General features: G+C 39.3%; 5 protein-coding genes across 7 annotated transcripts; 2 read left to right on the plus strand and 3 right to left on the minus strand.

Moving 5' to 3' along the window:
- Positions 1-2,252: 2,252 nt before the first annotated feature.
- On the minus strand, positions 2,253-14,501 carry nemp1 (nuclear envelope integral membrane protein 1). Of its 2 annotated transcripts, none has more exons than XM_052092030.1 (9): positions 14,379-14,501; positions 13,768-13,889; positions 13,448-13,667; positions 13,074-13,146; positions 12,139-12,232; positions 11,916-12,030; positions 11,219-11,444; positions 3,517-3,684; positions 2,253-3,199 (listed from the first exon to the last, which is right to left on the minus strand). In XM_052092030.1, exons 1-9 carry the CDS (start codon positions 14,485-14,487, stop codon positions 2,983-2,985), a joined length of 1,344 nt encoding a protein of 447 aa, XP_051947990.1. In that variant the 5' UTR covers positions 14,488-14,501; the 3' UTR covers positions 2,253-2,982. The 2 variants fall into 2 exon arrangements, with proteins under 2 accessions (XP_051947990.1, XP_051947991.1); XM_052092031.1 differs by having other exon boundaries at positions 14,463-14,499.
- Positions 14,502-15,807: 1,306 nt separating this feature from the next.
- Positions 15,808-20,476, minus strand: si:dkey-126g1.9 (uncharacterized protein C1orf115). Its single transcript, XM_052091902.1, has 2 exons — positions 20,153-20,476; positions 15,808-17,101 (listed from the first exon to the last, which is right to left on the minus strand). The coding sequence occupies exons 1-2, from the start codon at positions 20,423-20,425 to the stop codon at positions 16,964-16,966; spliced, it is 411 nt and encodes a 136-aa protein (XP_051947862.1). The 5' UTR covers positions 20,426-20,476; the 3' UTR covers positions 15,808-16,963.
- Positions 20,477-22,578: 2,102 nt separating this feature from the next.
- Positions 22,579-33,242, plus strand: nlrp12l (NLR family pyrin domain containing 12-like). Of its 2 annotated transcripts, none has more exons than XR_007967513.1 (14): positions 22,579-22,630; positions 25,389-25,489; positions 25,582-25,684; positions 25,834-25,935; positions 26,053-27,855; positions 28,816-28,989; positions 29,417-29,590; positions 29,715-29,888; positions 30,007-30,180; positions 30,262-30,435; positions 31,210-31,383; positions 31,507-31,680; positions 31,914-32,064; positions 32,233-33,242. XR_007967513.1 is itself a non-coding variant. In XM_052091656.1 (14 exons), the coding sequence occupies exons 3-14, from the start codon at positions 25,608-25,610 to the stop codon at positions 32,240-32,242; spliced, it is 3,384 nt and encodes a 1,127-aa protein (XP_051947616.1). In that variant the 5' UTR covers positions 22,579-22,630; positions 25,389-25,489; positions 25,582-25,607; the 3' UTR covers positions 32,243-33,242. The 2 variants fall into 2 exon arrangements, 1 of the variants encoding a protein (XP_051947616.1); XM_052091656.1 differs by having other exon boundaries at positions 31,891-32,064.
- A 150-nt stretch (positions 33,243-33,392) lies between these two features.
- Positions 33,393-39,975, minus strand: armc1l (armadillo repeat containing 1, like). Its single transcript, XM_052091751.1, has 6 exons — positions 39,931-39,975; positions 38,130-38,316; positions 36,820-37,004; positions 36,580-36,695; positions 34,269-34,370; positions 33,393-34,078 (listed from the first exon to the last, which is right to left on the minus strand). The coding sequence occupies exons 2-6, from the start codon at positions 38,302-38,304 to the stop codon at positions 33,880-33,882; spliced, it is 777 nt and encodes a 258-aa protein (XP_051947711.1). The 5' UTR covers positions 38,305-38,316; positions 39,931-39,975; the 3' UTR covers positions 33,393-33,879.
- A 130-nt stretch (positions 39,976-40,105) lies between these two features.
- Positions 40,106-58,770, plus strand: mtfr2 (mitochondrial fission regulator 2). The gene is made up of 8 exons (XM_052092129.1): positions 40,106-40,146; positions 40,445-40,631; positions 40,794-40,898; positions 41,838-41,962; positions 42,263-42,480; positions 44,229-44,499; positions 46,981-47,164; positions 58,208-58,770. The coding sequence occupies exons 2-8, from the start codon at positions 40,560-40,562 to the stop codon at positions 58,250-58,252; spliced, it is 1,020 nt and encodes a 339-aa protein (XP_051948089.1). The 5' UTR covers positions 40,106-40,146; positions 40,445-40,559; the 3' UTR covers positions 58,253-58,770.
- Positions 58,771-71,249: the final 12,479 nt, after the last annotated feature.

Here is a 71,249-nt window from a genome sequence, read left to right on the forward strand (position 1 = left end):
CTTCACGTTTAATTCTTCTCAAGTCTTTTGCAGTTAATTTGTGTCTTTTCTCTCCATGTGTTTTTTTGCGCCCCAGTTGACTATTCACAACAAAACGTTTATTGTTCGGTGGCCTCACCTCAATGGTTTAGATATTTCAAGAGTGTTGCATCTGTCTGAAAGGCATTTTACAATATTTGACTTTTCAGTGTCAGTTAAATCTCTTTTTTGGCCTATTTTACCTGAGGTAATGAAGCTGCCTAATAATTATGCACACCTCAATATAAGGTGTTAGTCACTTTCACCACACCCTCCCTCCTTACACAAATGCATACCGCCTGAAAATGATTGAATCCAATAAGCATTCAAGTTTATATGGTTTGGAGTTGAAAAATGTGCAAGGAAATAATGATAAGATCAGAATACTCACTTCCCTAATAATTGGGCACGCAGTGTAAAGTGAAATGCTGAAACCAGCATCAGTATGTTGACTGTGTCAAAAAAAAGGCCATCAGTCTTTCAGCATGATGACATTTAATACGTCTAGAAACAATCAGAAATAGTTGAAAATGACAGGACTGTTCTGATGTGACAATCAATTAACCTAGATCTAAATACAATTTAACTTTCAAAGCAAATTCTGAAAAACATAACTGGAAGAAGGCCAAACTACCAGAAAAGAGCTATAGCAATGTCACTAGAGACTAATTTGAAGCTTTTAATTACAGATATATTGTCTAAAAGCTGTGCTATATTAATTCTAGACTGCCAGTAATATTGGCCAGGCCAATTTAAGTTTTTTGGATAACACTTTACAATAAGGTTCCATTTGTTAACATTAGTATTATGCAGGTATCATAAAGTAAGAATGAACAACATACTTTTTGATTATTTATTAATCATTGTTAATGTTAGTTAATAAAAACACAATTGCTCATTTTTAGTTCATAGTGCATCAACTACTGTTTTTTTTTTTTTTGCCCCTTTTCTCCCCAATTTGGAATGCCCAATTCCCAATGCGCTCTAGGTCCTCGTGGTCGCGAAACGACTCGCCTCAATCATGGTGATGGAGGACGAATCTCAGTTGCCTCCACTGAGACTGTCAATCCGCTCATTTTATCATGTGGTTTTTAGAGACCTATCGCGTATGTTGGCTTCACGCTATTCTCCGCGGCATCCACGCACAACACCGAGAGCTAGAACCACACTATAGCGACTACGAGGAGGTTAACCCAACGTGACTACCCACCCCTGGCCAATTGGTTGCTTAGGAAGCCTGACTGGAGTCACTCTGCATGCTCTGGATTCGAACTTGCAACTCCAGGTGTGCTAGTCAACTTCTTTACTTGCAGAGCTACCCAGGCCCCACCATGCATCAACTAACGTTAACATTAACAACTTTTGATTTTAAAAGATGTAGTAATATCGGTTACATGTAAGATTACCAAGATTATTAAATGCTGTAAATGTATTGTTCATTGTTAGTTCATGTCAACTAATATTAACAAATTGAATCTTATTGTAAAGTGTTACCGATTTCTCTGTGTAATAAGCTACTTTTACTTACAATGTCAAACGTCCAAATTCTTTTTGCCTTGAATTTTACTTGTTTCATATTTAAATAAGTTCTGACCGTTACATTAGTCATCTCGTGATGTTTCTGGTCTACTAATTTAAATAATCCTTTGTTTCTAACCACATGTTAATGCAGTTTTAGAAACAATAACACTATAATAATTACATATTAAGTACATTTTTATAACAGTGGATTTCAGTTGAAAATAAAGGATACAAGTTATTCACCCATTTAAAGAAAAAAGTATATTCGAACTAAGGACTTTTTGGTGCATTCTTTTTTGCACGTCATTTAGAATGTTTACTTCGATGCAACCAGTGAAGAGGAACAATCTCAAGCCGTTGCTTTAATTGTTTTCAGAAAAATCCAAGGGAGGCAATAATTTTGACCATGACTGTAGATCTGTCACAATGCTCACTCTTGTCTCTTTGTCTTAAATATTTACAAAGATGCTGAACAAAGAATTCCATTTACTCCATGAAAACTAAATACAAATTGCCATGTAAGGCCTGATTGATTTTATGCTGCCACCAAGTGGCTACAATGAAGATGTGTGGATTTCTATACCTGGTGGCAGATTTGACCATATTCAGCTTTCAAAAATGAGAAATAATAATTTAGGTAAAACCATTAAACACAAATCAATTCTACTTTTATTGTACATTCAAACATAAATCAAAGAATCAGTTGAGCCATGTAACTGGGCCATAGTATAAACATAAAAACAAAACATAAAATAAAAACCACGTAACAAGGCAGCATCCAAAGTGACAGATTTTGGTCTTCCTCCTCACACAGGAGGTCGAAAAAGTCTTAAGATTCGTCTTAAAGGGTTATTTCAAGCAAAAATGAAAATTCTGTCAACATGTAATCACCCTAATGTTGTTCCAAACACATATGACTTATTTTCTTTTATGGAACAAATAAGGAGATGTTACATTTACCTTCTTTGTATCCTTTTTTCCTTACAGTGAAAGTAAATGGTGACTGAGGCTAACATTCTGCACAAAATCTCCTTTTGTGTTCCATGGAAGTCAGTTACACTGGTATGGAACAACATGAGGGTGAGTAGATGATGAGAGAATGTTTATTTTTTTATTAAAAAATTCCTTGTTTGAAGATTTAAGAAAAATAAAAAATTGCTTTTCTTCTTTTTTTTTTCTGGTCAAGAAAGAGGAAATTAAACAACTGTTGGCCATTCTCTTGAGAAAATAAAATGCTAAGGGCATCCTCTGAACAGTTTTTGCTCCATTAATCATCCGTTACAAACGGAAGTGGATCAAAGACAGAAGTGTTTGGATTTTCACACCAACTCGAGTGTCTGCACTGTGCAGTCATGAGTGAAAGCCTCCAACAGTTACCTACAGAATAACAGTAAATGTTTCAGGCTCCATCTGCTTAAATACTTCAAAACTTTTCCAATGCCATCATTTCATCACTCGTGTATTGTTCCATCGTGGAGAATTGACCTTGGTCTTCACATCGTCGTCTGTTTCCCATCCGTCTTCCTCCTCCGGCTGATCTTCTTCATCAGTGGAAAACAGCTCATCCTCGAAGAATGATCCGCCCAGCCCGTACTCCTGGGTGTGAACGGAGACCTCATTGGACAGCAGATGTGGAGAGCCCTCAATGAAGTCAGCAAACCTGAGCCGATGATGTGTGTGAGTGAGAGCACTGTTAGTCACAATGATTCCATTTACTTCTTAACACACTGAGAATGTTTCATCAGTGTGTAATTCCAAACAAAAGAGGAAAAGTTTGTCTTCGTAAAATGTCATCAAATGAAATGGGTTGCAAAAGGTATTTCATTTTGAAGTCATTAGGCCATACAAACAATTATATTATTCAATACTCGCTGTAATAACAAGCAACCCAAGATGCATAATTTGATAAATGTATATAAAGTTTCACTTTATGAAGGAACTGTATTATATAAAATGTATTTGTTTTCTTGAATATACCTTTTAGGAGACTGGAGTCTAGAGACAGTCTTCCACGTGTTTAACTCTGGACTGCCGCAGTAATTTCTCAGTTCTTCTAGAGCTTTCTGAGTCTCTAATTCCCCTTGTCTCTGATACTCCTCTTCGGTCAGCAATCGTCGTGGTTCTAGTTTCTTTGGCTTCAGTTTCCTTTAAAACATTCATTCAGCAAAAAGAAAAATACTATACTTTATAATATACGAACCACTAGGAATGAGAATTACCATATCGCAAAGGCACTTACAATATGATAATGTACTGTACACCACACACAGTGTTTGATACATCTTAATTCTTCAGAATATTAAATAGGTTATCAGAGCGTGATCCTCAAAGTGTGTTCATATCTCACACCAATTACACTTAATATAAACACTTTCAACAGTTTTTACTTCCCAAGGAAATTGCTTTCACCGGCATACTGTCAGTATCTTCACAGAGTTCAAGTTTTGATGTGAAGATCTTCAGAGTAAAGACTATATTCTTCTGTTGTTTCGTCCTTCACGCTTTTATAACAAGCTGGTTTTTGATAGTTATCAGTGTGTTTAAGTACATGCAAACAAGAGGTTGACTGATTTAGAGGTCTAGGATTTTGCAGATACTTTTAAATATGGTGGTGGAAAAGGACAATAAACGATTAATCGTCCAATAGTTTTTAAAATCAATTTATAGCACGTTACAAATATTTTCTTAGAAATTCCTTACAATGACGAGTACAGACAATAAGGCAACAAGAGTCTTAAATGAATAAAATCCTAGATCCAATTTATTGTTCAACCAAGCCCGAAAAACACCAGGGTCTCTTATTTTCTATACTTGGCTCCATTACAATGCTCTATCTTTAAGTATTTACCAAATTAAGCTTGTCAAAACCTATTTTCTATTAGCAAATTTAATGTTTGGGAGTCTAAAATGTATTTTTCCAATTGACACACTAAAGCTGAAGATATAAATAACCACCTAAAGACAAATGTTTATTGTGAAACATCTTATGTGCCTAAAACTTTTGCACAGTACTGTACATTTCAAACCCAGCACCCAGTTCTGTACAAACCCAGATGAGGTTTATTGAGAAATAAGGTTTATTATTATTCACAAGATATGAAGTTGGAGACTTGATATAAGTGCTGAGGGGGCACTTTCCATATAATTGCAATTTTTTAAAATGCCCTCGCTTCAATTTAGAACACTTGATTATCTAATCAAAACAACAAAATATGCATTGAAGTGATGATAAAAATATGGATGAATATTGTCAATGAGGAAAGATTCAGATGCAGCAAATCCCCACGTGATTGTTTTTATTTCACCTCTACTGGCTGCTGTTATTGTCATGTCGTATCATCATATGTTTTGCTCTTGTTCTTTCCTTCTACTCTTATGCCATCTATTGGCTCTCTTTTGTTACTTCTCTCCTTTTCCCTCGCTCCCCAGCTGTCTCTCGTCTCCCCTTAATTCTTCGTCAATTTCCTTCCCACCTGATTCCGTTTTCCCCGCTGATTAGCGCTCTACTTCTTTCCCTGCCTTCATTGTCTGAGTCTCACTTGAGAACGCTACACGCTGTTACTATCCACAGTCAGAATTGTCGCTGTCCAGTCCTGTCCCGTATTTGTTTCCGCTCCTCTGCACCCCTCTCTCCGTTAACAACCTGGATTTGTGTTCTATTCAGTTCGCCCCTAGCTGCTAGAGGTCTGGTTGTTTATGTTTACCTTTCGCCTCTCAAGGAGAAGACTTTGTGTGCTGTTGTGATCTAATTACGAACTTTCATTAAAGACTGCTTTTTGTTATATCGCTTTTGGGTCCTCACTTACCGCACAACAGAAGACTCAGACCAGAAATGGACCCAGCGATCCCGAGTCCTCTTCTGCCGGCTGTCAAGCTCCAAGGGGCAATGTTAGGCAGACACGAGGGGGAGTTATCTGCTGCCCGACATGCCATTGAGGCCCTGGCTACTCAGGTCGCCGACCTCACCGGTCAACTCCATACTCTTCGCCTCGACTCTTCGGCCGCTTCCAGGTCTTCCGGGCCCCCTGAGCCCAGGATCAACAACCCGCCCTGCTATGCTGGTGAGCCCACGGAGTGCCGAGCTTTTCTGACTCAATGCGATGTTGTTTTCTCTCTCCAGCCCACCACCTACTCCTTGAGCAGGGCCCGCGTCGCATACGTGCTTTCTCTCCTCTCCGGACGGGCTCGTGAGTGGGGCACGACCATCTGGGAGACTTCCATCAAGACTTCAGGAGGGAGATGATCCGGGTTTTTGACAGTTCCGTGTTCGGCGAAGAGGCCTCCCGAGTCCTGTCCTCACTACGTCAGGGTAAGCGGTCCATCACGGATTATTCCATCGAGTTTCCGGACTCTCGCCGCCTCTTGCGACTGGAACGAGCCTGCCTTGCTCGCCCGCTTTCTGGAGGGTCTCTGCGCGGAGGTCAAGGACGAGATTCTCTCCCGTGAGGTTCCCACTCGAGTGGATTCCGCGATTGAACTCGCTATCCGCATCGAGAAAGGAATCGACCTTCACCGCCGGACCCGTAAGGCTGATTCTGCTTCTTTCTCAGCCCCTTTTTCCACTGCTCTACCATCCTCCTCCTTCGCCGCGCCGTCAGAGCCCATGCGGTTAGGGGGCATCCGCATCTCGGCTACAGAGGAGGAGCGAGGAATTAACCATTGCCTCTGTCTTTACTGCGGCGCTGCTACTCATCTCGTCACATCCTGTCCGGTAAAAGCCAGAGCTCACCAGTGATTGGAGAGCGACTGGTGAGCGCAACGACCCTGGCCTCTCCTTCAAGGTCCTGTTCCACATTCCCTGTCCACCTCCGTTGGACCGGCTCTTCCGCTTCCTGCAAGGCTCTGATTGACTCTGGGGCAGAGGGCTGTTTTATGGACGAGACTTGGGCTCGAGAGCACAGCATTCCCCTTTCTGATTTAAGGAAGCCCTCAGCCCTGTTTGCCCTGGACGGTAGTCCCCTCCCCGGGATTCAGCATGAGACGCTACCCTTGACCCTCACTGTCTCTGGTAATCACAGCGAGACCATTTCCTTTTTTAGTTTTCAGTCACCGTTTGTTCCTATTGTTTTAGGCCACCCTTGGCTAGTTCAACATAACCCCTCCATTAATTGGTCTAAGAACACCATCCTCTCTTGGAATGTCTCTTGTTATGTGAAATGTTTAACGTCTGCTATTCCCCCCATCTCCTCTGTCTCTCTCTCTCAGGAGGAGCCTGGTGATTTGACTGGTGTGCCGGAGGACTATCACGATTTGCGAGCGGTGTTCTGTCGTTCCCGAGCCGCTTCCCTCCCTCTGCACCGCTCATATGATTGTAAGATCGAGCTCCTCCCAGGAGCCACTCCCCCCCGCGGTAGACTTTACTCTCTGTCGGTTCCCGAGTGCCAAGCCCTTGAGGATTATTTATCCGCCTCGCTCGACGCCGGTACCATAGTCCCCTCCTCTTCTCCCGCCTGGGCGGGGTTTTTTTTTGTTAAGAAAAAGGACGGCTCTCTTCGGCCATGCATTGATTATCGAGGGCTGAAAGACATTACAGTTAAGAATCGTTACCCGCTCCCTCTGATGTCTTCAGCCTTCGAGATCTTGCAGGGAGCCAGATCCATCCATCCATCCATCCATCCATCCATCTTCAACCGCTTATTCGAAGTCGGGTCGCGGGGGCAGCTGCTCCAGCAGGGGGCCCCAAACTTCCCTATCCCGAGCCACATTAACCAACTCTGACTGGGGGACCCCGAGGCGTTCCCAGGCCAGTGTGGAGATGTAATCTCTCCACCTAGTCCTGGGTCTTCCCCGAGGCCTCCTCCCAGCTGGACGTGCCTGAAACACCTCCCTAGGGAGGCGGCCAGGGATAATCCTTACCAGATGCCCAAACCACCTCAACTGACTCCTTTCAACGCAAAGGAGCAGCGGCTCTACTCCGAGCTCCTCACGGATGACTGAGCTCCTCACCCTATCTCTAAGGGAGAAGCCCGCCACCCTTCTGAGGAAGCCCATTTCGGACGCTTGTACTCGCTGACCTAGTTCTTTTCGGTCATGACCCAACCTTCATGACCATAGGTGAGGGTAGGAACAAAATTGACCGGTAGATCGAGAGCTTTGCCTTCGGCTCAGCTCTCTTTTCGTGGACAACGGTGCGATAGAGCGAGTGCAATACCGCCCCGCTGCCCCGATTCTCCGGCCAACCTCCCGCTCCATTGTCCCCTCACTCATGAACAAGACCCCGAGGTACTTGAACTCCTTCACTTGGGGCAAAACCTCATTCCCTACCTGGAGTACGCACTCCATCGGTTTCCTGCTGAGAACCATGGCCTCAGAAGGAAACCAGGGAGCCAGATATTTTACTAAATTGGATCTGCGTAACGCTTACCATCTCGTGCGCATTAGGGAGCGGGACGAGTGGAAGACCGCATTTAATACCCCGTTAGGGCACTTTGAATATCGGGTCCTTCCGTTCGGCCTTGTCAACGCCCCAGCTGTCTTTCAGGCGCTCATCAACGACGTCCTAAGAGACATGCTGCACATTTTTGTTTTCGTTTATCTCGACGATATTTTGCTTTTTTCACCGTCACTCCAAATTCATGTCCTGCATGTTCGCCGCGTCCTTCAACGTTTATTGGAGAATCGCCTCTACGTTAAGGCAGAGAAGTGCACCTTCCATACCCCTTCAGTAGTTTTTCTTGGCTCTGTCATTTCCGCCGCGGGTATTGAGATGGATTCTGCCAAGGTCCAAGCCGTGCTTGACTGGCCCACTCCTAAGTCACGCGTCGAGCTGCAGCGCTTTCTCGGTTTTGCCAATTTTTAGCGACGCTTTATCCGCAATTTCAGTCAGGTGGCTTCCCCGACCGCCCTCACGTCCATCAAGACGCGCTTTAATTGGTCCGTCTCGGCCCAGAGGGCTTTTGACCTCCTTAAGAGCTGTTTTACGTCCACGCCCATCCTTCTTACCCCGGATTTGTCTAGACAGTTCATCGTCGAGGTAGACGCGTCCGAAGTAGGCGTGGGAGCCATTCTCTCCCAGCGTTCCGCTGCTGACAACAAGGTCCACCCTTGCGCGTTCTTTTCCCATCACCTGTCTCCGTCCGAACGTAATTACGATGTGGGGAACCGTGAGTTGCTCGCCATCCGCCTCGCTTTAGGCGAATGGCGACAATGGTTGGAGGGGGCGACTGTTCCGTTTATCGTTTGGACGGACCATAGAAATTTAGAGTACATTCGTTCCGCTAAACGTCTTAATGCACGCCAGGCTCGCTGGGCTCTATTTTTCACTCGATTCGAGTTTGTTATCTCCTACCGTCCGGGCTCTAAGAACATCAAGCCTGATGCCCTGTCGCGCCTCTTTCCTTCCTCGGTCCCCACGGACTCAAAGGAGATCCTCCCTAAGGGTTGCGTCATCGGGGCGGCGGTATGGGGAATCGAGAGACGGGTTAAACGGGCGCTTGGTAACACTCTTTCTCCGCGTAACTGTCCTAAACATCTCCTTTTCGTTCCTACCTCCACTCGCCTAGCCGTTCTTCAGTGGGCCCACTCGGCCAAGTTGGCAAGCCACCCCGGCGTCCGGGGCACGCTCGCGTCCATTCACCAGCGCTTTTGGTGGCCTACTCGAGAGCGTGATACGCGGCGTTTCATAGCAGCTTGCTCCATCTGCGCTCAGACTAATTCCGGTTACTCCCCCCTGGCGGGTCTCCTGAGACCACTTCCCATCCCCTCGCGACCGTGGTCCCATATTGCCCTAGACTTCATCACTGGTCTTCCTTCGTCGGCTGTTATTCTCACGGTTATTGATCGTTTCTCCAAGGCGGCCCATTTCATTCCCTCGCTAAACTCCCTCCGCCAAGGAGACGGCACAGATTGTTGTCGAAAATGTTTTCCGCGATTCACGGTCTCCCGTCCGACATCGTCTCAGACAGAGGTCCGCAGTTCACGTCTCTATTTTGGTGAGAGTTTTGTCGCTGATTGGAGCGTCCGTCAGTCTCTCGTCCAGCTTCCACCCTCAGGCTAACGGTCAAGCTGAGCGGGCCAATCAGACTGTTGGCGCATTCTGCGCAGCCTCTCCTTCCGCAACCCAGCGTCCTGGGCTGAGCACCTCCCTGGGCCGAATACGCCCATAACTCTCTTCCGTCGTCCGCTACCGGTCTGTCCCCTTTCAGTGTTGCCTTGGTTATCAACCTCCGCTGTTCACGTCGCAACTTCGCCGACTCCAGCGTCCCCTCCGCTCAAGCTTTAGTCCAGCGTTAGCGACGCACTTGGCAGAGTGTTAGTTCAGCCCTGCGCCGTTTTAGAGCCCAGACAGTTAAGGCTGCTAATAAGCGTAGATCCAAGAGTCCCAGATACTGCCGCGGTCAAAGGGTGTGGCTCTCCACCCTCAACCTTCCCCTTAGGTCCGCCCCTCGTAAACTGACCCCACATTTCATCGGCCCGTTCCGAATTTCTCAGGTCATTAACCCCGTTGCGGTACAACTTCTTCTCCCCCGCTATCTTCGCCGTGTTCACCCGGTTTTCCACGTCTCCTGTGTCAAGCCCACTGCCCGCGCTCCCACTCGTCCCTCTTCCCCCCCGTTCACGTTGAGGGCGTCCCCATCTACAGGGTCCGTAAGATTCTAGACATGCGTCCCCGGGGCCGTGGTCATCAGTTTCTGGTCGATTGGGAGGGATACGGTCCCGAGGAGAGAAGTTGGGTTCCCTCTCGGGATGTTCTGGACCGTTCGCTGATTGATGATTTCCTCCGGAACCGCCAGGTTTCCTCCTCGAGAGCGCCAGGAGACGCTCGCTGAGGGAGGGGGTACTGTCATGTCGTATCATCATATGTTTTGCTCTTGTTCTTTCCTTCTACTCTTATGCCATCTATTGGCTCTCTTTTGTTACTTCTCTCCTTTTCCCTCGCTCCCCAGCTGTCTCTCGTCTCCCCTTAATTCTTCGTCAATTTCCTTCGCACCTGATTCCGTTTTCCTCGCTGATTAGCGCTCTACTTCCTTCCCTGCTTTCTCTGCCTTCATTGTCTGAGTCTCACTTGAGAACGCTACACGCTGTTACTATCCACAATCAGAATTGTCGCTGTCCAGTCCTGTCCCGTATTTGTTTCCGCTCCTCTGCACCCCTCTCTCCGTTAACAACCTGGATTTGTGTTCTATTCAGTTCGCCCCTCGCTGCTAGAGGTCTGGTTGTTTATGTTTACCTTTCGCCTCTCAAGGAGAAGACTTTGTGTTCTGTTGTGATCTAATTACGAACTTTCATTAAAGACTGCTTTTTGTTATATCGCTTTTGGGTCCTCACTTACCGCACAACAGTTATACTGTAAAATCCTCTAAGCACCAGGCACAGAGGAACACATAGGAATAATAAAAACATACATCGGCAACTATCGGCATAGATTTGTGCCAATAACAATAGTTCCAAAGCCAATAAATCGGTCTACCTCTAATGAAAACACACTTGATGCAAAGACAAATAAATATGATGCATGATCTCATTGTTTTGAGTATTGGTCATCAGATAAAAAATAAAAATAGATTAAGTAAAATGCCAAAATAAAAAAAGAATTTAGGTTCTACACAAAATCATTGTATTGGCACACTCAACATTGCATAACTTGGCTGAATGAAAATAATTAGCTATAACAGAAAATATGACAGGGAAGAAGCATTTTTCTAAAGTGCTTCCCCTGAGGAGAGAATTGGATACTCACTGATACAGCTGGAGAGCCATGGAAAAAGGGTACTCCATGTTCTTGGAGCAGAATGCTGCCACTATGATAGCAAAAGCCACTTGCTGGACCTGAATACCAGCGTACACCAGCAAAAGGCCAAATATCTGTAACGTCCAGGACAGTATGTTGATACTTCGTTCCTCCGCAAGGGGGCCATAACGGTAACACACTGCAAAACTGATGAACCCGACAACAAGTACATAACCTAAACATATATATAAAGAACAATCAGCAATAGACATTTGATACTTTGCAAAGGCTACTATAAGGAAATTACAAAACATGAAATCAAAAGATTTGATTGTGAAGTTTGTTGTTCAAAGGAAGAAAAATAATTATCATTAATGAAATTGTAATAATGTTCTCTGGCCTAGGAGTAACTTTTATTTTCTGCTGATATAACCATGGCCACACAGGCAGGGAAAAGTAATATTATCCAATAAATTCTTAGCCCACTTTTCATGGTCCAAACAGCAGGTCTTTCACACAGTAATGTATTGCATTATGGAAGATACATTTGTTGCAAATGCAGTTTCATGGTGTCTTTAAGAGCGTACAAAAAAAAAAAAGTCTAAAAAAAGAAAGAAAAGACCATCTACACATTTCCCAAGATTAAATTTGACACAGAATTACACAGTCTAGAATAGGCCCCAATATTTTGAAGGTGGTATCTTACCGATGACCAGATGCCAGTGTTCTTTCAGAATTAGCTGCAGGTTCCGAAATACCAGCTGGATGATGTAGAGCGAAAAAGACCAGCCTCCCATCACCAGCACATAGAAAGGGCTTTTCTACAGGCCAAAGAAACAAACACATTTGAAGGTAATAGGAAATTAGGGCATTTAATAAGATTTAACACATAATTGCTACACAAACCAAGAAATGTGTACAATTTTTACCTTGGGTAAAAAACGGCTAATCACAAAGATGAGGATGAGGAGGGAGGCAATCATGCCAGTGCTCATGCCTGCCGAGTAGTAGAATACTTGACTCCTATAAGACAGATGATGCAGGTGAGACTACAGGGAGTTTTACAAATTATCTCTAACAACTAAAACCTAAGCTGTGTCATCTACAGTAGGAAAAGACCAATTGGGCTGATTGAACTGTTGTATTTAGATTGGGGTGAAACTAATAGATTTGGTGTGAACATTTTTGGCTTTATCTATTAGACCACCTGCCAAGAGATGATTATTCCTAACAATTAATGAATTAAAAGGATAAACAAGTATCAAAAGCAACAGAATTTATCTGAGCTGCAAATAAACAAAACATATTAAAGGGATAGTTCACCCAAAAAAGGAAATTCTCCCATCATTTTCTCACCCTCATGTCATCCCAGATGTGTTTGACTTTCTTTCTTCTGCTGACCACAAATTAAGATTTTTAGATCAGTATGCAGATCAGTATATTTTACTATAAATCTCTACTTTAATGCGAAAGAATGTGAAAGCGGAGATTTATAGTAAAAAAGGATTGAAATATTGATCTGTTTCTCACCCACTCTTATCATATCGATTCAGAAGACATGGATTAAACCACTGGAGTCGTATGGATTACTTGTATGCTGCCTTTATGTGATTTTTGGAGCTTGAAAGTTCAGGCCACCAGGAGCATGCCCCCTGACCCCCCTAGAGGGTCCATGGTCCACCCACCATAGTCTCACAAAATCCTGTGGGAAAAACTGGCTAAAATATTATTTTAAAAATCTAAGTTTTGTTCAGCAGAAGAATGAAAGTTATACACATCTGGGATGGCATGAAGGTGAGTAAATGATGAGAGAAATTTTGGGTGAACTATCCCTATAACTTAATGTTTTATTAATTTCACTTACCTACTGAGCGTGTCTGCATAGAAGAACAGAAGCACTCCAGCCACAAACACCACAATTAGATAGATATCAAAATCTACAAGAAATAAAATAATGTAATCTTCAAAACATTAACAAAACCATAAACATGAAGGTTGTATAATGTAGTATTATCGGAAGGAATGTTTGTAATGAGTTTTCCATCCAAAATAATTTTAATTTTTTAACAAATGAACATAGATCATTTTTAGAACTGGAAAAAGGTCAAGAATTATGTATTATTCCAATGCATTTTGGAAATGTGTAACACACTGTGTATTACAAATATAAATTAATTATAATCATGAAAACTTTATTTATGCATTTTACACCCAAATAGCAAGTCTCTTTTAACTCACGTCGACTGGGATGTACTGTGTAGAGTGTCCGGGAGTCTGAGGGGTCCACTCGGAAACAGGTCTTGTTGCTAAAGAGACTGATGCTCACGGTGGTCTCATTAGTCTGTTCTCGAATGAAGTACTGCATGAGTTTCCAGATGCTGAAATGCTCAAGCTCCAGCAGATCCTGCTCATCATTTACTACAGTCACTTTCAGTTTTGTGGTGCTCCATACTTTCACCTGTCAGTCAAACAAAGGGGAGGGGCTTTTGCCATTAATCCACACTGTTAACATTACTGATCTCACACTGACACATAAATCAAAACTGAATATCGTTTACCTGTATTCTAGTCCATGCTTCCCCCCATCCAGGTGTGATGCTATTATTGTAGCAAAAATGCTGGGCGCTTTGTGTTTTGATCTCTTGTCCATCTTTAATTTCTATGATAGGGCGGGTGGCACCTAATCAAAAAAGAAAATGAATGATTTGATGTAATAAGAGAGAATGAAGGTGGGAGTGGCTCCATTATGTTAATATAGTGCTGAGCATTGTTTTCGAGCTGGACAATATTTTCAAATGACTGACACAATACATTTACTGAATCATTATAAGCCACATAAAAATATCCACACAAAACACTGGTACATTTAGTTGAATCTTCGGAGTTTTAAAAAGGCACATGTTTTACCAATAAATTATAAATAGTGTAGGTTTCCTCAAATTGTGATGTGAAATGTCATTTACAACAAATAAGGATAAAACATGAATAGGATAAACATTGACTTAGATTTGAGAAAACGTTTAATTGTAAAACATTGTCTGTTTTCACACTCAATTACATGAACAATACACCAAGTACGCTAACAACACTTAGCTTTCTTAACTTTTCTAAGCAATTAGCAAGATATTTAAATAAAAACAATAACTTAACCTGACTAACATTCACTTACCTGACATCTGCACAAAAAACAGAAGGAAAAGCAACGCAGTAGTTAAGCTAACAAATACTCTAACAGTTTTTGTTTTGAACCCACTTTCGGATTTCATGAATCCCGCCATGATGTCTCCTCGCGTTCCTTCGGTGGTCGCAGTGACGTTACAGACGAGACTCGAGACGTGAGCAGCGTCATCTGCTGCAGTGGAGTGAACAGGACCACGTGCGTCGCATTGAAAGATACTGTGTGAATATATATAATTTTGTTTTTTGTTTATCAGCTGATATCATGCTGTCTCAATATTTTATTAATATTAAAAAATATATATTAATATTTTTGGTTTGAAACATCTAATAACAATGTGAAATTTCTTAAACTCATTAATAATGGCAAGAATTACGCATTTCTAAAATATTATGACATTTAAAAGAAGTTTCTTTAAAAGCTAGTAATTTAAACAAAACCTACTAATTGCAGTAATAAAAAAACATCCATAATAATTTTCAGATCTTTAAAATATTTAAATAGATTGTTTATAAGCATATAACAATATGTTTGTAAACATGAATTTAGTGTGATAAAATCACTTACTAACATTTTCTGTGTAAAGTTCTACCCAACTTTGCGACTTCTTGCCATGATGATGTAATATCAACAAATCCTAAAACAGCTGTAAACATTATGATTCAAAGAACTTTACAGCTCAAACAATGCATGACTTTTGGAAGAATTAGAAGAATTCATTCAAGTGCTTTTATGAAATTATAAGCTCCACATTTCTGCCTTTAAACCCTCCAGAAATTGTCCCCATTCACTTCCATTATAAGTGTCTCACTGGAACCTCAATTTTTTGTCTCTCTCTGGTTTTCTACCCAATTTGGAATACCCAATTCACACACGCCCCACTGAGAGCGAGAACCACATTATAGTGACCATGAGGAGGTTACCCCATGTGACTCTACCCTCCCTAGCAACCTGGCTAATTTGATGGTTTAGGAGGCCAGGCTGGAGTCACTATGTTGACTCCAGGGGTGGTAGTCAGCATCAACACTCGCTGAGCAACCCAGGCCCCAGATCTTTGCTTTTTTTTATGAGTCAGAGTTTTTTGTGGTAATCAACATTATGCCACAAATGCTGTCGATTGAGCATAACTTGTATTGAACCCAAAATATTCCTTTAAAGGTATATACAGATTAGAAACTTCTCTCATTATTACTAACCCTCATTTTGTTCCAAATGTTTGGTTGAAAGTTAGGGGCTGACAGCCTCAGTCACCATTCACTGTCATTGTATAGAAAAAAGATGCAATGGAAGTGGATGGTGACTGAGGCTATCACTCTCCTTTTTTGTTCCACAGCAGAAAAAAGTCATACCACAAGGGTGAGAAATGTCAGGGAATTGTCCAATAAAGAGAAATAACACAATAAAAGTCTTTGGATTCTTTTCACCATCAGCAGACAGTTTATTCAGCTGGAAGAGATATCTCATTCAAAAGAAGTCTCCCAATAATCATTTCCTTACAAATTACAAACAAACAATATCTTACCATATTCAACTAAAACTCTGATTGCTTACTTGCATAAACACATGTCACTGTCAGGTTAACCCATTCTCTGGCCTAGGCCATCTCACTTGAAAGTTGCCCTAAACTGAGACTATCAATTAAAATTGGAGATGGCAATGTCTGGTACAATTAGTGTGGTATTTGTTAGAAGCCCTATCTAAGACACAGTAATGTAACAACACAGATAAAAGAAGCTAGAATCTAGAGTGAAGGTTACATATGAGAATGATACATGTGAAATAAATTTCTAGAAAATTATAACAACTTTTTGTGGGTAACTATACCTTTAAGCATTTGTTACAATCGTGTCATTAGTTCTGCACTAGCCTCTCTGCTTTGTTTTACATCGTCTTTTCCTGTTGTGGTTCCTCTTAAAATCCACCCTGCCTCTTAAAGGCTCCTGCCCTCATTATAGTTTGAAAACACTTGCTCTTACTTTCCTTACATTACATTTCATCTCTGTCACGTTCTCTTTTTTGTCCATGAAATGGACTAAACCAATAAAACTATACTAGATTGATAATATGAAGGGAAAAAATTTCTATGATCAGTTCATTCTTCTAAGAAAAGATGAACATATGAACATATCAACTGAAGAACCGAAATAATTTTCACCTTTGTCTACATTACTTCTATAAAGTGAGCTGAAACAAAATATATAAACCCAAGTATTCACCAGCAGCTGAAGACATTTGATACTGGGAGATTGTCACAGGCATTTTACCCTGCACATAAAATAATCATAGAATCATTTTTCATACAGAAATTCATTTAAATAAGTTTTAATCACAGAAAAATATGCATGGATATGATTCTGTGTAAAAGGATACTGTATCTTTCCCTTATTTCTGTGGGTCTTTGTGCAGGGTGGAGACCAACATTTTTACATAGAATCAAAGATCTATACAAGAATTTATAGGATGAGAAGTTGAGTTGCCTTTGCAGATGTACAGTATAGTTTTTAGGTTTGCATTTGTGTATAAAGATAACTGGTCCACTTTGGAGATAGCTGACTCTGGAGTATAAATATCTGGGGTCAGCCCCAAGCTTCTCCTGAGTGGAAATCTGGAACAATTGTGGCAGCAGCGGAAAGAGGGGTGGAGTATCCCACAGTGAAGTTCTGCAGTCCCAGCAGCAGACATTTCCAACTGTAGCGAAGAGCTTTTCCTACATTCTGTGAAACAAAAAGCATGTTGAAAAAGTCAATTTCAACATCAAAGAATTGATACACTGCACACACATATTGCACAACAAATACACTGTAAAAAAACAACAAAACAAAAACCTGGAAGCTGTGGTTACCAGAATAATTATGTAACAAATACAGTAGAAATGTAAACCACTTTGAAGAACAGACTGTACATTTTACAGTTTAAAACTGTTGTTTTAATGTATATTTTAAGGTGCAGTAGCATCGTTTATATTATTAAATGATAAACTTCATAGATTAGACTTCTGAAATTGTAAAAATCAGTTTTTCACTTTATAATGTATTGTTAATCCCGTAGTAATTACAGAAGGGCATATGATCAGGGTTGGGGAGGAACAGAATACATGTAACAGGATTACGTTTTTAAAATACAAAATATAAGTAACTGTATTCCACTACAGTTACAATTTAAATAATTGGTAATCTGAATACAGTTACATTCAAAAGTATTTTGATCACTGAAGAGATTACTTTGCATTTTATTGTCATTGTTTTTATTTAATATTTAGTCCTTTCAGATGGAAAAATGTATTCATATAAATGATGTGATCCAAAGTGCATTTGAACAGCGGTGAAACACTTTCTTATGTCTTATGATGTGTTGCATTCATACAAGCAGACAGAGAAGTACGTTTGAAGTAAGTTTGAAGCAGAAGAAATATAGATAAACCTTGTGTAAATTGCCAGCTTTACGCTAAGCTAAAATGCTATTTCTAGCCATTTTACATACACATGTTACCAGACACGATCATATTTTATATCAAGAAAATTCATGTTGGATCATATTTTCTTTTTTTTCAAGTAAGACGTTTGATATTAGGGCAAAAATCATATTGTAATAATTTTTTATTGTTTTCCTGTTAAAAATATCTAAAAATCCTTAAAACAAGATCAATTAGATTAATCTTGTTTTAGAAACAACACTGCATCAAATATTTAGGTTTTTCAGAGAATGTATTTTTAACATGTGTATTTTGTCCTTCTGTACTGGCAGAGATTTTATAGTCAAAACAAATAAAAAAAATCAACCAGTGCTGAAGAATTAATCCAAAGTATCTAGAATACGTTACTGGCCTTGAGTAATCTAACGGAATGCAAATTATATTTTACAGCATGTATTCTGAAATCTGTAGGGGAATACATTTAAAAAATAACCCTCCCAACCCTATATATGATGATATGAAGTTCACCAATAGTGGCCCTTCTAGGAGCAATGACCAGTAATCATGTAGAGACAGTGTGCTCAGTCTCACTCACACAAACACTAAACACTAAACACCATCAGGGTAACACATGTGAAATAAAAAGTAATGCAGTAAATATTAACTAAACTACATTAAATATGACACAGAACACACCAAAGTACATAACTGATATTAAAAATAAGAACTATTCCCATAAAACATAATGAAATGTAATGGGTCACGCAGGAAATTCTGGGAAAGACCGATCACTGTTTTTTACCATCATTTTAAAAATATTTTACTGTAAAAAGTACATGTACTCTCTTTTTAGACATAATATAAATTTCAGCCATTAATTATACAGGAAAATCATACTTTTTACATCTAAAAAAAATAATATTTACAACATTTTACTGTAAAACTGCATGTAATGTTTTTTTAAATATATTTAAAGGTATCAACTCATTAACCAATGTATGTTTTTTTTTGGGGGTTTTTTTACCATTAAAAGTACAGATTAAAATGTTAAAATGTAACAGTGTAAAATTAAAGGAGGAGGCGAGTACTGGCTTGACAATATAAATAATGTTTAATGATAAATTAAACAAAACAAAAACACGAACGCGTACAGGGCAGCTGCCTGTTGCTCTCTCTCTCTCCCGATCTGCCGCCTTTATCCCTCTCGTCGGCTTGATTAGCCTGATTAGGGGCCGGGCATGCGTCATCATGGCCCGGCCCCATCCTCATCCTTGCCACACTTCTCCCTCCATCCACAATACAAAACAACCAACACATTACTACAATACATCTCTGATATAATATTAATCCCAATTCCTTACATTCTGTTAAACTATTTCAATAATCAAATTAAATGGACTTAACAGAACACCATGATATAATCAATTGTTTTCAGATCTTGTTATGTCAGATCTTATAGAGAACATTTATTTGTCCACTACACTTTGGCCTTCAGTAAATCTGAACCAATTTAAATCATTTAAACAATTGCTTTATCACCTACACAGTAAAAAAACAAACAAAAAATACAAGCATGTTGTTTACAGGCATAGGAGTCGCTTTTCATTAGTGTACTGTATATCCTCAGAAACAGGATGCACAGCTTCATCTTGAGGGAGGAAATTTCTGCTACATCACAATGAATCACTGCATGAGACCTGAGTGCCCCCCTTCCTGTCAAAATAATAACTGTAAATGCCTGAAAGTCTGACTATGTAGCCTCATAGTGATTCGGGTACACTTTTAAAGGACTCTATATGGCCAACACACATGTGACTTCATATAATGCAATGCCATATAATGATAATTCATGTATTGAAAGAAGAGGAGTGCATTTTCAGTAGACAATCTATTGGTTTTGTTTTTAGGTGATTTTTGATTGATTACTTCAATTTTGAGTGCCTGATTGGCTATGCATGATCTCATTGATCACGGTTGAAGATTGATCATGGTTTCAAGTGGCTAATTCAAAGTTAGTGCTAATTCTTAGCTTTTTCAAAAATATGAAATATAAATCGGACTTGTACCATTGTAAAATTTAATAGAACAAACCAAGAAATACAGCAAGAATGAATGATAATGAGAAAAAGTGTAGTTTTAGGACCAACGTACTGTCTGTCAATAAAGCCACTATATGTAAACTTTTAAAGATTTACACTGAATCAAATTAACACACCTGTTCACTAAAATTTTATGGAAGTGAGAAAAATAATCGGCCACTTCACGAAAACATTCCACCATCATTATATTTACCATTTCTGTATGTACAGGCACAAAATTAGGAAATAACCCAATAAAGAAAAATTGAACATACTTTTTTGTACTTCTTATACTTTGCTTTCTTTTTTGCTTTCTTGTCCTCCTTTTGTTGCTGTTGGGTGTTGTCTTCATCTACGAGAGGCTCATAAGATCTCTCCGGCTGAAAAGTGAAGTGCATATCTCTGGCCCTCTTCTCCTCCGGTTGACTGAGACTGTGCTCCGGAGCACCGGTGTCGACCTGCCGCCTGTAGCTGCAACTGACATCCTGTTGATTAGCGTTATCAAATAGACCAAGCCACGGGACACAGAGGAGAGACCTGGGCTTCATGTTTTTGTGTCCCCTGTTAGGACTTTCAGATTGCACACACACATCCCCTTGGAGCCTGTCAGGGGTTTGGCTGGACTCCAGCCCTCTTTGGAGCCCCACATAAAGGTCACACCAGAGGAGGGTCTGAAGGATTGGAGTAGGACAATAAAGTTTTCTTGTAGACATTTTATGGTCAGTCAATATTCAGTTCTATTAAAATTCTTTACTTTTTCTTTAAGCATTTCTAAAGTTTTCTGCATTTAACTAATTTGCATATTAACCCATATGTGATGTTCGGGTAATTTTAGACCAATTTAAAGAAAATGGTTTCCTTCATCTGAGTGGTACAAGGCTTGGTGACTTTTCCTACTCTTATCTGCACACGCTACACAGATCTAGACTCAGTTTGATAATTCTAGGTGGTTTAATCAAACAATGTAAAACAGTGTAACACTCATCATGTCTGTGTCAAATGTGTCCAGCCATAGGAAATGAATGAGTGAGACTAAAACACAGAGCAATTATTTTACACCCACACACACCGATTGTGAGGACATCTCATAGACTTCCATTGTTTTCCTATCAGGCTAATTATATTTTCTTTCTTGTTTACCGTCACACAAACCTGTGTATCACTAAATAAATAATGTAAAGATCAACATCGTCTGACATGTTTTTCAGTCTTTTTTTTTTTTACAAGTATACAAAAAATGCCCCTTTTCACAATTTTACTATATTATTATGTAAAATAGTGTCAATAGTGATAACATTTGGTCCTCACAAGTATAGACACATCTGCACACACATACAAATAAAAAAAGTCTGACCAAGAAAGTTTATGCTAGAATGTTGATGCTTGAAATAATTGATAACTGGCAAAATGCTTTTCTTTTCTTTGTTACAGCATGGTCAGGTTTGACTGTAAACATACTGTTACATCATTGACATTTCAAATCTGACATTTAGAATCTGACATTTAAAAAAAAAGAGGTTTGAAACTTTTTTAAAATTCGTAAAATATTTTTCCTTTATAATGTGTAAATATATATCCAGTGTATAAAAATAAATATATTTAGAAATGTTATTTGATACAAATTGGGTCAAATACAGGTGAAACTCGAAAAATTAGAATATCGTGCAAAAGTTCATTAATGTCAGCAGTCTTCCCCATGATTGTGAATTCAACTGAACCAGACTGAGAGACCATTTAAAGGCTCAGGAACCCTTTGCAGGTGTTTAGCTGATTAGAGTGTGACACTTTGAGCCTACAATACTGAACCTTTTCACAATATTCTAATTTTCTGAGATTCTGAATTTGGGGTTTTCATAAGCTGTAAGCCATAATCATCAAAATTATATCAAATAAAGGCTTGAAATATCTTACTTTGCTTGTAATGAGTCTATATAATATATTAGTTTCACCTTTTAAGTTGAATTACTGAAATTAATGAACTTTTGCACGATATTCTAATTTTTCGAGTTTCACCTGTATATCAGCCAATGTGTGAAGCACTTAAGGCATCTACGTGGTTATAACTGTCAATTCATTTAATTGTAATTTTTATTCCAGTAGACAACAGCAGAATCCCTCAAATGCATGACATTTTTATATTTTGTCAATCTTTCAATTAACCGAAATTAAGGTTTTTATTGAAGTGAAGGCAAGATATAATAAAAATGGCTTATTTTATATGAAAATGAATGCATTACGGATTTATAAGGTGAAACAAATCACAAAAGTATGGCATAGCTTTGGTGTATTACTTTAGTAAAGTCAGTGTTATTGCATTTCAATATGGGGGGTGGGTGTACAAATGATATGTCAGTCTCTACTTAATAATAATTAAGGGATAAAATGTGGACACACCCACTCAAAGCATATTATTACTATTTTCCACATTATTTTAGAATAATAGTAAAAGTAAAAGCCATCAAAACTATGAGGTTACTTATTTGCAGTTTAACACTTATGTGAAAAAAACCAACAACAACAAAGAAATTCAAAATAAATAAATACTGAATTAAAAAAACTAATACTCTTTATTAAAATCATCTATGTGAAGTATATATGTTTTTTTAAATCGGTTCAGCAAAATATCACACCGACATCTGCCAGTGCACGAGCACCCGCCTTTTTCTGTCCACGTGATCAATGACTGGCAGCCGTGATTTCACGGAAGTGAGGTTAGAAAGAAGTCGTGATTTGGACCTATGCTCGACTTGTTCGTAAGTTGTTAAAGTTTCTTGAATAACTGGAATAAGGGCTGGCGTTTTAAAATGATTATATGATGGAGGTATAATTGTACACTTTTATACTGTATTCTTCACATTCACAATCTATGTATCCTTTTTAGTGCGCATTGGTTGACTACGTAGTCTACTTTAGCTGTAGTAACGACAATACATTACTCAAGATGATTTCATTTCTGATACTTGACTAAATACATTTTCATTTAATAGCTTGTTACTAACTGGTTGACCATGTTTAGTAGAAAGTCTCTCTAACCGGGTTGTGTTGTGTTCTGTATATCTTTCATTCATTCTCTCCATATTGTCATTCATTTCTGGAAACACTTTAAAATTAGATTACTTTTTAATTTTTTTTAATTGAGTTTACTACATTAGTTTAAATGGACTGACAATGTACAGTACATTTAAAGAATGTATTCATATTGTTTCATGTTAATTTCTTTAAATTAAAAGTTTAATTAGTTGCATTATTAGTTAATGCATTATTTATGAATTTACTACTAACAGTTATATTTTTATAAATTAACATTAAACAAGATTAATAAATGCTGTAATAGTATATTTTTCATTGTACTTAATGCATTAACTAACTAACTAACTAACTAACTAAGTGTTACCTAATCTCTTGTAGTGAGAAAAAGGTAAAGAAAGGGGTGGTATATTTCTTATAATGCATAGTTGCATAGTAAAGGCCAAACGTTTTTAAATTTGTTTGTGTAGTTTAAAAAAAAAAAAGAATAAAAAGGATGTTGAAAATGCTTAAGATTGACAGTAAAAACACATTTGACAATTTCAAATGCTTTATTTTGAACTTGGTGTGTTTGTTACTCGAGTCTAGTAACAAACTATGTTTACTGTTACTGGCATGAGGGCAATTTTAGAAAGCGTCACCATAGCACCTTTCTTAGTAGTCTAATGCTTGTTACTGCATATGTTTTGCGATACTGGTTTTGTAAACCATATGTATGATGCAATACTGATTTTGTTAGGACTGGTGATTTTTCTCTCTCACCTTGCTCAAGGACACAATGCTGTGGGGATTAAGCCCACTACACCACCACCATTCCAGTGTCCTTTTGGCCTTAAAATCACATGACATAAAAATCATGCAATTAAATGAGAGTACATAGATATAGTCATATTTATCTGCTCATCAACATTTTGCTAAGACTTATTTAATATGCACAGCCCAAACAGCCCCCCCCAACAAAAGGCAGTTTTGTGACTTCAGGTCAAATAAAACTTTCTTTAAACCTCATTTTCCTCCCTTTGTAAAAACAAAAACACTAGTGGATGCAAGAAATACATAACTTCCCCACCCTAACTGACCAGTTCCTCATTCTATTGCTGAATCTTGTAAATTGCAACATAAATGTTGACATTACACACCATTAATAGAAAAAAAGAAATCCCTCTGAAATCCGTACAGGTCTGCTGACTTGGGTATGACATTATTTAATTGTCTTGTGATTATGAGTCTTGAATATCTTGTAAAGTCTTGAATGGCATGTTCTCTGTATTATCTTGCTCTGGAACTAAATAAAGCCCTGCACTTGGAAGAATTTGTAATGCTTATATCTGCTAAAAGTCATTTTTGCCAGCTTTAAAGGGATGGTTGAAAATGAAAAAAATATCATTATATACTCACCCTCATGCCATCCCAGCGTTTATGACTTTCTTTCTTCTGCAGAACACAAATTGGTCCTTACAATACAAGTGACTGGTGACCAGAACTTTGAAGCTTCAGAAATCACATAAATGTGGCATAAAAGTAATCCATAAGATTACAGTTGTTAAATCTATGACTTCAGAATCTATATAAGTGACAGTGAGAAACAGCTCAATATTTAAAAACTATAAATCTCTGCTTTCACATTCACATTCTTTTATTTTGAAAATGAAAGTAGAGATTTATAGTATAAAAGGACTTAATTATTGGTCTGTTTCATGCCCACACCTATATTATTACTTCTGAAGATATGGATTAATCTGAGTGTGGCAGGGCAGAGGGCGGGGCCGGGTCGTGATACTACACACCTGGTCCCATAATTAGCCTAATACGGGACCAGGTGTGTAGTATCACGACCCGGCCCCGCCCTCCGCCCTGCCACACTGAGTTTTATGGATTACTTTTATGTGGCCTTTGTGTGCCTTTTGGAGCTTCAAAGGTATGGTCACCATTCACTTGCATTTTAAGGACCAACAGAGCTGAGATTTTCTTCTAAAAATCTTTGTTTATGTTCAGCAGAAAAAAGAAAGTCATACACATCTGGGATGGCATGAGGATGAGTAAATTATGAGAGATTTCTCATTCAGGGTGAACGATCCCTTTAAGGAGTACACTATGACATAGATAGTCTCAAAGCTCACAGACAGACTAAATGCCACAAAAGCCCAATTTTATTTATTTGGATCTTTAAAGGGCAAAACTAATTAAAATTCCCCTAGAACGTTGTAACTGATTGTAACGTATTACCTAACAATTATTTTGGCATCTCTTCTAACAGAATGTTCTACATTGTTCAGTCTGTGAAAACCTGTCTTTCCTGCACCTGGTCTGTCCTGGACCAGTAATTGACAGTTATGACAAGCAATAGTAAATCCCCGCAAATTATTTTAGATTTGTTTTACTGTATATAGCACCAGTGAGGTTAACACAGTAAAGTTATAAGTCTATGGTACTGTTCTGTAGTTTCTGGTTGATTACATATCATCATATTTTTAATGTATGCAGGTCTAAGCTGCTGAACTCTCCAAGGACATCAATTTTAACAGAAATATGTGGATGGTTGTACTTACTTTTATAATTAGTTGTCCGGATTTAAGCACTCTATGGTACGTAAAGTGTGTTTATGTGAATGTGTCCTCCACATGGCATTTGTTTATTGTCATAACATATTTATAAAAAGGCTTCTCTGTCATTCAAGGCCGAAATCACTAAATCAACACAGCCATGTTTATTTTAAAAAGTGCCAGTTCTATGTTGGACCCAATTGATTTGAAAAAGGATCTTCCCTCTCCTGTACCAAGGTAAAATCAAGACCAGCTTGGTCTGAGCATCCCAAACGATTTTAAGAACATGAACCCATCAAGAAAATACCTCAGTATTTGATTCAGCCTGGATTCAATGGATATGTCCATGTGTTATGCAATTTATAAATATCTCATATATTTGTAAGGTTCGGCAAGCAGATCGAGCGAAATTATCTGTCAAATGAAAGTGAAGCATCACTGACTGAACCAATTTCTTTCAACTTTGAAGACTTTGGCACTGATGAACGGTGAGAAACTCACACAGAGCTTATTAAAACATCATGTCTTTTCCATTGGTGTTGAGGTTGATTGGTGTTGCTGTTCTCTGCATAATAATTTTAGTCATTAAACATGTCTCTTTAAAGAAACCACAAGAACAACATACTTGACACAGCAGTCCATTCCAACTCAGCCATGGACTGTCAACAGGAGAACAGATCAAGACTGAAAGCAAAATATCAATGCTTTCACAATGGCCTGGCCAGTCATACACATTCCATATTACTGAACGACATGTACACAGAGCTTTACATCACTGAGGGGGAAAGCGAGAATATCAACAAAGAGCATGAGGTGAGACAGATCGAGACTTTATTGAAGAGACAAACCACAGTCGACATCCCAGTAAAATGCAATGATATTTTTAAACACTCACCTGATAAAAACAAACCCATCAAATGTGTGCTAACAAAGGGAGTTGCTGGCATTGGGAAAACGGTCTCAGTGCAGAAATTCATACTGGACTGGGCTGAGGGAAAAACTAATCAATACATTGAGTCTATTCACCCACTTCCATTTCGAGAGTTGAACCTGATGAAAGGGAAACGGGTTAGCTTGTTTGAACTTCTGCAGCACTTTAAAATGGAAGTAGTCTCTAAAGATGTCCATCATAACGTTCTCTTTATCTTTGATGGTCTGGATGAATGCCGCTTCCCTCTGGATTTCCAGAATAATGAAAAACTGTGCAACCCGACCGTGCCGGCCTCTATTGATGTTCTTCTGACAAATCTCATCAATAAGACCCTGCTTCCTGGTGCTCTCCTCTGGATAACATCTCGACCGGCAGCAGCCAATCTGATCCCTCTTGAATATATTGACCTGGTGACTGAAGTTCGAGGGTTTAATGACCCTCAGAAGGAGGAGTACCTCAACAAGAGAATTAATGATAAACGCCTCTCTGGCCAAATCATCACACATTTGAAGTCATCAAGAAGTCTGTACATAATGTGCCACATACCAGTTTTCTGTTGGCTCTCAGTTACCGTGCTGGAGAGAATGTTCAATGAAGCAGAGGATGGAGAAATCCCCAAGACGCTCACACAAATGTACACACACTTCCTTATCAACCAAACCAGAGCTAAAAACATGAGATACTCTAAAGATTACAAGCCAGGTCTAATGGATGAAGATATGATTTTGAAGCTAGGTAAACTCGCCTTCCAACAGCTGAAAAAGGGCAATCTGATATTCTACGAGGATGATCTAATGGCTTGTGACATTGATGTTCAGGAAGCTGTAGTGTACTCTGGAGTGTGTTCACAAATATTTAGAGAGGAGTCTGCACTAACCCAGAACAAAGTCTATTGCTTTGTCCATCTGAGCATTCAGGAGTTTTTGGCAGCCATGTATGTATACTTCATGTTTAAGATCAACCACTGCAACGTTCTTGATCAGGAACAACTTGACACAACAGACATTAATGAGACCACCTTGTTTGAATTGCACAAGAGTGCCATTGACAAGGCCCTACAGAGCGAGAATGGACACCTGGACCTTTTCCTCCGTTTCCTTCTGGGTGTTTCGTTGGAATCCAATCAGAGCCTTCTACAAGGCTTACTATCTCAAGCTGGTAGCAGAGCCTCTCAGAGCATAGAGGAAACAGTTGAATATATCAAGAAGATGATCGAGGAGACCGCCTTGCCGGAAAAGTCAATCAATCTTTTCTACTGTCTCAATGAACTGAATGAACTATCTTTGGTTAAAGAGGTCCAACGCTTCCTGAATTCAGGACATTTTTCTAAACTCTCCCCTGCCCAGTGGTCTGCCCTAGTCTTTGTGTTATTGACATCAGAGGAGAAGCTGGATGTGTTTGACCTAAAGAAGTATGTTAGATCAGATGAAGGCCTTACCAGATTGCTGCCAGTGGTGAAAGCTTCAGAGTCTGTTCTGTGAGTTTTAATGAAATGTTAACTGTTTTAAGCTCATTTTGGTTCTTTCCACTTTAGTTTATTCTTTACATTCAAAGAGTAGTTATACTAACAGCTTAAGCAAGGTCATATACTGTATATTGTAGGCTGTGTTCTTGCCCATTATAGTGCAATATTTATAACCTTGTTTTAATGGTAACACTTTACAATATGGTTCAATTCGTTAACATTGGTTAATGCGTAAGGTATCTTGAACTAAAGCTGAACAATAATTTTTTACAGCATCTATTAGTCTTGATAATCTTGTTAGTTCATGTTAATTCTTTTAATGTTACAAATGTATTAGAATATGCAGAAATTAAGATTAAAGGAATATTCCGGGTTCAGCACAAGTCAAGCTAAATTGAAAGCATTTGTAGCACAATTTTGATTACCACAGAAAATAATTTAAACTCGTTCCCCGTTTAAAGCAAAAATCGCTGTTACAGTATGGCACTTACAATGGAAGTGAATGGGGCCAGTTCATAAATATAAAAAAAAAACATAGCCACAAAATGTAAACAAAATTACAGGGGTTAACGTCGTTGCATCATCATGGCAACGAAGTTGCAATATTGGATGTAACTTTACCCTGATTTGGTTGTTTATCACAGTAAAATCATGTTAACATGTAGGAAGTATACTTCTTTAACATTAATGGACTGGCCACATTCACTTATATTGCAAGTGCCATTTTTGCTTCTTTTTTTCTAGAAAATAAATAAATGAGGGATGAGTCAAAACAATTTTCGTGGTCATCAACATTATGCCACAAATGCTGTGGATTGAGATTAACTTGTATTGAACCAAGAACATTCCTTTAACCAAGATAATATATGCTGTAAAGGTGTCGATCGCTGTTAATTTATGTTAAATACTATATAAACTAATGGTAAAACATACTGTATGTACTTTTTGTGAAGTGTTACCATTTTTTTCCAGATTGGATAATTGTGGACTCTCTATGAGATGTTGTAGGGCTCTTGCCTCCACAGTCAGTTACAACTCTTCAAATGTACGAGTGCTAGATCTGTGCAGTAACTCCATTGGGGACAAAGGAGTGGAGCTACTGTCAGCTGGAATGAAAAATAAACAGTGTAAATTAGAGGAACTGAGGTAAAGCTCTTGCTCACTCTTTTATTTCACTTTGATACAGCATACAGGTTGGACAACACTGCTGTCTTTTAAGGTTTACCTTCTGGTCTTCGTATCACATTTAAATGTATATTATAAATGGATAATAATTCCCTGCGAGTGGTTGCAAACATTCCCCAATTATCTTACTTAATATATTAATTCTATATGTTTACCATTACATTTGATATAAACTACATTTGAAGAACAAACATAAAACATCCTATATAGTCAAGACTAAAAATATGTTTTCTAGTTGTAAAGTTTTTACCTATTAGATTTAAAATTGGTTCTAATTTCCTCAGCACAATCAATTCAAACTGTTAGTATGGCTTTATTGCCACAATTACAGCACTAATACATTAGCACCTGTAAAAGTTTAGTGATGCATATGTTACCCTTTCCTCAGGCTCTCATACTGCAGAATCACAATGCAGGGCTGCTCTGTTCTGGAATCAGAGCTTCTTCCAAACCTTCCAAACCTCAGGGTATTGGACCTAAGTGAAAACAGTCTGAGAGAATCAGGAATTAGGATCTTGGCCAATTACCTGAGGAATCTGCACTGTACGCTTGAAATATTGAGGTAGGTAATGCCATGGATAGAATTCCGCAAGCCACCATGGCTCACTTGAGGCAAGGCAAATTTACCAAACTTAATGTATAATTTGTTTTATTTTCACGATAATATATTATTTAATTATTCATAGACTCAAGGACTGCAGAGTCACACCTGCAGGCAGCTTTGCAATTGCCTCAGCTCTGCAGTCCAACCCATCTCACTTGAGAGAGCTTGACCTGCACTGGAATAATCCAGGTGATAATGGTGTGGAGAAGCTTTCAGCTGTGTTAGAGCATCCACTCTCCAAGCTTGAAACCCTTTGGTATATGTTTGCTATTTCTTTTGCTAGAATTTTGACATTCATAAAATGTATAGTCATAATTGTTTGTAAATATTCAATTTTACCACATGGGTTTTCTCTGGTAATTTTCTACCCTCAGGATGAGTTATGGTTTGCTCACTGATAAATCCTGTGAGGCTTTGGCTTCAGCCCTGAGGTCCAGCTTCTCTACTCTGAAGGCTCTAGACCTGAGCGGTAATGCAATACATGACAAAGGCATAAAAATGCTCTCAAATGGGCTTGGAAGCCAACATTGCAAACTAGCGATTTTGAGGTAAGAGTTTCAAATCTCCATTTAGATCCAGAACAGAAACTCATGATCTTATATATTGTGACATATATCCTGTCTTTTCAGGTTGGCATTATGTGAGATCACAGAGGTAGGTGTGGCTGATTTGGCCTCTGCTCTTGTTTCAAATCCTGATCCACTGAGAGAGTTGGACCTGAGACAGAACCACATAAAAGACGCTGGTGTAACAAGACTCTCTGAAGTGGTGGAGAATTCCAGCTGTAGGCTAGAGACCCTACGGTGAGTAGAAGAATTGGAACTTTTATGTCATTGTAGACTTTTAATTTTAAACGCTTTGCTGTTGGATACAAAACTCTAAAATCATTTACAGTCTGATCTTAAAAGTTCTCTTTCACATTTGAATACAAATAAACACTCTACAACCTGTGTGTGAGCAGAGCAAAGTGAATTTTATTTAACATGCAAAAAGTTTTTTTTACACCGAAGCGGTAGTCTTAATATAAAATTTAAAATAAACTTTGGTAAATTTTTTGCACATTCCAAAAGAAAGCCTTAAAGCTTCTTAAGACTTTGTTTGACTATCCCTATTCTTGAAGTAGAAAGAGATGCCTCCCTCATTAACATACAATGTAGAAATAATGTGTGTATATGTATAAATAAGTAAAATGTGGCAATAAATAAATATTGAAATAAATATGTTTAAATAAATACAATAAATGTTCAAATAAATAAATATAATAAATAAGGAAATAAAAGGATAAATGCACTTTTTATAAAAAGTTTTGTAAATTTTGTAATTACTTTGCAAATATATATATTTATTTGTTTTCATTCATTTATAATTTAGGCAGCTTTATTCCTCCATATCTTAGCAACATAAAAATGTCCTGACTAAGTCCTGTAATGTAAGGTGAAAAATTATGCAAACTAAATTATGACTGTTTTGGGCAGAAAACACGTTTTGCTAATGTCTACGATACCTTTAAAACCTTGTGTATTTTTTAAAACTTTGAATACTTGACAATGACCTTCTTCGTTTTTCTCTCACAATAGATTAGGGGACAGTGGCATCACAAAGAAAGGCTGTGCTGTCCTTGCAGCTGCTTTTAACTCAAACCCCTCTAATCTGAAAGAGCTCGACCTGAGTAAAAATGACCTTGCAGACACAGGGGTGAAGCTTCTCTCTCCAGTGCTGAGGAACCATAGCAGCAAGATCATGAAATTGGAGTAGGTTCTGTAAAAAAAATATTTTAAATAATATGTTCTAACATAACCTCAATGATATGACATATATTCTAAGTTCATGAAATGTATACATGCTTTCATATAAACATCTTGTTTCTTTACTAGTTTGAGTCAGTGTGCCTTAACTATGGACTGTTGTGATTCACTGGCTTCAATCCTTGGAGAAAAATCCTCAAGTCTTAGAGAACTGGACCTGGGGGTAAATAACCTGCAAGATCTAGGAGTGAAAATACTTTGTGCTGGATTGGTAAATCCACACTGTCAGTTGGAAACTTTGAGGTAATTTCTCTAAAATGTTCCAGGTTCACAGACATAAAGTCAGCAAGGTACTAAACAGTTTAACTGTTTATTGCGATTTTCCGTTCAGCTAATTCTGCTACTTTAAAATGGCATTTTACACCTTTACTGAAAAATAGAAGGGTTTTGGTAAATGTATCTATGTCCAGACATAAGCTAATATTGAATGTAACTAATATTTGTTCTTTATAGACTGTCTAATTGTGGTGTCACAGGGGAAGGATGCACAATCTTAGCCTCAGCACTGATGTCTAATCACTCACTTTTAAGAGAGATGGACCTAAGTGAAAACAATCTGACAGACTCAGCCGTGAGACCACTATCTGTCCTACTGGACAATCCACATTGTAATCTAGAGAAAATTAAGTAAGTAGACACACCTGGTTTGGTGTTTGTGGCAAGTAAAAAAAACGAGTGCTGAACTAAATTGGCCTTACAGAGTGCGTCTTTCAAAATACCCAAACTCTGTATTTGCATTTTTCTATCTTCAAAGGTGATGTTTTTGTTAATACCTCTTTTCCTTTGTCTCTTCAGTTTGTATTGAATGACAGATCTGTGGATACCGTGGCACAATATTCAATATTCATGATGTCCATCTACATTTGATAGTGTAGCAGATTGGTGACATACCCAAGCACTCAATGTCAGGGACTGCTTTTTGTCTTGATGGTCATTTAAATGACATATTTGGATTTATGATTTTTAAAGACAATGTTATTTGAAGTTATAATTTTTTGTAATAATTTATTGTCATTACTTTTCCTATATTTATTAGATACCTATATTTTCATATATTTATTATGCATGTATATTCTGGCATGACATATTCATAGTCATATAAATTCATGCTTGCAGTTTGAAATTTAAAAGCTTTAACTTTTAGACTGTACTGTTAATTTAATAGTTGGATTGCTTCATGGAAATTAAATACACTACCAGTTAAGATTTGGACTTAATATGGATTTAAAAACATTCCAGGATATCTAATGCCATTGGTTGAATACCTAGAGTTTAGAGATATATCTAGACAAAGGTTGGGTACTTTGAAGAACCCAAAACATAAAACAATTTTGATTGAATGTTTTTGGTCTCTATAGAATTCTCATACTTCCATTTGTGTTATTTCATAGTTTTAACTACTTATTAAAATAGTTATAAAATAATAGATGAGTCTACATGCACTGATTTTGAGAGCTAATCCGTGACATTAGTGGCAATTTCAGAAACTGCGAGGAGAAAAAGTGATACATTTGCTTCACTCCCAAACACCCTTAGTGTTAGTATTGATTAAACAAAACGATACCTCAACATGTTTCCATATGTTTTTCAACCTACCTTTTGAATGAACAAATTTAATGTATGTTACATAAATACTTGCTGTAAAATTTAGAGTTGCATGATGATGCTGTCATGTCTGCAGTTTAACTAAAAAATATGTCATTAAGTTTCCCATTTTTATCCTGTAAAGCCTCTCAAGCTACATACTGTTCAGTTGTATCAATAAAGCTTATATTATGACTAAATTAAAGACTGTACATTGATCAAATATAACTAAATACAAAATTATTTTGTATGGGCAAAAAATAAATAAATACACAAGTAATTTTCTCCATATTTTATCTTAAAACTACAATCAGGTATTTAGATAAAAAAATTTTTTTTAGAGAGAATAACCAATACAGCCTTTTCCTTCTTAACCTTTATTTTATCCCAAAATTATTTGTTCTTCAATTGTTTCCATCTTCTTGAGAAGACTTGAGCTAAACTTTCCACCTATAAACACATCGAAATGTAAATATTTGCAACAAATCAGCTGGAAAGAAAACAGACAAAACTTGACAACACAGAAACAGAAAGGAACATTTCTAGTCCCTTAGAAAGGGAGGAAAGGAAAGTCCTGTTTTGGTGACAATAAAACAAATTTACAACATGGGCTCAAAATGAACAGCTTTCACACAGTTGTAATGCAGCTGCGATATCATGCGTCATGTCGAAGCATATTTTGTGGGAATGGTTATAATCAACTGAACTTAATGACCCCTTCTGTAGCAAGTCCCTTGAAATTCCTTAGAGATGGTAGCTCTGATAGTGATCCAAGTTGCTCTTTTAGGCCAATCTACCTTGTTGAACAGTGGTTGAGGACAAAGCAGGGAGGGTCTGCTGTCATCATTATGACAAGCTTTACCAGTAGAAGGTTTTAGTAAGGAAACTGGATGCTGTGTTCAGCCAGATTCCATTAGTGTCCGGTTTGGCACCAGTACGGGACACGGCGCGGTCCAGCTCTTTCTCAGGACTCTCGTCCTCTGGCAGGTAATCTCTTCTATCGTTGCGCCAGAGGTGCAGAGTGGGATGAAAACTTGAACCATAGTACAGATAAAACCTGTAAATGATTGATGACAACACGTTTTATGGACTTCAATTACAACTAAAGATGATAAAGCGTAATAAATATCAAAGCGTACACATGTAAACATAATTTGTTTCTTGTTTGTATTTATAGTCTGATAAACAACTATATAAACATAGAATCCGAGATTATCATTCTCACTGATACACTTTTCTATACATGCTTCAAACCAAGAGCAACAGCCAAACCCACCTCCTCTCCACTGTCATTTTTCACTACCTGCTGGACTGAGAGCACTTTGGTAGCAGCAATGGCAGTGGCCAGACTCTATAAGAGACAGAGATGTTTAGTAATTTTTCATCCATGTATTAAAGGTGTCATGTCATGAGGAATAAAATTTTCCTTGATATTTTGACATATAAGAAGTCATTCTACTATTAAAAACATACTGTAAATATCAGAACTCAAAACATAATCCCCAATGTAATAAAGGCATTTATTGAAACCAACCTGCAAAAATGGCTTGTTCTCCAATTCCGGGACTTCCCTACATCATTTGGCGGCCCATTAATTCATGACCACCTCTACAGCAAAAAATCAACAACGCCTACTATACGTCATTGCATCATTGGCCCTGCCCACTGGTGCTTCAGTTCAAATAAACAGAGAGAGAGAGAGAGAGATGGAGAGAGAGCAGGACAGACAGCCCTAGTGTGGCTTCACTATTCCTGAACACCAAAGGGGACCTATCTGGACTATTCAAAATTATTTTTGTATATAAACATGCACTAGACATGCATGCTCACAAGACATACTCATTTGGTTTCATCAGCTAGTTCTTGCTGTTTTGAGCACAAACGGGTTCTGGATATATTTTTTCGCTCATCTGCGCTCATTTTTAATTGTTTGTGTAAACTTGCACTAGATGGACGTCTTTGACCGTTTTGATGAATTTCCCAGCAATGTGATACTGAATGTGTGTGCATCTATTAACCATGCTTTGGACTATGTATGTTCAGTTTTATTGCTTGTGAACTAGTCATAATATGATTCAAGCTTTGCAAAGGAACTGTTTTTGAAGAATGGGGCAGTTAAAAACACTATTGGACCCGATCAAAAATGTAAGTAAAAAAAAAAAGTGTTAACAGTTGCGCTTGAGATGAACAATGTAATCAATTCAGGTGCAATGTGTTGGATGTGCATTGTGTGTAAACCCTGACATTTTTGTCAAAAGAGAATTTAAGAATTTTAGGATTTAATTTCAGGCCTCCACCTTTAAACAATGCAAGTGAATGTACTCCATTATTTGACGGTTCAAAATGCATATTTAGGGTGCATCAAAATAATCCACACGACTCCAGTCAACAAATAAAGTTCTTCTGAACACAAACGATTGATTATTTTTAGAAACAAAACAATACTTTTTAACTACAAATGTTCACTTCCATACATCTCTGTGACGCGCGCTCAGGAGAGGGATGGCGCAAGCTCGTTGGTAAGGTCACATGTCACGTGGAGGAGGAGGCAGGAAGTGCGTAATTGTTTACAAGAGAAGGAGAGCTGTACAAAGGTTTCATTGTCTTTGCTGTAGATTTGTATTTGTATAAGTGTATTGTTCAAAATTGTCATTTGGCGTGTGTATCCTGGATGCTTCAACCTTCAGAAACCCCAAAGAAAATGCACGCTGGGAAAAATATAAACTTTTCATCGATTGCCTATACATGATCATGAGCAATTGAAGCTCTGGCTTATTGCACTGAACCTGTATATCAGTACACACCTACTTTCTCTTAAATATTGGAGGATGTGCCATGAACATTTTACCCCTGAGGATTTCAGAACATCGAAAGAAACAAAGGGTCGATATCTGAATTCATCGCTTGTGCCCTTGCTGTTTTTGCCCTTGCCTCCTCCATCTCCATCAGTTCATCGTCAAAAACTCCATCTCCTCTTCTAAAATCAAAATCCTCCGACATCATGTATGAAATTGTTTTGGTTTGTGAACGGCCCTTGGTCTGTGCAAGTTACTCTTGTAAACAACGACGCGCTTCCTGACTCCTCCTCCACGCGTGACCTCACCAATGAGCTTACGTCATCTCTCTCGAGTGCACGTCACAGAGATGCACGGACGCGAACATTTGTAGTTAAAAATACATTCACTTGCATTGTTTAAAGGAGGAGGCCTGAAATGAAATCCTAAAAATCATAAATTCTGTTTTGAAGAAGAAAGAAACGTGGTACATTATCAGCAAATTAAAACATTTGGGTGAACTATTCCTTTGAGTAGGCATTAGGCTTAAACTGAGCATTTCAGACAGAGGGCCAGAGACAGGGTGGAAAATGATCTTATTAATAAATTATGACTGTTTTGGTGAAAAAAAAAACCTTGTTAACATTATCAGTGGACCTCAGGGAAGATAATAAAATTATATATAAAAGAGCACTGCATGACCCCTTTAAGAACGTGGCTTTTGTCCTATTAAATTTTACTATCTCTTTACAGAAAGAAGAATATGCATAAAGGATGTATGTACCTCGTGGGCAGGTCTGCACGGATGCGAACAGTGTATCTCTTCATAGCCATCTGAAATGTGAAGCTGATCACACCTTTCACCTTCAAAAGTGCCTCTTCACAGACACATCTCTGATCCTGTCAACACAACACCACGTGATTTATCTGCTTATATATATTTATATAAAAATGGCCACTTACAGTAAATTACTGATGAATCCTGGTAAGTAATGCATATATGAAAGATTCACAGGGTACATACTGCCCCATCTGAGCCTTGTATGTGCAGAGTAACCGATTTTGCTTTCTTGTTTGTCCTGTTGATAAAGAACTGGGGTTTGTTCATCCTCCTCTGTTGCTCAGGATTCTGACATGCTTGTCTCATAAAGGGAGCATTAAAATAATCCGTAAGACTCCAGTGGTTTAATCCATGCCCGCTGAAGTGATCTCATCAATTTTTGGTGAGAACAGACCAAAATGTAACACCTTTTTCACTGTACATCTTGACATTGCAGTCTCTGGGCATGATCATGATTTCAAGCTCAATTATACTTCCTAGTGCTTGAGGCATGTGCAGACCATTAGATGGCACAGGAATAGTAATTAAGCTTGAAATCTAGATCGCCAAGGAGACTACGGATGTCAATATTTATAGAGAAGAATGAGTTACATCTTGGTCTGTTTTCACCCAAAACTGATTAAATAGTTTTAAAAGATATAGATTACACCACTGGAGTCTACTTTTATGCTGCCTTTGTGCTTTTTTAAGCTTCAAAATTCTTCAATTGCATTGTATGGACCTACAGACCTGAGATTTTGTCCTAAAATTCTTTGTGTTTTGCAGAAGAAAGAAAGTCACATCTGGGAATACATGATGAGGAGTAAATCATGAGAATTTGTGGTCGACAGTTATGGGGTTTTCAATGGCCGATGCCGATATCTTGAGCGCAGGATGGCCAGTACAAAGGCTGATAAACATAATGCAATTTATCTGCAGCAAATCAGATTTATACAAATGTTTTGTGAAAGTGAAACAAACAAATTTGCATAAACTTGAAAAGAAAAAACATTGAAAACAGAAAGTGTTGACTAGTATCCATTAACAAATATATTGGTAGATTTTAAAACTGACCCAAGTAAAAGTTGACACTCTTGTTAATCAGCCAAGCAAACACAGTTAAAGGAATAGTTCACCCAAAATCGGTCTGGCCGATGTATCAGTCCATCACTAGAGAGAATTTTCATTTTTGGGTGAACTAATCCTTTAACAGTGAAAAAGGAGCTAAATTTTAGTCTGTTTCTCATGCACATCCGATCGAATCGCTTCAGAACACATGAGTTAAACCGCTCGTGTATGGATTACTTTTATGGAGCTTGAAAGTATTGGACCCCAATGACTTGTATTGTATGGACAAAAACACTTTATAATCGTTTATATTATAATCTTTTTAATATCGTTTTTGGGTGAACTATTCCTTTAAACTTACAGGTCAGTATACTTATAGATAAATGTTGGTTGAACATTCCATATATTTAACTTTTACTTCTAAGGGTTGTGTACATTTACAAGACAGTTGTAGAATCCGGAGTGTACCTGGAGAGTGGCAAAGAGCACTTTGGGGTCTTTGTGGTCTAGGAACAGCACTAGACCTGGAAGGCAGCCCTGATCCTGAACAATAGCCTGCCGATTCTGTGGTTCTGATGCCAAGTCCCGCAGTTGTGAGACTACTGACAAGGTGTCCATCATTTTTGTGGATATCTACTAACCATGAAAACAAATGATTAGAAACAAATCCAAATACATACACTGGTAAGTTTGGAATAATGTACAGATTTCGCTGTTTCTGAAGGAAATTGGTACTTTAACCAAAGTGGAATTCAACTGATCACAAAGTATACAGGACATTACTGATCTAAAAAAACAGCACTATCACCATTTGAAAAAATAAGTTTTTGATCAAATCTAGACAGGCCCCATTTCCAGCAGCCATCACTCAAATACCTTATCCTTGAGTAATCATGCTAAATTGATAATTTGGTACTAGAAACTCACTTGCCATTATATCAAACACAGCTGAAAGCTATTTGTTCATTTAATGAAGCTTAACCTTGTGTTTGTTTTTGAGTTGCCACAATATGCAATAGACTGGCATGTCTTAAGGTCAATATTAGTTCAAAAATGGCAATACAGAATCAACTTTCTCTAGAAACTCGACAGTCAATCATTGTTTTGAGGAATGAAGGCTATACAATGCTTGAAATTGCCCCAAATAAAAAACTGAAGATTTCATATAAAGGTGTAAACTACAGTCTTCAAAGACAAAGAACAACTGGCTCTAACAAGGACAGAAAGAGATGTGGAAGGCTACAACTAAACAAGAGGATAAGTATATCAGAGTCTCTATTTTGAGAAATAAACACCTCACATGTCCTCCGCTGACAGCTTCATTGAATTCTACCCGCTCAACACCAGTTTCATGTACAAAAGTAAAGCGAAGACTCAGGGGTGCAGGTCTTATGGGAAGAATTGCAAAGAAAAAGAAACGTTTGAAACAGAAAAACAAAAGAAAAGTTTAGAGTGGGCAACAAATCACAGACATTGGACAACAGATAATTGGAAGAGTGTTATGGCTCTCAACCCCACTGAGCTTTTGTGGGATCAGTTAGTCTGTAAGTTGTGTGAGAAGTGCCCGACAAGAAAGCCACATCTATGGCAAGTGCTGCAGGAAGTGTGGGTGTGAAATGTAACCTGAGTATCTGGACAAACTGACAGCTAGAATGACAAGGATCTGCAAAGCTGTCATTACTGCATGTGGAGGATTTTTTTATGAGAAATTTTTGAAGTCATTTTTTCAAATTGTATTAGTAATTTTTCATGTTATTAATATCCTGACTATACATTGTGATCAGTAAAATGCCACTGTGGTGAATAAAAGTACCTATTTCTTCCCATAAGAGCAAAATCTGTACATTATTCCAAATTTTTGAATAACGAGGATATGGACCAGTATGTCCATATTCAAAACTCAAAAACACTTCCTCCTATTTTTGAGTAGCACCTAATAATTTATATACATCACTAACACACACTCATGCTTATAGACATGACAACTACTGGTCCACAATATAATAAAACTTGAAATTATAACAGCGATTAAAATACGTTATTAATAATATACACCTTCAACACTACATGCTTAATAACAATAAACGGAAAACAATGTAATAGTCTTAACGTTTTTGACTTCGGACTCCAGTATTTGGGCGATTTAAAGCCTATGAAAAACAATTAGAGAACCAACTTTTATTCCACAACAATACAATTGCGGTTCATTTTGTGAAATATGTTGATCAAAGATTAAACTGTTCTCACCCCAACAAACAACCTCTACTACAACGCATCCACGGAAGACAAAATTTCCCACTGTTCTGTTTGAACGAAATGATTGGTCGACGGCCTCTGACGACGTTACAGATCCTTCAAACTGATTGGCTACATGTGCCAGAGCGCTCCTCTGGTCCAATCACGAACAATCTCAGTCAAACAGCTTTATTTGAGTGTACATGGACGGAAAGCGTGACACGGAAGGTAAAGCGAAAAATGCGCTTGAATTTTTTTTTAAATACTTTTTGTGCTTGGAAGGATGTAATAATTTTATAATATATATATGTGTATACATTAACCAAATAAATATTTTACATTAACGCATAGGACTGAAATACGTGTACTGAAATTCAAGTACTCAGTGGTAGATGCTGAATATGTGATGCTGAAACAATTGTAGGCCACACTTGTTATGAGCTGTTGCCTTTAGATTCTTGAATATTTAAAATATTCAATATTTTAAATGAAACTGTATATGTTAAAGTTGTGATTTTGTTTACAGACCTGAATATAATGCAGTTGATTTGATCCCTCATGTCACGTGGAGAGGACAGTTTGGTTCAGTGAGTGTTGTTGGTTGAATCTGTCTGCCCTGTACACTACTAGAAATACTGGCAATGTCTCTGCTGGAGGACATTGCTGATCTATTGCGATATGTCCTGGAATACTTTGGAGTGCCAGCTGACATGGTAAAGATAATTAATATTTGGGAATGTCATTTTGATGTGCAGATACAATTTGACTATTTGCAAAAAAATGTTTTGCATATGATCTTTACGTTCTGAGCTACAAACTACATATTTTTGCTGAGTATATCTTTGCCAACACTGATGCACTATATGTTGTTGCAGCTGGTTCCAGTATGGGACAGTACCCTGTGTGGGCAATACCGGAGCATAATCCGAATGATTGGGACAAACCTACTTCTCTCTCAGTACCCTAGACTGCAGTTTCAGGTATAGAAAGACTTCTAATTTTGATCTTGATGTGCACTGGTGTTGTTATTGTTTATCCTATTTAAAAACAGATATCACCTTTACCATTTGGATTTCCCAAAGAATTTAGCTATTCTGAAATCAGTGTTGACAGTCTTTGCAAATCAGATGCTTTGCTGTTAGGCATGCAACTCATGCATCACAGAAGTGTGTGACTTGCTACTTCTGCTGAACACAAACAAAGATGTTTAGAAAAATATCTTAGCTCTGTAGCTCAATACAATGCAAGTGAATGGTGACCATATCTTTAAATGTGCAAAAGGCAGCATAAAAATAATCCTTAAGACTCCAGTGGTTAAATCCATATCTTCAGAAGTGATAGAAGTGTGAGTGAGGAACGGATCAATTTAAGTTCTTTTTTACTATAAATTCTCCTCCCTAAATGTGAATCGCCAAAAATATAAATACGGTGAAAGTGAAGATTTTTAGTGAAAAGGACTTAAATGTTTTTCTGTTTTTCACCCAGACCTATCATATTGCTTCCAGGAATATGGATTTAACCACTGGAGTATTGCTTTTATGCTTCCTTTACATGCTTTTTGGAACCCTTAAGTTCTGGCCAACATTCACTTGCGTTGTATGGACCTACAGAGATTTTTTATTTTTTTTAAACTCTTAGTTTGTGTTCAGCAGAAGAAAGAAAGTCTTCTACATCTGGGATGACATGAGGGTAGTAAATGATGAGAGAATCTTCATTTTTGGTGAACGATCACTTTAAAAGTTTCGCACACTGCATGCTTGCATACACAACATGTATGCATTATCTTAATTTAGAATATTAATAAGCATTTGGGAAGCACTTTAAAGTTTCTTTGTATGTAGCATGTACAATGCTTACAAGATGAACTCAAACTGTCTTAAGTGCTATATCAATAATAAGCTCTGACTCTCTGTTTCCAGATTCCTCTGCAAACACTTAGTAGACATGGCCATATTGACATCTCAGTGGACACTCCAGTTATTCCTACATTAGCTGATGTGTTGTGGCTGGTGGAAGATGAAGGAGACAGTCACACTAAATTCAGGTATTTAGACATTAAAAACTGTCAGAGTACAATTTTAAGAAATGGACACCTTCAGTGTCTGGAAGTCTACTGTTCTAGTTCCGGGGCCGTATTGAGAGACATCCTAAGATCCAGAATGATAGTAACCATGGCGATTTCAGTTAAGATATAATTTAGAGCTCTGAACCTGTTAGTTCTTAATGTAATATGTTTCTGTAATATGGCCCTGGGTACTTGACCAGGTGTGTACATCATTTTTGTGTACAAATGTTTTATTTTGTCAATTTAAATTGTCATCATATTTCATCATGTTTATAACAGGAATGTCATCCCGCTGAGGAAACACTGTGTACCGCAAGGTGTTGAGATTCCCTCAGTGGGGTCTGAACGCCCAATTTCTGTGTCCGTGCGTGCACAGAGAGGAGGCAGGCTGCTGGGGCAGGGCACCCAACCAGAGGCCCTGCAGAAGATCTCAGCTCTGGAAGAGGAACTCCAAAGACTACGAGCACAGATTGCATTGATAGTCACAACTCCAGCAGGTACAATATGTAGTCAGTCTGGCAATGATGTAAAGTTGCTTGTGATGCTGCAGAGACCTCTCATAATAGACACACTCTTTGTAGGGATCTGCTTTTTTAGCTACAAACCCAATTCACAAAGATCAGATTGTATTTTTAAAATACATGTTTTATACTGTACTGTTACATACTGTAACTACATACTGTCCAAAATTACCATTTAGTGAATCAAAGCTGCAAAAACAACTCGTTCCGAAATCCTCAGGTTTCTGGCATCTGACACCCTCATTTACATGGCGATAATGCCTGTTCAATGTTCAGAAAATTGTGCGGATACAGCAAGGTTAAAAAAAAGTATAATATACTGTTTTTACACATGGATACCAATGCAGATTGTATTTCTTAAAGGAATATTCCGGGCTCATGTCAAGTTAAGCTCAGTCGACAGCTTTTGTAGCATCATGTTGATTAACAAAAAAAAATATTTGGACTTTTTTAAATTTTTTTTAAGAAAATTGAGGTTTCAGTGAGGCACTTACAGTGGAAGTAAATTAAGCCAATTTTGGAGGGTTTAAACTCTGAAATGTGAAGCTTATAGTTTTATAAAAGCACTTGCATTAATTCTTCTGTTAAAACTTGTGTTATTTGAGCTGTAAAGTTTTTTAAATTGTCATTTTTACAGTGGTTTTAGTGTTTACGGCGTAACGTCTTCCTCGTGTGTGAACATGATTTTAGCATGATAAAAATCATGGATTTTTCCAGTGTTACAAAATGTACTAGATTACAGGGTTTAAAGGCCTTATGTTTTCATCACATCTAATTTGTAATATTGGATATAATGTTACACCGATAAGGTTAGAAAGCAGCTGGGGTGCCTGGGTAGCTCAGCGAGTATTGATGCTGACTACTACCCCTGGAGTCGTGAGGTGGAATTCAGGGTGTGCTGAGTGACTCCAGCCAGGTCTCCTAAGTGACCAAATTGGCCCGGTTGCTAGGGAGGGTAGAGTCACATGGGGTAACCTCCTCGTGGTCGCTATAATGTGGTTTGCTCTCAGTGGGCTGTATGGTGAGTTGTGCGTGAATGCCACGGAGAATAGCGTGAAGCCTCCACACCCGCTATGTCTCTGAGGTAACATGCTCAACAAGTCACGTGATAAGATGCACGGATTGACGATCTCAGATGCGGAGGCAACTGAGATACATCCTCCACCACCGAGGCGAGTCACGAGGACTTGGAGCGCATTGGGAATGGGGCTTTCCGAATTGGGGAGAAAATCGAGAAGAAAAAAATGAAATTTGTAAAATTGGCTATAACTTAAAACAGAAAAGGTTAGTAAGTAGTTTTATTACACAAAAGTCATGTTAACATGCCTTATAATGTCTTGTGGCTATATTTTTTAAACAATGAGTATTTTAATGTTTACAGATTGACCCCATTAACTTCCATTGTAATTGACACACTGGAACCCAGATTTTAGCTTTTTTTTTTTTAAAAGATGAGGGACTAGTCTAAATACATTTTTGTGGTAATCAACATTGTGCCACAAATGCTGTCGATTGAGCCCAACTTGTATTGAACCCGGAATATTCCTTTAAAGGCACAGCAACAAAAATGGCATGTTTCTTATTTTAAAGTTCAGAGAGAGGGTGGCAATGGTTATGAGTGTTTTTGGTGCAATAATAAAACAAATTATAATGATATAACCCCTTTAATTCTTCATTTTGTGCTGTATATCTGTTGCTCATCTGTTGTCTCTATGGCCTTCCAGGTGATCCCGCCACTCCATGTTCTACTTCTCCTCTAACTCCTGACTTCACTTCTACTCCCATCTGTGTCCCACCCCCTCCACCACCACCTCCTCCTGCCTTTGACAGTTCCACGGAGGTGTCAGTGTCAGAGGTGATTCGTCAGAGACAGGCAGCGAAAAGAGAAAAGACTGCGCAATGTGAGCCATCTGCGGGTACAGCACCTGCTGTTCTGCCCTCCATGTTAGAGGTTCTGAGAGACCTGAATCAGGTCAAACTGCGTTCTGTGGAGAGGTAAGATATACTGGATATGGATACTCTAACAGTGAGAAGTTTGGACACTTACACATTCCCATACCCATTTTTTCCCACATTTGAAAAAAATAGTAAAATTATTTCAACTACCGTAATTTCCGGACTATTGAGCGCACCTGAATATAAGCCGCACCCACTGATTTTTACAAAAAATATGATTTTGAACATAAATAAGCCGCACCTGTCTATAAGCCGCAGGTGCCTACCGGTACATTGAAACAAATGAACTTTACGCAGGCTTTAACGAACACGGTGTGGCAGCGGGGGCGTGGTCAAGCGCCCGTCCGGGAGAGAAAAGCGGTAAGGGCGCTTACACCTGAGCTAAATTATGTCTAACACCGGTATCTAATTTCAGTAAGCATGGGGAGAGCGGCATAAAAAGGCAGCAGCCACAGAGCTGAGAGAGTGACACACGTCAGTCTAGTGTTGGCGCATAGAAGAATTGAGAAACTTTATAAAATTGATTGTAAACATTGCTGTGGCCATTAAAAGCCTTACCTGGAACGTCAAGTGCCCTGCTGAAAACTGTCACACTGGTGCCCGTGTGACAGTTTTCCCAAGAAGGACACGTGAAGCAGGGCACTTGAAATTAGACACCGGTGTTAGACATAATTTAGCGCAGGTGTAAGTGCCCTTACCGCTTTTCTCTCCCGGACGGGCGCTTGACCACGCCCCCGCTGCCACACACGGCTTGTAATAAAACATTTGCAGTAAACAGTAGCCTACCAAGAAAGTCATTGGTCACTATCTTCCTCGTCCTGTGCACTGAAACCACTGAAGTCATCTCCTTCGGTGTCGGAGTTGAATAGCCTCAGAATAGCCTCAGCTTTAGTTTAGAGTCAATTCCTCACGCTGCTGTTTCCAGCGTCTTATCATCGACTCATTAAGACCAAGCTCCCGTGCAGCAGCCAGATCAATCGCCTTCAACTTGAAAGCAGCATCATATGCGTTTCTCCATGTCTTTGCCATGGTGAGGGTGACAAAATTACTACCGTAATCAGAATGATGGGAAGTTTGAGCGCTCGATTTAATCTAAACAGTAAACAAAAAAGTTGTTTGACCTTAACCCGTTCGGCAATTTCATTGGTCAAATGAAAGCTTCACGCCAAAAAACTGAGCACGTCACAGAATGTTTTTTTTTTTTTAATAAAATTTGAAAGCGGGAAAAATCCATATATTAGCCGCGTCATTGTATAAGCCGCGAGGTTCAAAGCGTGGGAAAAAAGTTGCGGCTTATAGTCCGGAAATTACGGTATGCAAAATAACACAGAATTAAGTATGGGAATTATGTAGTGACAATTTTTTTTTAAACAAATCCAAACTATCTTTGCATAGATTACAGTCCTGTGCACCCATACACCCTGGATACTTTTTATTAGTATTAAAAGAGTTCCCATATATGCTAAGCACTTGTTGACTGTTTTTCCTTCAGTCTCTGAAGAAGTGTGTAATTTCTGCACCACCCATTGGAATTGCACAGATAAACATTATTTCAAGGAAATCAGTCTATGAATGGCTTACTTATAGTTGTTTTTTCATATTAAATACATAGGAATAGTTCACCCAAAAATGAAAATTCTCTCATCATTTACTGACCGTCATGTCACCCCAGATGTGTATGAGTTTCTTTCTTCTGCTGAATACAAATTAAGATTTTTAGAAAATATTTCAGCTCTGTTGGTAAATATAATGCAAGTGAATGGTGGCCAGAAATTTGAAGATTAAAAATTAAATAAAGGCATCATAAAAGTAATCCAAAATACTCCAGTGGTTAAATCCATGTCTTTAGAAGCGATATGATAAGTGTGGGTTAGAAAAAAAATCTATATTTAAGTCCTTTTTTACTATAAATTATCCTTCCTAAATGTGAATTGCCAAAAATCTGAATGGTGAAAGTGAATTTATGTCTGTTTCTCACCCACACCTATCATATAGTCTCTGAAGACATGGATTAAACCACTGGAGTCTTATGGGTAACTTTTATGCTACCTTTATGCTCTATGCTTTTTGGACCTTCAAAGTTCTGGTCACTATTCACTTGCTTTAAATGCACATACAGAGCTGAAATATTCTTCAAAAAATTTGTGTTCTGCAGAAGAAAGATCATCTGGGATGGCATGAGTGAGTAAATGATAAGAGAGTTTTCATTTTTAATCAGTAATTGTAAATGAGTAAAATACTAGTAGAAAGTTTTTTTTTTACAGAAAAATGTACATGAAGAAATTTTTATTGTTAACATTATACATTTATATCTTTCTACAAACCTAGTTATAAGAATTTAAGCATTAGCTTTAAATCACGTTTTTAAGATGATGAGAAAAAAGTTGCGGCCAGACCTTTGACTGGCATTGTTTATAAAATGCGTTTTGTGAAATACATATTGAGAATGCAATACTGAACTGAGCATTTTGACATAAGATGCAGAAATCCATTATAATGTGTGTATATTTGTTCTTTTAGGTCTCCAGGTGGAACTCCAGTAAAGAGACGGAAAAGTAAAGGCATGGCATGTTCTTCAGACCCAGCAGCTCTCATCGCTGAAGCACTGAAACGAAAGTTTGCACACAGACTGAGAGAAGTTTCGTTTGGTAAAGAGAACTGCTCGGCTGAACCCTCTCCGTTCAGCAGCCCAGACACACCCAAAGTAGGTCCCCTCTTAATCCTCTGACATTACTTATTATTGACACACAGCCAAAATATTTCTAACCAGTAGGGATGTGCATTTTGGTTATTTTGTTCAAGGACTGAGGAATAGAGAGAAATCAGGGCAAGGTTGTGTTTTCCGTCGACTATTTTATTGGTTTGTCTCAGTAAGTATATGTAAGTCAAATAGATGTTTTTGGAGGTTGCATCATGTTTTATTTATTTTTTTCAGCATCTTGTCATGTTTTTGCAATATGGCTACAAAAATTAAAACTCCCATTGACAATATTTGATATACAGTGAGGAAAATAAGTATTTGAACACCCTGCTATTTTGCAAGTTCTCCCACTTGGAAATCATGGAGGGGTCTGAAATTGTCATCGTAGGTGCATGTCCACTGTTTGAGACATAATCTAAAAAAAAAAATCCAGAAATCACAATATATGATTTTTTAACTATTTATTTGTATGATACAGCTGCAAATAAGTATTTGAACACCTGTCTATCAGCTAGAATTCTGACCCTCAAAGACCTGTTAGTCTGCCTTTAAAATGTCCACCTCCACTCCATTTATTATCCTAAATTAGATGCACTTGTTTGAGGTCGTTAGCTGCATAAAGACACCTGTCCACCCCATATAATCAGTAAGAATCCAACTACTAACATGGCCAAGACCAAAGAGCTGTCCAAAGACACTAGAGACAAAATTGTACACCTCCACAAGGCTGGAAAGGGCTACGGGAAATTGCCAAGCAGCTTGGTGAAAAAAGGTCCACTGTTGGAGCAATCATTAGAAAATGGAAGAAGCTAAACATGACTGTCAATCTCCCTCGGACTGGGGCTCCATGCAAGATCTCACCTCGTGGGGTCTCAATGATCCTAAGAAAGGTGAGAAATCAGCCCAGAACTACACGGGAGGAGCTGGTCAATGACCTGAAAAGAGCTGGGACCACCGTTTCCAAGGTTACTGTTGGTAATACACTAAGGCGTCATGGTTTGAAATCATGCATGGCACGGAAGGTTCCCCTGCTTAAACCAGCACATGTCAAGGCCCGTCTTAAGTTTGCCAATGACCATTTGGATGATCCAGAGGAGTCATGGGAGAAAGTCATGTGGTCAGATGAGACCAAAATAGAACTTTTTGGTCATAATTCCACTAACCGTGTTTGGAGGAAGAAGAATGATGAGTACCATCCCAAGAACACCATCCCTACTGTGAAGCATGGGGGTGGTAGCATCATGCTTTGGGGGTGTTTTTCTGCACATGGGACAGGGCTGACTGCACTGTATTAAGGAGAGGATGACCGGGGCCATGTATTGCGAGATTTTGGGGAACAACCTCCTTCCCTCAGTTAGAGCGTTGAAGATGGGTCGAGGCTGGGTCTTCCAACATGACAATGACCCGAAGCACACAGCCAGGATAACCAAGGAGTGGCTCTATAAGAAGCATATCAAGGTTCTGGCTTGGCCTAGCCAGTCTCCAGACCTAAACCCAATAGAGAATCTTTGGAGGGAGCTCAAACTCCGTGTTTCTCAGCGACAGCCCAGAAACCTGACTGATCTAGAGAAGATCTGTGTGGAGGAGTGGGCCAAAATCCCTCCTGCAGTGTGTGCAAACCTGGTGAAAAACTACAGGAAACGTTTGACCTCTGTAATTGCAAACAAAGGCTACTGTACCAAATATTAACATTGATCTTCTCAGGTGTTCAAATACTTATTTGCAGCTGTATCATACAAATAAATAGTTAAAAAATCATACAATTGTGATTTCTGGATTTTTTTTTTTAGATTATGTCTCTCACAGTGGACATGCACCTACGATGACAATTTCAGACCCCTCCATGATTTCTAAGTGGGAGAACTTGCAAAATAGCAGGGTGTTCAAATACTTATTTTCCTCACTGTATATTGTGATAATTATGTATTTACTCTGATTAAAAACAAAACAAAACAAAACTTTTGAGCCATTTCAGAGGAACCATCATTTCTTCCAAACAGCCATTGTAGCCAAGTAGATCAAAAATGTTAAAGGCATTGAATAAAAATCTATTTAAAAAAAAAAAAACGAATGGCTTGTTTTCCAAAATGTTTCACTAAATGAACACAAGAGAGAATGAGATTTAATCATCTAGTGTACACTACATAACTCAAGCTCGTCTCATTTGATGTTTTGAGTCGGCAACTGATCTGTGACAAGAAGTCTCGGATCTCACGACGAATGGTCTTGTTGTGTGCGCACTGCTATGACAGTTTTCAAAAGAGCTTGATATCTAGACGTCTTGTCTTCAGGTGTGCGACAAACGAGAGACAGACAATGAGCCAAAGCCAATTAAATGTATAGAGAGAGCAAGAGGAGGGCAAGTTATTAGGAAGCAGAAGACCACAAATAAAATAAAACTTTACCCACATCTTCCTACCCACTGTTTTTTTTATTATCAGCTGTTTTTTCTTTGCAAAGGGTGCCAATAAAGGCGAAAAGAGGCAAGAGCCGTTTTTTCAAGTTTGTTTGTTGTTTGTTTTACAAGAATAAACTGTTTGTGAATGTATTTGATTATTTTAATTTAAGATGCATTTGGGTGATCCCTTTGAAACGGAGCGAAAGGCAGCTGTAACGGCAGCGAAAGGCAGCTGTAACGGCAAGTTTTTCACTGATTACGTTCAGTTAAGATTACGATCGGAAAGTGTAAAAAAGCATATGTATGAACATGCTCAATAGGGACACAGAAATGAGCAGCACACATGTAAGAGTACTGTACTTACAGGTACTGCACTAAAATAACACTAATATTTTTGCACTTCCTTTCTCGTCTTTTACTTTTTGCGCTTTATTATCATCCAGTAAAACGTATCGGTTACCTAACGTAACCTCGGTTCTCTCTAGATGAGGGAACGAGTATTGCGTAAGCTAGCTTACGCTACGGGAAAGATTCATCTTTTCTGAGATATTGAAGCCAAAAAATTATCCTTAATTTTTGTATCCATTGTCAGCGCAGTCGCGGCAGCTGCAGACCTTGAGCCGGGCTAGCTAGCGAGCTCATAGGTTGCTCTCGCGGCAACTGCTGCAGCCTATAGACGAGCTTGAGCGAACTTCGCATCCAATGAGAGGCGTCCGGCGCTCACTGCAACAAAGCCCGCCAAAATGGGCGTGACTAGAGTGCATATAAGCGTGGTTCGTAGGCTGGAACCCTGGTTTTCATTGACTGAAGCGAAAAGTTAAGCTAGTGGCGCGAGCACGGCCGGCTACGCAATACTCGTTCCCTCATCTAGAGAGGACGGTAGGATTACGTTAGGTAACCGATACGTTCTCTTACGAGAGGTTCTCTCGTATTACGTAAGCTAGCTTACGCTACTGGGAACCCATTGTCAGCGCCGTCGCGTCAAGCATCCACTGTATGAGCCCCAGGGAATTAATTGGGGACCGGGGAGCCCTTATGAGTGGGGAAATAATATTTGGCCGGCAAGAATGCGGGTCATTGATTGTGTAATACATAAGCACATAGTGGGAAGGGAGCGACAAGCGGCGGTGCGGTCTGTGTGGAATGTGTCCCATCAGTGCAGCTCACCAGGGAGCTGTAGCGTATTAAACCGCTAGTAGTTTTGCCTGCAGAGCGGGCACTTCCATATTGTAAAATCTGACAAAGGTGGAGGGAAGTCCATCCGCTGCCACACATATGTCGTGAATGGAAATCCGCTGGACCATGCCCGCGAGGATGCCATGCCTCTAGTGGAGTGAGCCCTAATGCCCAGCGGGCATGGCAGGTCTTTTGACGCGTATGCAGCAGCAATAGCGTCCACTATCCATCTAGATAGTGTCTGTTTCAGGCGGCGAGACCTTTGGTGCGCCCTCTGAGCGAAACGAAAGCTGCTCAGAGCGTCTGAAGCGGCGGAGCGCGCAGTATACAATCTCAGTGCTCTGACCGGGCAAAGGAGATTGGCGTCGCGTTCGCTATCGGGTGCTGGCAGCGCCGATAGGAAATGACCTGTGCTCTGAAAGGAGTACCGATCACCTTGGGAACATAGCCGTGTCTAGGCTTTAAAATGACCTTGGAGTCACTTGGTCCAAACTCAAGACACGCAGCGCTGACAGACAGCGCGTGAAGGTCTCCACACGTTTGACTGATGACAGGGCAGTCAGAAAAGCGGTTTTGAGTGAAAGGTATTTCAAATCCACGGATTGAAGTGGTTCGAAAGGGGGCTTTCATAGTTTCGAGAACTATAGAAAGATCCCAGATAGGAACCGATGGAAGCGCGGGGGTTCATCCTTCTAGCTCCCTGAGGAAGCGGATGACCAGCTCGTTTTTACCCCATGACTGGCCGTGCAGGGGTTCAGCGAACGCCGCAACGGCCGCCACATCACTTTGAGCGTGGATGGGGATCTGCCCTTATCCAGCAGCTCTTGTAGAAATACTGAGCAGCGGCGACACCCCACATGTCCGCGGGTCCAGGTCTCGGTCGGTGCACCATTTTGAGAACACAGACCATTTTGGCGCATAGAGTCTTCTCGTGGAAGGGGCTCTATCTAGCGTGTATGATGGTGTTTATTACTCCTTCTGGCAGAGCGGCGGGTAGTCGTTGATCACCCACGCATGCAGCCCAGCGCTCTGGGTGGGGATGCCAGATTGTGCCGCGAGCTTGAGAGGAAATCTGCTCTCACTGGGATGGGCCACGGGCTGTCAGTGACAGCTGCGTAAGCTCCTGGAACCATGTCTGATTCTCCCAGCGTGGGGCTATGAGGAGCACCGAGTGGCGCGTTTCCCTGATCCTCTGCATTACCTGTGGCAATAGCGAGGCGGGAGGGAAGGCGTAAGCGAGCGTCTGGGCCAGTCCTGGGCCAGCGGCGTCCTCGCTTCGAGAAAAATATTGGGCAGTGAGAGTTCTCTTTGGGCGCAAAGAGGTCTATCTCCGCTCTGCCGAATAGGTGCCATAGCGTCTGGACTGTTTGAGCGTGCAGGGACCATTCCCTGGGGAATATTGTCTCTGGACAGTCTGTCCGGGCCGTCGTTCAGGTGGCCTGGCACGTCGCGTCGCCCTCAGCGGCGCAGGTGGCACTGGGACCAACTCAGTATGCGTTTAGATCAGATGGAAGAGGTTCCTGGATCTGACACCGCCCTGGCGGTTTAGGTAGGATACCACAGATCTGTTGTCCGAGCGGACCAGGGCGTGGTGACCCTGAATGACCGGGAGAAAGCGCCGCGGCGTGCTCGACCGCTATCATTTCCAGACAATTTATGTGAAGGAGCTTTTCCTGAACTGACCATAGGCGAAAACCGGAGAGCCCTGCGCGGACCGCGCCCCAACCCGTGTTGGACGCGTCTGTCGAGATGACTTTCGGCGAGATACAGCTCCCATTGTCACTCCCGCTGATACCATTCGGCCACTGTCCAGGGCTGCAGAGCTGAAATACAGGTCTGAGTCACCTTGATGGGCTGGCGGCCTGTGGCCCAAGCCCGGCGAGGCAGCTGGTGTTTAGCCAATGCTGAAGCGGAGCATGTGCAGTAAACCCAGCTGAAGTACTGCTGCGGCTGAGGCCATGTAGCCTAGCACTCTCTGAAATTTCTTCAGAGGTGTGAGGCTGTTCATCTGAAATGACGCGGCTAGTCAGCTGCACACGGCGCAGCTGTGTAGATAAGCGAGCCGTCATTGCCACTGAGTCTAGTTCTATTCCAAGGAAGGAAATTGCCTGACTGGGCTGTAGTGAGCTCTTGGTCCAATTGACTGCAAGGCCCAAACTGTTCAGATGACTGAGGAGAACTGTCCTGTGAGACAGAAGCTCCGTATGTGATTGTGCCAAAATCAGCCGATCGTCCAAATAGTTCAGAATTCGCAAACCCTGACTCCGCAGGGGTGCGGCGCCAGCGTCCATGCACTTCGTGAAAGTACGGGTGCTAAGGACAGGCCGAGCGGAAGGACGGTGTATTGATAAACCTGGCCGTCGAGGCGAATCTCAAGAATGGCCTGTGACGGGGATTTATCTGAATCTGAAAGTATGCATTTTTCAGATCGAGAGAAATAAACCAGTCCCCTGGAGCACATGCGTGAGGAGTTTGCTGGTTGTAAGCATTTTGAGCGGTCTTTTGCAAGCGCTTTGTTCAAAACCCTGAGATCTAATATTGGTCTGAGGCCGCCGTCTTTCTTGGGGACAAGAAAATAACGGCTGTAAAACCCGACTTCAGCTCAGGGAGGCGGCACTCTCTCTATGGCCCTTTTGCACAGAAGGTTTGCTATTTCTGAGCGAAGCATGCACGCTGCTTCCGTGTTCAAAGTAGTTTCGAGCAGCTCTGAAGCAAGGAGGGCGGCGATCGAACTGTAGCAAATAGCCCTGTTTTATTGTGCTTAACACCCATTCGGATATCCCTGGAATATCTTCCCACGCTTTGAAGCGTAATGTTAGAGGGTGAATGGCCAAATCGCTCTGATTGCCGCATACAGCGCACTGAACAGAATGTGTGGCCGCTTACTGTGCTTATGCTGGACTGCTGCGCGAGACAGCATGGACAGGCTGTTCTGTGAGTGACTTCCGATTGAGGTGAATGGGGAAAGAGTCACGTCTGTTAAGTGATGCGCAAGCATAGCCACGAGCACGGGACTTACAGAGAAGTGTTTGCTGGCCGTGTGACAGAAGCGGGCAGAGAATGGGCGCGCGCACGTATTCGTGGCGCATTTATTGACTCTAACACTCGAGTGGTTCAGTAACCGCTTTTGAGTGTGCTCTGATGGGGACACGGAGCGTGTAATGCTTGTGTGTAGAGGTGAACACTAGATTGTGGGCACATTTTCTACACATAAGGCTGGTCGTGTGACAGAGCGGCCAGAGAATGGGCAGCGCGACGGATTAGGTGAGTGCGTTTATTAACCCTAACACTCGAGCGGGTCGTAACCGCTTTATGTGAGTGTGCTCTGATAGGGTCACGGGACGTGTAATGCTTGTGTGTAGGGGTGAACACTGAATTGTGGGCACATTTTCTACACATAAGGCTTTATTTTGAGTCGCCGTGGAAGCGGCGTTTGAGTGCAGAGCAAGCGGGTAATATCACCGGCTTGTTGGCTGCTGAATCCACCACTGCAGTAGCCTGAGAGAAGGGGACTGACAGGAGCGTCACGGGACTTACATACAGCTGGCCGTGTGACAGAGCGGGCAGAGGAGAGCAGCGCAGCGGGCTCGTGGTGGCGTTTATTAACTCTAACACTCGGCGGGTCGTAACCGCTTATGTGAGTGTGCTCTGATAGGGACACGGGATGTGTAATGCTTGTGTGTAGGGGTGAGCACTGGATTGTGGGCACATTTTCTACACATAAGGCATGTTTACTCTTTACAAGATTTCTTTGGGTCGCCGTGAAAGCGCCGTTTGAGTCTGCAGGCAAGCGGGTAGTATCACCGGCTTGTTGGCTGCTGAATCCACCACTGCAGTAGCCTGAGAGAAGGGGACTGACAGGGGCGAAGCTTTGGCGGTGGTCCGGCCGTGGCGGGACTGAGCCGTCGTTTTCTCAACAACGCTAGGAGGAATTCGGTTGCTCAGGTTTCAGTACAATCTTAGGCCGAGGCCCGCAGGGGGGCGGCGGTCTGCGGCGGCTGTCTGAGCGCGATCGAGGGCGGCCGCCCTGTCGACGCTGAGATGTCTGGCTTGTTGAGCTTGGCGCTGTGAAGAGGCTCGTGCAGGAGGCTGGTCACGTGGGCGGCCTGCAGAGGAGCTAGCGCGATGAGGCAGAAAGAGATTCATGGCTTGAGCTTCGAGAAACGGTCAACAATGCCACTCACCGCGGAACCGAAGAGACCGGACAGAGAGAGCGGCGCGTAGTGCGTTCAGCTTCTCCCAAGTCGGCTAGTCAGATCTGAAACAGCCTCTGTCTGTTAGACGGCCATGGAATGCAGAGCAGATGCGGCTTGGCCGGCGGCGGTATAGGCGCGGCCAACACAGGCGGAAGTACTTCTGCAGGCCTTAGGCGGAAACACCAGCTAGACCGCCATCTCGCGGAGGGCGGGCAAAGGTCGCGGCGTGGAGTCTGTTGGGAGCCTGCTCAGGGGCGGTGACCACTCGAGCCCGAGGCGGTCGACGGCCTGTGTGAGGAGGCGTTAGTTCCCCTTCGACTCGGGCGGGTCCTGCTGGATTCCTGGGCTGAGGAGGAGGCGTGTGAGCCTGACCACTCCTCGCTGTCGAAGCCATGATGGAACAGCCCTTATCCTCCGCTTCTTCGTCCGAGATGGCAGCAGAGCAGCCGCTCGGCGGCAACTGCGGCGTCCGGTGGGCGGGGAGGGTGAAGGCGATGCTCGAGGGAGGGGCTCCGGCGAGGCAATCGCTTCTACCACTGGTTCCGGCAGCCTTTGAGAGCGGCGCTTTTACTGCTGCGGCTGAATGGAAGGCGGCGGCGGCTCGGTCCTGAGCGCTCGAGTCGAGCCCGCAGGGTCGACATCGGAAGCTCCTCGCAGAGATCGCATCCGCCTTCAGCGAGGTGAGCTCTACATGCCCCAGTCCCAGGCAGAGGCGCCAGATGGCGTGGCGGTCTCCGGTGCTGAGAAGGGCGCGGCATGAGCGCAAGTGGAGCGAGGCATCTTTAAAAAGACGCTCATACTCTTTTGTGAAGTTCATAAGAACTAGCTTGCTTTAAAAGGATACGTCGCCGGATGGCGTAGCTCGCAGGACGGCTGAAGGTGGCGAAGACGGCCGGCTTCTTCGAGCGCTGTCCACGCTTGCTTGATGCCCCTCGAGCGGCACGCGGCTTCCAGTTCAGAGATGTGAAGAGCTTCGCTGAAGAGATGAAAATCAGGGTTCCAGCCTACTGAACTACGCTTATATGCACTCTAGTCACGCCCATTTTGGCGGGCTTTGTTGCAGTGAGCGCTGGACGCCTCTCATTGGATGCGAGTTCGCCCAAGCTCGTCTATAGGCTGCAGCAGTTGCCGCAGAGCAACCTATGAGCTCGCTAGCTAGCCCGCTCAAGGTCTGCAGCTGCCGCACTGCGTTGACAATGGATACAAAAATTAAGGATAATTTTTTGGCTTCAATATCTCAGAAAAGATGAATCTTTCCCGTAGCGTAAGCTAGCTTACGCAATACGAGAGAACCTCTCGTAAGAGAACCCAGACGTAATTATCGATGTATATCCTCATGAAATCAGAGACGCTCTCCTCAATCAGAACACTAGTGGTCAAAAGAGACAACCAGGTGTAATGGTGATGTATCGCTTGTACATTTGTGATCAGACCACCCAAAACTCATCTTACTACCAGGTGTAAACATGGCCTCAGTCGGGGACGAATGGTCATGTACTTGATACACTAAAGTCCTGAAGTGTTCTCACCAGCATGATGAAAAGCAGAACTGTGAGTTACAGGCTGCAGATTGCAAGCCGTGTAGTGTAGTGGCTTTATATACAATGATGTATAGTAGCTTAATAAAAAGCATATTTACCTTCATATATTTTTAATAAAATGTTTTTTTTGTGAATGAACAAGATGTGCAAAACTCCACTTATTTTTGGAACCCAGTTAAATATTGCATAATACTAAATTATTACTCTGGGACCCAGTCATGTTTATAATATAAACTGAACTATCATTATTATTTTAAGGATTTGATAAGATGTATATAAAAGTATCATAATATATTTCTGTCCCATTTACTTCACCTTTACCTGGAGCTTTTATTTTGACACTGAAAGTTCAGTTTGTAGTTTACAGTGCCTGCCATCTGTTGAAACGCTGTCATCTCCTCCTTTTCTGCTATACCGTGCTGTCTTTGTAGAATTGTATAAATATGCTGTTTATAATGTTTGAATTTTCTTGAATGCGTGTTAAAAACTTGAGCCCCGTGCGTGCACAGAATAGTGCTTCACCCGTTTATTCTGAAGGACACACAGACCATGTTTATCCGTCTTTAATCGCAGCCTTTTGCAGTTTAATAATCATATATGACCATATCGCCATTTTGATGTTATTTTGATTAATTGTGCAGCCCTGAAGGATCGTGAAATTGGTCTACTGATCAAATAAAAAGCACATTTAAATTATCGCAAAATTCCTGTCATTGCTTGAATTTTAAATCGTTAGCAAAACCACTGTGATTATATCGTGAATTTTCGATATATATCGCCCATCCCTAATTTCACATTACATTAAAAATCCAGCCATATTAGCAGCCTAATAAAATTAATTTATTTTTCATGCAGCTGGACTGCCTAGTGGGGTCGGCCACTGAATACTACTAATTTAATTTTGATAATCCCCCTATTGGACTGAAAGTAACAAGTTACCAAATAAATGCCATTGTAACCAAACTGTATTACAAATAGAATGTTTTATTTTATTATTTGTGTTTGCATGATCAATTATTGCTGTCACTTCTGAAAATGAGAGTGCTCTTGAGTTACGGCATGCCCATCCCATGAAAATGACCCCTTAGATTGTAGATGTTATGCAAATTTATAGCAGGTTGGCAGAGGTGAGATGGAGTTCCTAAGTGGCATAAAATTAAAATAACATGCAAACATGACCTGGGAAATGGATCATAATCTAGCTGGGATGGCTCGAGTGGGATTCAGAAATGCCTTTTGACCCTTTCCTGTGTGTTACGCTGTCTATTTCTCTTTTGCACTAAGATCAAGTGTCAAATAATTCAAAAGAATAACATTTAGACCAGCAGAGGGCAATATTTAATCACACTTTCCTTTGCAGCGGTTACAAGTTTAAAACCCAGTTGAATCCCACTAATGGATTCCCTCTACAAATAATAGCGTTTCTTTATTACAACGTGTTATTTAAAAATGCTAATATCATTGCTAAGATAATAATTCATTTTTAGCTAATTGTTTTGATTAAATCTAAGTGAGGCTTACTGAAAGACTTGTGGTCTTATATCAAAGGGATAGGATTGTTTGTCCCACTTTTCAAATCTTTCCAACACCTGTATTTGTGTTATAGCATTGTTACATAATACACAGAAAGATCAGAACTGTTGACATTTCACAATAACTGAGAATGGTTTTAGTGACATTGTTCATCTTGAGAGCATTGAGTTTTTTTGTGACTTCAATTTGGTTTGGTTTACAGATCTTCAATCACACCAGATGCAGCCAGGGACGCATTTATCTTTGACCTTTGACTTTAATGTCTACCAGGAACAAAGTTGTGTCATGGACTGATAACATATTTCTTTTTCTATGTTGATTGCACTGTTTGTCTTTCCTTCTCCCTTTTTTCTCTAAATGTATAACATGGGCTTCCATCAGAGGACAGTGTGCGTGTTTTGGAGCGATTTTTGTATATGCTGATTTTTATTTTTTTATTTGTAAATATTCTACACAAAGGACTTGTTAATTGTGAATGTAAATGGCTAAATAGCAATGCAATTATGAGCAATTCAGTTACTTTCAAAATAGGATATACAGATGGCTGAACTATGCAATTCTTTTAATTTGTTTCCTTTTTATAAACTGATGTCTTTAAATTAATGATTAGACCTAGTTGTACTAACAAGGGTTCTCTAATCATCTTCAGCATTTAAGTAAAAAAAAATGGTACCTGTTCTGCTCTTAATTTATGAATACATTTTTCTGCTGTACTTTCATCCTCCCCTACAAAGTGCTAATGCAGTTTAGCTTTCAAAGGCAATAAACAAGCTCTAAGCTTTTGAATTTATTTTTTTACCCCCTTTAAAAGTGTGTACTGCTACATCTACATTATTAAAGGGTCATTTCAGCAGGGTTTTTTTTATTATTATTATTATATTTATTTATTTACTGACTCATGCCCTCCCAGATGTGTATGTCTTTCTTCTGCAGAACACAAATGTAGATTTTTAGAAGATTATCTCCGCTCTGTAGGTTCATTCATTGCAAGTGAATGGTGACCTTTGAAGCTCCAAAAGCACATTATGGCAGAATAAAAGTTATCCATAAGACTCCAGTGTTTTAATCCATATCTTCTGAAGCAATCCAGTTGGTTTTAGGTTAGAACAGACCAACATTTAACTTTTACATTGCCAAGGAGACTGCTGTCTAGATGTACAATCATGACCTCAAGCTCGATCCCTCCCTTTAGCGCCATCTATCATTCTGCACATGAGTTAAGCACTAGGAAGTGCAATTGAGCTTGAAATCATGATCAAGCCTTGATACTGCAGTTGTGTAAAAGGATTTATATTTTGGAGCACTTCAGAAGACATGGATTAAAATCACTGGAGTGATATGGATTACTTTTATTCTGACTTCATCTCCTATTTGGAGCTTCAAAGGACTGATCACCATTCACTTGCATTGTATGGACCTACAGAGCTGAAATATTCTTCTGAAGATCTTCGTTTTGTTCCGCAGAAGTAAGTTATACACATCGGGGAAGGCATGAGGGTGAGTGAATGATGAGAGTATTTTTATTTTTGGGTGAACTATCCCTTTAACCTTGAAGCATGTAAGTGAATACAAAACTAAATGCGTAAATAACTTTTTTAAATAATTGTTTGCCATTATTATGGAATAGTTCACCCACATGTGAACATTTTATCATTTACTCACCCTCATGTTGTTCCAACCCCATTTGACTCTTTAATGCAACAAAAGGAATTTTAGAGACTAACAACCTGAGTCACCATTCACTTTCATTGCATCTTTCCATACAATGAAAGTGAATGGCGACATCTTTTGTGTTTCACAGAAGAAAGAATGCCATGTGGGTTTGGAACAACATGAGTGAGAGTAAATGAAGACAGAATTTTATTTTTTCTGTGAACTAACCCTTTAAAAATGGATGGTGAATGAGCTACCTGGTCACATACATAAGCACACTTTATAAAAGAAACCGGACCTAACACATACACAAGACAAGTGTTTATACTATTGTTGTCTGGCCAAGTGTGTGTGGGTGGATGCTTATTTGATGGAATAATTGCAGTGTGTTGCATATGTTTGTTGTGTCTGTAAACCACATCCTTCCAATCACTAAAGGTTATCATGGAGAGGATATGCTGGTCTACCGAGACAGGAAATGGTTACACGCTGAAAATCTGATTGATCAGTTGCTTCCGTCAGTCATGTTGATTTTGGTCTGACAGGAGGGTTTACAGTGGAATTTTGCACTGTAAAGTCTCACCCCCACTGCTATATCTGGCATAGGATTTCTATTTTTGTTTATCTTTGAAAATGCACCTGTTCTAATGAGAAACATTTGGACTACATTTAATGCCACACCCTTTTCCATAACGCAAATACATTGTTTGTTCCACAAGTTGGCGATGAATTTGGCAAGAGAATGCTGAATCTGCTACAAACATTTTGTTGTAGTTGTTGTTTTAAATACCACACACAAATAACTCTTGTTTTTATTAAAGTGCTAGGCTCTGTAAATGGCAAAAGAGAAAAGAATCAGGCCAGCACGTTTGGCTGACTAGATTTTGTTTGGTGCCACCGGTGGTACAAAAATTGATTACAGCTGATTTGGGTGACATATTCAGAGTCAAGAGCTTAATTAAAGGAATCGTTCACCTAAAATGAAAATGCTCTCATCATTTACTCACCCTCATGCCATCCCTGACATGTATGACTTTAATTCTTCTGCTGAACAAAAAAGATTCTCAGCTCTCAGGTCTACACAATGCAAGTGAATGGTGACCAGACCTTTGAAGCTCCAAAAAAGTATATAAAATCAACACAAAAGTAATCCATACAGTTCCAGTGGTGTAGTCAAGCTTGATTACACCTCCTAGTGCTTTGCTAGGTGGTGCTAGGAAGTGTAATCGAGCTTAGAATTATGATTAGCAAGGAGACTGCAGATGTCCCGATTTATAGTGAAAATGTAGTTGCATTTTTGTCTGTTCTCATCCAAAACCGATTGAATTGCTTAAAAAGACATGGATTAAATCACTGAGTCTTATAGATTACATTTGTGCTGCCTTTATGTGCTTTTTGGAACTTTAAAGTTTTGGTCACCATTCACTTGCATTGAATGGACCTACTGAGCTGAGATATTCCTCTAAAATTCTCTGTATGTGTGTTCTGCAGAAGAAAAAGTCATCCATGTCTGAGATGGCATGAGGGTGAGTAAATGACGAGAGACTTTTCATTTAGGGGTGAACTATCCCTTTATGTTTCTAACTAGTATTTTATCAGCTGGAGTTAACTAAATTGATGTAGATGCTTAAGTCTTTTTAAAAGTTTTTTGTAAACTATAGTGATGTCACAAACGAATCGTTCTTTTGAAATGATTCTTTAATAAACCGATAGAACCGATTTGCAAAGCTTTGACAGATCACCCAACTGTAAGAGATGGCTTTGTTTAGGAACTGTGAGATGGGAGCATTGTGGTTAATCAAATGGAAATAATCAATACTATTAATAACTAACATATTAAATAACACACTGTAGGGTTCTTAACAATGCTGTTAACAATAATGTTGAAATGATAAACATTTAACGCAACCTATATAAAGTGATTGTTAAAATACTGTGACAAACAGAAAATGAATGTTTAAATACCTCGCGGGAAATTCTGAGAACACTTTTGAGTGATGACTCTTTTTAGAACCGTTTTAATGAACTGAACTGTCCGAAACGAACCGATTCGCTTAAATGAATAGGACTTCCCATGACAAGTAAACGAGAGTGACGTTTCTGAGTAAAATTAGTTAAAACACCACTAGAGGGCGCCGAAGGTATAAGGATTGTCCACATGCCATAAGAAAAACTCTTTAGACTCTGGTGATAAAGATATCTAACGGATGAACTATGGCACTTTACAAAGAAACTGAAAATAAGAGCTGCAGTGCAAAGTTGCGATAAGAGTGGAAAAATAAAACGATGGTGAGGCCATGCAAGTTCATGAGTTTGAATTTGCATACTTGTATGAAATAATTTGCAATGCAAAGTCAATCCAAAGATTTAAAGGAACACTGTAAAGTCATTGGCTTCTCATTTGGTCACATGACACACTCTTCGTTTACTTTTCTGAACATTTACCTATTTACCTGGGAGTCCAATTCCTCTTAGGGTGTTCCTTCATATCAATTTTCAGATTTGTTTTGGGAGCGTGTGTGGAGACACTCACTAGAGGTGTTTTGAGGGTTTGAAAAGCAGGTGTAGACAATACTACTGAAAGGAGGCTAAACAACCGAAGATCAGGGGTCAAATTAGGATTTTACAGCACAACAAAGCACTTGAAACCGTTACTTGAAGTAAACACATATAACATTTTTTCTCTGTGTTAGTGAATCAATGGTTAATATAATATTGCCATGATATTAAAATCAGTTTCAAATGCACTTTGATTTTTATTTTTATATAAGTTTACGAGTTCAGATAATATGCAAGTTTTTGCAGGAGGTGCAAATTAAATGTTTAAGTTCATTGGACATAATCTGTTTTTATGTGTGCATGTTACACAAGAAATATTTACACCCAACACAAAAGGCCCATTGTGACTGGTGTGACCACATATATATTGACATTTGTCAGGACTACATCTGCATTATTATTGCATTTCTTTAGAATGAAAAATAGTACAGTTATTTTTTGCTTTTGCAAAATGTGTTGTTTTTCTTGTACAAGTCTTATGTGTGCGTGTGTAACCTCTGTTCTGGCTTAGAGTTGGTACTTTCCCAGTGAGAGTCACTTGAGTTTGTAAATGAGTAAGCCGGTGATTCTGGGAAGGAAAGGGTTAATTTTTCACTACCCCCATATCTCTCTCTCTCTCTCTCTCTCTCTCTTTTTTTTTCTTTCGCTCCATCTTCCCTCTCTCTTTCTTCCTGTGACCATCTCCTCTTATCTCTTCCTACTCTCCTTCTCTTTCTGTTTCATTACTGTGTAAGTTGCTTCATTTGACCAACTAATTTGGTCTGGTTGAGGGCCGGATTGAAAACATCACCTTATGTGAGGCTAAGAAAATTAAAAAGATAAATATCTAATTAATTTCTAAAAGACTTTCTTCTGTGGAACACAAAAGGAGACATTTTTAAGAATTCGCTGCTCACCCTTTTCCATGCAAATATAATGATTGGGAATTGAAGCTTTCAAGCTTACAAAATGATGCAAAAGCAACATAACAGTATCATAAAAGTAGTCCAAACGACTTGTGTACTATATTGCAAATCTTCGGAAGCTAAAGATAGCTTTATGTGAGAAACCACAAAAAGTGATTATTCTGAAAATCTTGACTTCAACCCTAGGTCTCCTCTATGCACTTAGATTTGCAGCAGTTAACAAAAGGGATATATTATCAGCGAATGATAACTTCAATTTCAGCCATTTTTTTTGCATAATAATCTTTCTAATGTTTTTAATGTTTAAATCATCCCATGGGCTGGATTTGACTCAGTCATGAGCTATATTCGGCCTGTGGGCTATGACTGTGACACCCCTTATGTAGACATTTATACTACTCACACTATGAAATTCATCATGCATATAAAATCAAATACACACATTTTATTTTTGGATAGTTCTTATGTGTGCTTGAATACTATCTTTATGCTTTTCACAATCTCATGTATTTTTTATTAGCCCCCATAAACAGAGAGACGCATCTGTCTCTCACCTGCTCATATTGCAATCATAAACATTACATAGAGGTGTGTGTGTGTGAGAGAGAGAGAGAGACTTTTTTTATGTTAGCAGGCCGCTAAGTGTCACGAGTTGGCTGCTGTTTGTGTGTATTGTGATTTTCACACAGGCAGAGAGACAATTAAAAAAGTTTTTAAATAGGTTAAACCTGTAGGTTTAGTTGAGCTAGTTTATCTTCTTTTCAGCTTTCTGCTTCAATTATTGTATTTTAAGGTTTAATTGAAGTCAAATATTAGGTCACAAACAATGAGCTCTCCTTCTGTGAACATGCACTGACTCACAGTGACTCTCTGTTATGAGTGAGAAATGACCATGATGTTGAAAACATTGTGCTCGCACATTTCACGTTTTAGTTCATTTGTTACTTTGAGGTGTATGACTATATTTGTTCTATTGCATTGAGCAGTTATATGTTTTTGGTCATATGGTGGGGTCTAAACATCTGAGATCACATCTGAAAATCAGGGGTTCAAAATTGAATTTAAGCACGGTAATGAGCAGAAATTTGTAGGAGTTTAATAAATGTAATCATGTTAAAAGTTATGATTTAAAATTAACAAGAAATATTTAAGCTTCTGCACTATTTCTAGGTCACTAATCAATTATGACATTGACCATGTTAACTCCTTTGCTTCCATTGAAGCTCACAATTTGCTCTTTGGCATATACTTAAATCATGTTGGAATAACATGGATCATCGGATTTTGCACAAACACGTGAAATCCAGCTTGAGTGCATTCTGTCATGAAAACAAAAGGGGCACACACTTGAAACAAATTCATGTTAATTTTTAAATGAAACCTTTTCAAATGCAAAATAGAAGGATTTCACTGTCATTTGTCAAGTCAGACAACAGTATCAGGTCTGGATTTAGTGCTTAAATTTGTGTATTTGAGACTAAGAGATTTGTTGTTTGTGTGGGGAATTATGAGCACCAGGAATATTTTGCATGTTTATCAGGACTAGAATTTGTGTGAGACTTGAATTGCATGGACTGGAATGTGTGTGTGTGTGTGTGTGTGTGTGTGTGTGTGTGTGTGTGTGTGTGTATGTGTGTGTGTGTGTGTGTGCACATATTAGGGAAACATAAACTTAGAGACTTCTAGCCCTGGACTGACACAGGGAATATACAATGTCATTTGACTTGCAAATCTCTATGCAAATGAGTGACCTGAGAAAGGGTGTTTCAAGGAGGTGGTCATGTGTCTGCCAGTTGTGTACATACTGTATGTTTGGGGGTCATGCCGAGACAGAGGAAAGGTGAGTATGTATAGTCGAGAAGGCTGAGTCGGGGACACACATTGGAGATGTATTGGTTGCATTTCACACATGTAGAATCACGTTGACAGTCTCTGCCCACACTACAAGTGCAGTGGTCCAAAGTGTTCTTGCAAAATTATGTTCTTACTTCCTTATCAAGAATTGGTGATGCGAGGTTGTTTGGAACAGTTTTCTTTCTTTCGCACATTCTTTTGGATTTTCTTTCTTTTTCAAACTTTTGAAATTTCTTTGAACTTTCTTTTAAACTGTCAAACTTTTCAACTGTCTTTTGAACATATTTTTTTAGACTTCCTTTTGCTTTCTTTTGATCATTCTTTGTGAAATGTCTATAGAACTATCAAACAAACAAACTCTCAAACTTTCTTTTGAAATTTCTTTTGCGCTTTCTTACTTTCAGACTTTCAAACGTACGGAAAAAACTTGCTATTGAATTTTCTCACAAATGTTGTTTTTAACTAAGAAACTTTTTCACAAACTTTCTTTATTTTGAACTTTCTTTTAAACTTTCAAATGGGTATTCAAAAACTTTCAAACTTTTCTTATTTCAAACCTTTGGTCTTAATCCATCCTTCTTTTGAACTTTTTTTTTCAAACGTTCTCTTAAAATATATTTCATTCTTACTTGACAAACAAACTTTTTTCTGAACATTTTATTTTATTTTACTTTCGAGCGCTCTCACAAACTTTCTCTTGAATATTCTTTCAGACTTTTTTTATTAACGTTCTTTCAAGCGAGTTTCCAAAAATGTCAAACTTTTCTTTGAAACTTTTGTTAACAGCATTCCAAAATATTGTCTGTACAGTATTCCCAACACAAAATATTAAAATACAAACAAATGTGAAAATTAACACTGGTGTCTATGTGAAAGCTTCATGGCCTTGTGTAGGTAATATTTTACATTTATATATTACATTTGAATATATATTTTATATTGAATATATTTTTGCTAATATTCCTTATTCCTCCAGGTGTATCGTGTTATCTGGAGTTTTAGAAGTTGACATTGTGTGTTTTGATATGTAAATTTGATGTAGGTGTCTGCTAGAGGCTATGTTTTAGGGGCAGTTTAAGATGTGTGTGGGAGGTAAAGTTAGCAGAGAGGGTGTGAGGGAGCCTGTCTACTGAGACCCCTGGCCTTATATCAGGCAGACATTTAATTTGACTTGCAAATGTTATGCAAATGAGGAGCCCTGTGACCAGGTGTGTCTAGAAGACCATCAAAACAATGCCAGGTGTTTTTCAGAGGGGGAAAGAGAGAGAGAGAGAGTTACATCATAATGGGTAAAAAAATGCTAAGATCTTATTAAAACAGTTTGCTTTTAAAATGATTCATTTTTCAACCTTGTTGTGATGTAAAGTAACAAAGTAACAAACATGATACTCTACAATAAGTTAAGATAAACAGGTGCACCAGAATAGGACACTTTGGTAAGTATTTGTGCATGCATATGGGCCACTTTTGTGATACTGACAGGCTTTTGCATCCTTTTTGAAGCTTGGACGTTCCAGTCCCCTTTCAATGCAATTGTATGCAAAATAATGCCAGAGTTTGTGCTTTTGTGTTCAGTAGAAGAGTTCGTAATGAAATGAGTTTGAGTAAATTATGACATTTTATTCATTTTTTATATCCTTTAACATAACATATCTTAAACTACAGATATAAAGTTTTATAACTAGGGATCTATGGTTTATCAGAGTTCAGAATTCGGGCTGCAAAACCTGTCCATGGCACACTGACAACTTATGGGAAAAAAGGACTTTATTCTTCTCAGGTGAAACTCGATGAAGCCTGCTGCCAGAGATTCAGACAGGTGATTAACCTCCCACATTGTGATGGAGAATCCTAACTTCTGTCCACTGGCAAAGCTGTATATTAGTCAGATCCAGTCTATCCTGTTTACCTCTTCTTTCCTCTATCTCTGGAATTTAGAGGAAAGAAGAAGTGGAGGAGGGGAGTGTCAGAACAGAGGAAGAGAGGGAGCGGTTGGGCTTATCCGTGTACATCAGGATGTTTCCTGGCCTGCTCTGTGCTTTAGGAGAATTTTAACCTGTGCATCATGTGGTTGGTTGGTGCTACACCAACAAATGTCCCACATTGGATTGTGCTGTATTTTCTGATTTCATTTTGAATCATAATTCAACTTCATAAAAAAACAAAAACAAACATTAAGTATAAGATGAGCTCTGAATTAACACACAATTACAAATAACTGTAAGTTACAACAAATACAATAACAGCAGGGTAAATAAAATCAGCAAATAGTAAAGCTATGAGCAGTACTCAGTCATTTGCATAATTTATTTATACCGCAGGGAGCTTAAGTGCAGTTTGCTGAATAATACTCACGCCTGATAAAAATGCAGAAAATAAGTAATGAAAAATATTACTTTGTGGCTGTTTGAGTCTTTGAGGCTTACTTTGTTTAAAGGATATCAGAAACAGTGCCTGTCAAAGCATTGAGCTTTTCACCTTTTCTCAAGAATTATCTGGGGATTAAAACACAGCAGATATAAAGATGCAACAAACTCACATAGAGTAAAAATATGAGCAATGAATCGGGAAAATATCTGCAAAGATCTACAATTTAAGAGGTATGTTTATTTATTTATTTTTACATATATTTATATTTGTTTATATTTTATATTTATTTATGTACATATTCTGGCAAACTTTGTTTTCATTGATTTTTAAATAATAAACATTTACACATAGTTATGTGAGTAATTGACATGTCATTTTAAGCATTGTCATTATTGTCCTGCTGTGTGACACTTTCTTCATCTAACTATTTTAAATAAATAAATATATATATATATATTTTTTAATCATACTTGTTGTTTCCACAACCTCATTTTAACTAAGACAATAGTATATTTGCACTTCTAGAAAAAAAAACTTTAAAGGTGATTAAAATGTATTTGTCTGAGCTATAAAGGACTTATTTTTAGTGCTTTCTTTTTTAAAAATCCACTCATCATATTTACAGTGGATTTATGTTTTAAAGCTATGCCAATTTTGACACTGGTTGGGCCTGTTGTCATAACTAGCAGTGAACAGAAATGTCTTTTTTTCAACACAAAAATTTGAAATGAAAGCTTTGTATGTAGGTAACAAAATTTTTAAATTCGTACTAAATTTAACAAGTAGCCAATGTAACAATGATAAAATGGTGCTAATATGATCATATTTCTTGGTCTAGTCAGCACTCTGGCTGCTGAATTTTGAATCTATTGAAGTTTATTTATTGATCTTGCTGGACATCCTCCCAGTAATGCATTACAATAATCTTGTCTTGAGGTCATGAATGCATGAATTAGATTTGAGAGCATGTGTCATAACTTAGCAATATTTCTTAGGTGGAAGAATGATGTTCTACAAACACTGGAAATTAGATTTTCGAAGGACAGATTGTATCAAATATAAAACCTAAGTTCTTCGCTGTAGAAGGTGATGTAACAGTACATCCATCGAGAGTCAAATAATCAAAAAAGTTTTTGGTCCAATAATTAGTACCTCTGTTTTGTCAGAATTGAGTAAAATCAAATTTCTGGCCATCCAAACTTTGATTTCATTGATACTCTTTGCTAATTTGGAGAATTGTGAAATATCTTTGGGTTTCAAAAAAATTAAAAGGTGGGTATCATCAGCTGTTGGGCCTCATGTGTTTAGATAGGAGACAAAGGCAGGCCTACACACAGTCATAAAACCTGACTGAGGCCTGTAGGAACACTCAAAGCCTGATAATAAGCCAAAATAAAACAAAGGGAGACCAAACAGACTACAGATCCCATCAAGCCTCGCACACTTTACAGCTAGGTTTGAAATTCTGAAGGATCGAACTCTCAACTCCTATTGGATGAAAAACATGACAGAAAGCATCCCTCAGCCATGATGTCATCAAGAGTATAAAATCCTGGAGATTCCTCCTAAGCTTTGCTTCCAGCAACAGTTTGTGCTGCGTCTAGTTGCAGCCCTGCTGCTCCCAGGTGTAGCCTCATTGCACAAGGAAGTAACGTACACACCTGAACTTCTACAATCTCCATCTTGCTGGACTAGCCGAGATTCTCTGTGTTCCACCGAGCATGCTAACGGATCCGAAGGAGACCGGCGAACAATCCGCATCTCACCCTTTGCCTGCAGAAGTCAAGATTTCTCTTCCTTCTTCAACCGAATTGACTTCGCTTATATCTCCGCCAACCTGCCGAGAATCACATGCTCTGGCCGGAAAGCTCACGTGACACACTCCCCACACGAGCTACGTCCGCCATTTTGTGCACTTCTTCTCTCCTTACACACACGCCCGCACGCACACATACACACACACACATACACACACATATATACACCCATTCACACACACATCTCTACCCTCTTCTCATGTATTATAGGATTATGTGTTACCGTATCTAATCATGTTAATCTTTTATTTGTAGTTGTAGTCGGAAGTTTATTGATTGATTATTAATTGATATTACTGCATCATTACATTTTGTTATACTTTAAAGAGAAGCGTTTTGAAATTGTTCTGCATGCACCTGTGTCAAGGGTTGGCAGGGGATGTCAGTGCTCGGATTCAAGCCTTTATTGTTTACCTTTTCAATGTCGATGTTCTCCAGATGTCGAATTTCCCAAGAGAACAATCCTATATCGAAACTGTCATAGTGTCTGGTTATTAGTCCCTGATTCCAGGGTGTTGTCCTGGCAATATTAATCCTTATTAATATTCTATTGATTTTGATAATTTATTGTTATCTTTGATGATTGTTGATTTGAAGGATTAGTAGAATCCTTAGGATGTGGAAATCACACACTTCACCTTTAACCTTATTTTAGTCAGATCAAACATTCAAAAATGTATCATGAGGTCACTGACAGCGTATAATAAAACAAGACAATATTATCCAGTTTGGCAAGTCTGCCCCAAGACGGGCTGGGACATGCTGGGATTGGAACTCTGAGAATAGGGAGAAAGTGGAAACAGGCCTGACGGGATTCCAGCTGCTCTGTCCCGACTCAGGGAGTATCGGTCCAACATTTTCCCATGAGAACAGTCATGACCTTCCAGGAAACTCTAGGGGTCCCACAAGGATTTAAGGGAAGATATATACTGTTGTAATTAGCATGTAATAGAGTGTGTGTAGTATCAGATATTTATCCAGTATACATCTCTGTGATGTTGTTGAACCCCACTCATTAAAATGAGCAGAAAATGTTCAAATTCGTTGAAATATCTCTGCAGTGTTCTTTTTGCATGTTCAAATATTTATAATGATTCAACAATATGTCTTTGAGGAATTATTTTCACTCAAACTGAATCAGATTACTGGTGTAAGACACTTTGTAGTCTAAATGTTCAAGTAGCATTTTCTCTAGCTATACTTGAAATCATGTTACGATATTTTGTGAAACTACATATTTCACTAACATTGACAAATGACCAATAAAAAGACAAAATGCGCTGCTCTGTAGACCATTTCTGCATTGTCCATAAACAGGCAGCCGTTTGAGCCATTTACACAGAGTAATTTGAATACTCTTCAACCTCTTCTGCTTATTCAGAATCTGAAAGAGCTGAGTGTTAATCCATTTGTTATTAAGTGGTTTTATTAATTTTTAACTAATCTAACACAGCAGGTCAGTATTAACAATTCCTTCTCTGATGTTAAAGTGGTAAATACTGGTGCACCTCAGGGGTGTGCCAGCTCCCCCTTCCTGTTTACTTTGTATACTAATGATTGTATTAGTAGCCTGGAAAATAACTTTATTTTTATGTTCTCTGATGAGACTGCTATTTTATGTTTAATGTACAGGACTACTTGTTCTCAAGGGTATATTGCAGTAGTTGATCATTTTGTACTGGGGTATGATCGTAATTATTTGATTTTATATGAGAGCAAAACAGTAGAAATTATATTTGACCACGGAGGATCATAATTCAGTGTTAATATATGATGAACCCATTAAACTGTCCTCCACGTTTAAGTGTGTGGGGGTCTACATTGATAATTAATTGAGTTGGAATACCCATATTGATAGTTTGTGAGCTTATATTTCCTGAGGAGACTTAGAGTATGTGGGGTAAGCCAGAACATTGTGTTTTTTATTTTATCAGTACATTTTTGAGAGTCTTATTAGATATGGAATAACAGCACGGCATGGGAACTTATCAATGCAAAACTCTCCCGCCTTGTGCAAACTGCTTTGAAAATAATGGGCTGGAAAGTAAACCAACCTATTCAAGTATTGTTTGAGCAAATGGCACTG

The sequence above is a fragment of the Xyrauchen texanus genome, chromosome 25, assembly GCF_025860055.1.
Source record: "Xyrauchen texanus isolate HMW12.3.18 chromosome 25, RBS_HiC_50CHRs, whole genome shotgun sequence".
Taxonomy (NCBI): domain Eukaryota; kingdom Metazoa; phylum Chordata; class Actinopteri; order Cypriniformes; family Catostomidae; genus Xyrauchen; species Xyrauchen texanus.

Coding starts and splice junctions, on each gene's coding strand:
- nemp1 (XM_052092030.1), bottom strand. CDS start 14,487: ATGGCGGGATTCATGAAATCCGAAAGTGGGTTCAAAACAAAAACTGTT. Junction 11,445..11,915: donor ACACTGGCATCTGGTCATCG/GTAAGATACCAC, acceptor ATATATGTTTAG/GTTATGTACTTGTTGTCGGG. Junction 3,685..11,218: donor ATGGCTCTCCAGCTGTATCA/GTGAGTATCCAA, acceptor AATGTTTTAAAG/GAAACTGAAGCCAAAGAAAC.
- si:dkey-126g1.9 (XM_052091902.1), bottom strand. CDS start 20,425: ATGAAGCCCAGGTCTCTCCTCTGTGTCCCGTGGCTTGGTCTATTTGAT. Junction 17,102..20,152: donor AGTATAAGAAGTACAAAAAA/GTATGTTCAATT, acceptor TTTGTTTCACAG/AATGTAGGAAAAGCTCTTCG.
- nlrp12l (XM_052091656.1), top strand. CDS start 25,608: ATGTTTATTTTAAAAAGTGCCAGTTCTATGTTGGACCCAATTGATTTG. Junction 30,181..30,261: donor TGCAAACTAGCGATTTTGAG/GTAAGAGTTTCA, acceptor CTGTCTTTTCAG/GTTGGCATTATGTGAGATCA. Junction 31,681..31,890: donor TGTCAGTTGGAAACTTTGAG/GTAATTTCTCTA, acceptor TGTTCTTTATAG/ACTGTCTAATTGTGGTGTCA.
- armc1l (XM_052091751.1), bottom strand. CDS start 38,304: ATGATGGACACCTTGTCAGTAGTCTCACAACTGCGGGACTTGGCATCA. Junction 37,005..38,129: donor ACACTCCGGATTCTACAACT/GTCTTGTAAATG, acceptor AAAATTGATGAG/ATCACTTCAGCGGGCATGGA. Junction 34,079..34,268: donor GCTGTTGCTCTTGGTTTGAA/GCATGTATAGAA, acceptor AATCATTTACAG/GTTTTATCTGTACTATGGTT.
- mtfr2 (XM_052092129.1), top strand. CDS start 40,560: ATGTCTCTGCTGGAGGACATTGCTGATCTATTGCGATATGTCCTGGAA. Junction 40,899..41,837: donor ACCCTAGACTGCAGTTTCAG/GTATAGAAAGAC, acceptor CTCTGTTTCCAG/ATTCCTCTGCAAACACTTAG. Junction 41,963..42,262: donor GACAGTCACACTAAATTCAG/GTATTTAGACAT, acceptor TGTTTATAACAG/GAATGTCATCCCGCTGAGGA.